Here is a 72,089-nt window from a genome sequence, read left to right as displayed (position 1 = left end):
CTGTTGGATTAGGTTTCAGTGTTCTCTGTTTTGCTAAATCAGAACCCATCGGTTCATTCACTTTCCGGCTTCCAAAATGTGGTTGACATCTTTTGTTTGCTATTATGTTCTCTCCTGTTCTCTTTATCCTTGTGGTTGATTTCCTTTGATTCCTTTACTACCAGCAGTGTTTTAGGAGGAGAGATAAACATGTGTGCTCAATCTGCTATATAAAATTGGAAACTGAAAGTACCACAGCTGATTCCCTGCTAATGGAAACGTATTCCAATGTTTTGTAGTTACAAATAATGCTAATGCATTCTTATATGACCATATTTGAGCATTTGGGGAGTGTTAACTATATGACAGATTCCTAAATGTAGAAGCATTGGGTCAGAAGTTGAGTACACTTGAAACTTACTGCCAAATGTCACTCCAGAACAACTGAACCGATTAATACTGCTGTCAACAGTGTGGATGAAATAGAGCACATGTTTTTATTAATGAACTAGCTACGTGTCCTTTTCGATGCTGGACCAATGGCTTTCTTTGCTTGATTTAAAACATTTCCTCTATTTAATAATCTTGGCAGACACTTTCATGTTAGATCATTAAAAAACTCAATACTAAATATTACTGTATTATAGTTCTTCAAGAAAAAATATAGTGCGGGGGATTAAATTAGTTTACCAACAGGAATGGGGCCAATATGATTACTTCAACTTTCTTTATTTCTAATAGATTATTGTGGCTCACAGTCTTTCAATTTCACAGGCTTTTAGAACTTTTAACATTAGAGGAACCAATGGCTAATTTTTTTTTTTTATAGTTTGCTTCGACAAAATTACTTTGGTAGGAACCTTTCATTTATCTGCTTGATGGTACACAGTCATTCTCTTTATCACCCTGCTTCTGACACGGCTCCTGGCCCATTTGCTTGTTTAGGTATTTGGGCAAAAAGAGAGAAAAATGCATTTGTTTAGGCCTGTAAAACACTGGTAGTATAACTGTGTGGAAAGGGGAGCCAATCTGAGGAAGGAAGAGGAGCCGTGGACTGGGAGTTTGACAGCTCTCTAAGCTTACATTCTGGCTCAGCCGCATATTTCTATGCAATCTCGGACAATCATATAAACCCTGACTATATTTATAGACAAGAATAACAGTGACTTTAAAAATTAGGACTTTAGGGTGCAAGTGACAGACTAAACTCAGGGTGAGAAAAAGTAAAAAGTGAATTCATTTGGGAGGCCAAAGTGGGTGGATTACCTGAGGTCAGGAGTTCGAGACCAGCCTCACAAACATGGAGAAACCCCGTCTCTACTAATAATACAAAAATTAGCTGGGCATGGTGGCACATGCCTGTCATCCCAGCTACTTGGGAGGCTGAAGCATGAGACTCACTAGCACCCAGAAGGCAGAGGTTGCAGTGAACCGAGATAAGGCCATTGCACTCCAGCCTGGGCAACAAGAGTGAAACTCTGTATCAAAAAAAATAAATAAATAAAAAAGTGAATTCATTTATTTACTTAACAGAGAACCTCAAGGGTGGGATTTAGATATAACTGAGTTCAAATGTTTAAACAATTTCAGCAACACATATTTCTTGAACTCTTTCCTAGGCTGGCTTAGTAAAGACAAAAATGGCCACCTGCAGCTCACTGTTGGCATGCTGTGACTTGGGAACCCCATGAAAAGAAGCCACATCTTCCTTGTTGTTCTAGCGAATGTCTTATTTGCTGACTCTTATTGGTCAAGCTTGGTTCATAAGTCTCTGAATTAATCATGTCTCTGATTGGCCAGGCCTCCCCGGGAGGAGATAGGTTCAAGGTGCTTGAACTGAGAATGGGAATACTGAGGTGTTGTTTCCTAAAGGAAAGGGCATAGATGTTGGGCAGACAAAGGCAGGAGATGACTATTAACCTTCTCTACCTTCCATACTAGATTAGTTTGAGACTTAGAAAGAGTAATATTGGTGAATATAAACTCCATGGTGCTATACAACAAATGTAGGTTGTCCTTTTTATCTTATGAATACTTAATTATGACTTAGTACAGACTTGCCCAAATAAATTACTTATAGCTATTTTTTTTTTTTTTTTCAGACAGAGTTTTGCTCTTGTTGCCCAGGCTGGAGTGCAATGGTGCCATCCTGTAGAGACTAAAAATACTCTTGTATTTTAAATAGAGACGGGGTTTCTCCATGTTGGTCAGGCTGGTCTCGAACTCCTGACCTCAGGTGCCTCAGGTGATACGCCTGCCTCGGCCTCCCAGAGTGTTGGGATTACAGGCGTGAGCCACTGCGCCCAGCCACTTATAGTCACTTATAGTCCTTTTAAGCATAGGAGAGTTGTCCCATTCTTGTTCCTAAAAAACTGCTCTTATCTCGGGCCATGTACAAAAGGGAAGATCAATAATAACCTTTAGTGGATAATTATGTACATTTATCATCATCCTTGTAGTGTCATGTTTAAAATGCTTTGGCCAATGAAGTAATAATCATGGCAGATTATTTTATCTTGGTATCTATTGGTTGTGATCAATTAACACATGCACAGCTTTAAAATATTGAAATGGACCTTTTGTTTGTAAGTATGACATCATAAACAAATGAAGCCAGTGGGAGAACATTGATACCATGTCAGCTTCAGAGGTGACAACATCTTCTGAATATTTTCTCCTTGTCATAACTTATTTTGATATTATCCATGAATTGATTTAAACTTTCCATAATTTATTTATACTTAAGTTGGTATTGCCTCTGGGATGACTTGCATACTTTTTTTTTGTAGCTCCTGTCTATATGTTTTTCTCCCTTTTGTGTATATGGTATGGTGAACAAGCATCATTTGCAGAGTATAGTAAAACTGCAACTTTATTTTTCGACTCCTACTTTCCCTTTAAAATTTATTCAGTGGGAACAGCCTTTCCCCATCCCTGGATGAACACTTGGACAGGTCCCATTGCTTTCTGCTCATTGTTAGGTAACAGACCATCCTCTGGGTCATTTTAAGTCACAAACACAGTCTCAATTTAGAAATTAAAATATCTAATTCACACACATGATAAAAACTTAGAATTTAATTTAATATCAATTCTTACCTCCTCCCCAAGGCAGGGCCACTATAAAATTGTCTGTAGTGGGAGAAGGAGGAATGATCCTTTCCTCTTTCCAGCTTAATGTTTCTTCTTTCCCAGCTTTCTGGAATTAATTAAAAAAAAAAAAAAAAAAAAAAAAACTCCTCTAGGGTCTGGCTCAGTAGGAGAAGAGATTAGGAAAATAGGGCACAATCTTACTTGGTATGCGCACTTGTTAACTTTTTGTGTAGTAGGTGGTTTTATGTTTCATTTTATTTTTATTTTTTTATGGAGGCTCCCTGCTTGTCCTTCTAGGCACACACCTGTGAGGCATGTAGTGTATCTCTTTTGCCTTGTTGCAGCTCAGCTCCTGGTTCTCTTGTGGTTATGGACCCTTGCTGTTAGAAAACCATCGCCTCTGCCAGCAGGCCCTCTTGGGCAGGATTATAATGGCTCCAGGCAGCTCTTTCCCCAGAAAGCTCTGTAACTGGCCCATGAGAAACTCACACATCTTTTCCCTTAGGGAGAGTGGGGGTGGTAGTATAGTTGCTATTCATGGGAGGAGTCATGTAATAAAATAAGAAATATGTATTTGGCTCCTTAAAACCTTTGGAATTTCCTAAGTGTTAATACGAATGATAGGGGCATCTTTTGTTATCGTATTTGTTTTTTGTCTCCAGTTCTTAAAATAGCTCTGGAGTGAGGTAACTGTCTTTTGTTATTCATAACAAGCTAATTTCATCCAACCTGAGCTTTTGTTAATGAGACGATTTTTGAAAAGGCCCTAAAGATGGGAGACTGGTAGCTCCGTGACTAAAGGGTTGAACTTTCAGCAACTGTTCCCACTACCTCCAGGAGTACAGAGGGGCCGAAAGTTGGGTTTATCTGAAATGGTCCGTGATTTAACCAATCATGCTTACTTAATGAAGCTGCCATAAAAACCCTAACTGAAGGGATTCAGAGAGCCTTTGGGTTGGTGAACACATGGAGTTGTAGCAGGGTGGAATGCACAGAAGCTCTGCGTTCCCCATCTCGGCCCCCCATACCTTGCCCTGTGCATCTCTTCCATTTGATTGTTCCTGAGCTGTATCCTTTGTAATATACCAGTAAACATAAGTAAAGATTTTTCCCTGAGTTCTGTGAGTTATTAGGGCAAAGTATTGAGGGGGTTGTGGGAACCCTTGATTTATAGCTGGTCCATTAGAAGTGAGAAGGGAGGCCCAGACTTGTAACTGGTGTCTGAAGTGGGGGCAGTCTTGTGAGACCGAGCCTGTTAACTTGTGGGATCTGACATTAACTCAGGCAGATAGCCTCAGAGTTGAGTTGAATTGTTAGACATGGAGTTGGTATCGGTGGGTTTGAAAATCACAGAATACTATTTTACATATAGCTTGACATGACCTCCTCCAGAAGTTGCCAGTAAGTTCTGAGATTTGATTGCAAGTCCAGGTTCACCGTTATCTGCTCATGATTATTTTATCATCTTCAAGCCCATCCATCTTTGACTCATTTCTTTGCCTATTGAAGAAAAGCCCTACTTTTACATTCCTCTTCATATAAAGACCCTTCATATCTTGAGTCACTATAGTTATCTATCTTTGACCCTTCAGAAATTGTTACAGGTTTTTTGATTTTCAAGTGAACAGAGTTTATGTAGCATTACGGATGCTCATGTTTTGCACAGGAGAAATACATTATTTAGTTTGTTCCTGTTTCCCCTTGATGATGACTAGGGCCTATAATGACTTTTTTGGTCCTCAAAGGACAGTAGACATATCTTTAGGAACTAGTCAGCATTAATTTTTACACCTTTTTCCATCATATTTGAAATAACAGACCTTATTCTGTGTTTACAGGTATAAACACATGTAATAAAATATGGACTCAAAAATATAGTATAAAATATATTCCAAATGATATTATCGCCTTAAAAGTATTCACTTTAGGTTTTTAAGGTCAAGCTGTCATAGTTCACAATTTTTAAGATCTCATTTAAAAAAAATTACTTTAAGAACTGGCACGGCAGCTCATGCCTATAATCCCAGCACTTTGGGAAGCAAAGGCAGGTGGATTGCTTGAGTCCAGGAGTTGAAGACCAGCCTGGGTAACATGGGGAGAGCCTGTCTCTACAAAAAGCACAAAAAAAGTTAGCCAAGTGCAGTGGCATTAGTCTGTAGTCCCAGGTAATCGGGAGGTTGAGGTGGAAGGATCCTTGAGCCCAGGAGACGGAGGTTGCAGTGGGCCTGGATCTTGCTATTGCACTCCAGCCTGGGCGACAGAGTGAGATCCTGTCTCAAAAATACATAAAATAAAATAAAATAAAATTACTTTAAGTCTTTAGTATATAAAGAATAATCCTCAGCAGTGGCCAGTCTCCAAGAAGGTGAAAATGATTTTTGGAAACATCAAAAAGCCATTGTGAACTAGGTCTAATCTGTGATATTCATGACCAAATTGGGCAGTAATGTTGGGGTCAAAATAGCATTAATATGTCTACAAAATGGTGAGTGTGCTTTCTTTATTTAAATGATTGGGCCGTGAAAACAATACCAACAGTAATTTCAAAGATTTTTCACGATGTTTATGTGTTATAATATGCCCACATTTCTAGAGATGATTACTTAAAAGTAAAATGTACAAGTACAAAATATACGATCACCCTTTCTTTCATCATGAAAGAACCCTCCCTAAAGCTGTATACTGGCTAGCTCTGATAAAGCCACTCCCCAGTCACTTTCCTGATACGTCAGTTCTCCTTTTGACTCTTGTCACACTACATCCTGGATTTATCCTGATATTACGCAAAATCATCCTAACCAGATCTCGATATCTCTGTGCATGGCATCTGTCTAGTTTGCAGTGAACTCTCTGCATCCTAGGTTCTATCCTTCTTCCTAACATCTTTTACAAGGTTAGGGGGTGGTCCTTCAGGAATCCTCCAAACTGCTCAGAGAGGAGCCATCTATAGATTTCTAAGGCATCATTTGGTGGGAAACTGTTACTATTATCAGTTAGTCATTGCTCTTGCTGCTTTTATCCTAGGCATAGGCATTGGAATGACCCAATGCATTAAAGCTAACTTATTTGAGGTTCACAGGGCCTCTCCCATTGCCTATCATTTGAGAGCGAGGGAGTTTGTTTCCTAAGTCCTTATTAGCACTGCTATAGGCATGGAATTAATTCAGAAAGGAAAATGGAATTCTGCTGTGCAAGGTGTGGTACCATGCTGCTGAGTTCCACCAACAAAGAGCTGGCACCCACATCCTCTTCCAAATGACCGTAATGCGTGTGACTTCCTTAGCACTGACCCACAAATCAGTGCTGAAAAAATAGTAGCTGCTATTCATTCTTTAAAAGATTCTTTAAAAAGCCCTCCTTATGATTAAAGGATTCTTTTGATGAATCTGTTAAAGAAATTTCTGTACACTCAGGCAATACATATGCAGGTTTTTTACATGGATATATTGAGTAATGGTAAGGTTTGGGCTTCTAGTGTGTCCCATCCTTGTTGCTGCAGAAAACATGATTTCATTGTTTTTTCTGGCTGTGCAGTATTCCATGGTTTTATATATGTGTATATGTAGATAAATAATATGTATTATTATACATACACGTATATATTTAATATATATTTATTAATATGGCATAATAAATTATATATATACACACACACACACCACATTTTCTTTATCCAGTCATCTGTTGATGAACACTTGGATTGATTCTGTGACTTTAGTATTATGAATAGTGCTGCAACAAACATACAAGTGCAGGTGTCTTTTTGACAGAGAAATAACAATTTCTTTTTTGAAACAGAATCGCTCTGTTGCCCAGGTTGGAGTGCAGTGTTGTGATCTCAGCTCACAGCAACCTCTGCCTCCCAGGTTCAAGCCATTCTCATGCCTAAGCCTTCCGAGTAGCTGGGACTACAGGCACGTCCCACCATGCCCAGCTAATTTGTGTGTGTGTGTGTGTGTGTGTGTGTGTGTGTGTGTGTGTTTTTAGTCGAGGCGGGGATTTCTCCATGTTGGCCAGGCTGGTCTCGAACTCCTGACCTCAGGTGATCCACCAGCCTCAGACTTCCAAAGTGTTGGGATTACAGGTGTGAGCCAGCATGCTTGGCCAACAGTTTCTTTTCCTTTGGGTAAATACTCAGTAGTGTGATTGGTGGGTTGAATGGTAGTTCTATTTTTAGTTCTTTGAGAAATCTCCATACTGTTTTCCATAGAGGTTTTATTAACTTACGTTCCCACCGACAATGTATAAGCGTTCCCTTTTCTCCACATCCTTGCCAACATCTGTTGTTTTTTGACTTTTTAGTAATAGCCATTCTGACAGGTGTGAGATGGTACACTATGATGATATTAATCTTCAGAATTAAAATTTTGAGTTCTCTTTTTGCCACACCATTCTGGGCATTTCCTTTAAACACCCAATTAATGAGTTAGATGTGATTTCCCCTTAGAGAAGGCTTGTTGCCTTGCCTCAGGGTGGTTGTGTTCATTCAGAGGAATCTGACCCTTTGTGTGGAGTCTGTAGAGCCCACAGCTTTCTTCTCAGTCAGCTGTAAAAGGGATTGCTCAGGATCATCCACTAGCCTTTTGAAGCACTGCCTATTGGAAGTGAAAGGGTATATATTTCATCCCATAGTTCCAAATGTTGTCCTGGAGTGTCTTTTGACTTCAGGGATTGATTTGGTACCAGCCCACACACATCTCTCTCTGAACACTGTAACTGTTGCTTTTTGATCTAGAACCTTTGATTTACTAAGCAGAAAAGCAACATTTTCCTCAAAGAGTCACAGTTCTCTTTATTGGAAAACAGAGGAGAGAAAAAGAAAAATAAGGTATCCAGGACATCCCTTTTTCTGTGATACTCATTTCCGAGTCTCTGTTTCTATACTTATTTCTACTTATTTCTTTTTTCCTCTTCCTTTCTCTTTCTTCCTTTCTCTCTTTTTCTTTCTTTTCTTTCTTTCTTTCTCTCTCTCTCTTTTCTTTCTTTCTTTCTTTCTTTCTTTCTTTCTTTCTTTCTTTCTTTCTTTCTCTTTCATTTTTCTTTTCTTTTTTTTTTTTGAGACAAGGTTTCACTCTGTCACCTAGGCTGGAGTACAGTGGCTTGATAATAGCTCATTGTAATTTTGAATTCCTGAATTCAAGAGATCCTCCGATCTCAGTCTCCTGAGTAGCAGAGACTACAGGCACATGCTGCTGTGTCTGATTCACTTTTTTCTATATTTTGTAGAGAAGGTTCTATCACATGTCAGAGTCACATAGTTTACTTATGTATTTGACTCTCTAAATTCAGTGATATTTTTATGAATCATAAATCTCCTGAGTGATGGAGCAGGAAGGCCAATTCTCAGTCTTTGTGGTATTTTTCTTTCTTTTTTTAGATAAGAAAATAAGTGAACCATACGGAGCTTTTATGTACAACCCAGATCATCCTCAGTACCAGGCAGTGAGCTTGCTGCCTTCCAACCCTGCAAGACACGGGTCATCTCCCCCAGAGTATAGAATAGAGAACTAAGGAGCTTATTGATTAAAAATTATTTTGGCTGATTGCCATAAATGCCAGGGATTTCTGCCTCTTCTTTGGTCATTTTACATCTTCAGAAAATGCCTCTTGTTGAACGTACCTGATCATGGATTTTACTGATAGGATAAAGTTTGCACTCTGTTGTGATGGCTTACCAAGAAAATTTATATTCCCAAAGTACTTTTCTTATATGCATGAATTTTTATAAGGATGAATTAGGCTTGGTACAGTGACAGATATGTGAGTCTTTATTACAATTGTATGTCCTGATGCATCTTTCAAAACTGTTACCTCTTAAATTAATTTCTTTAACTTCCTCAGTTTGCACCTACTGATCCACGCAGGCTGCTCTCCTTTCTGCACACAAACACGCTATGCTTATTGGGGCTTCTTTGCCCTGACTCATTTCTTCTTTCACCTGCATTGTTCTTCTCCTTTCCCTGGGCTTTTCTCCACATGTCCTCTCAGTCTCTGTGTTTAATACACTCTTCCCTCTGCCAGAATCCCTCTTCCTGCCATCCTGAGTTGTTCTCCCCCAAACCTATCTCAGGTATCTTTGGTTGCAGGTAGCATAAACTCATTAAACTGCTGTTAGGAAATGGAGAACTTCTGTGGAATGGTAAGTGGGCATGAAGAACATTGGCCATAAAGGACCTCAGGGCACCTGGAGCAGGGTGAGCCAATAGATGTCACGAGCAGTTGAGTTCGGGACCTGGGGAGACATTGGAGCCAATGCAACTCATTTCTCCATTTCACCCTCTTGTTGAAGCCACATAGTTTCTTGCTCTAAGTCTCTATCAGACTTTCTCAACCTTGTCACTGTTGACATTTTGGGCAAGATCATTGCTTTTGTTTTTCAGGATGTCCTGTGGAATGTTCAGCAGTATCCCTGGCCTCTGCCCCCTAGATGCCAGTAGCACACCCTGATTGTGACAACCAAATATGCCTCTGTAGACATTGCCAGATGTCCTCTGGGCAGCCAAATTGGCCATGGTTGACAATGACTGATCCATAGGAAACTGCTTCCTTGTTCCCCTGGTTCTTGGCTGCTCTGTGTACAGGCAGAAGGTGGCTCCTCAGCCTTGCTGTGCTGCACCTCCCAGCTCCAGCCTGACTCAATTGCCCACTCCAAAGATGTAGAATCTCAGAATTTGATTCGGCCTTTGAATTGGTTCCTTGGGATGATATGTAGACTCCCGGTACAATCGGCAGGGCCAGGGAGGCGCCGAACAGGTAGCACAAACGTGGCTGTAGCTCACCTGGCCTAGATCGTGCTGGGAAGCGGAATTTCCCTTGTAACTGAGTGCATACTCCATTAAGTACCTAGTATTTCTGATTTACATAGGAAAAATTCTAAAAATATTTTAAGGAAGTAATGCCTTCTTAGATTATATTGCACATAGATAAAACGTATGCGACTTGTGGAGATGGGGCAGTGCAGTGGTTAAGAGCACAGGCTTTGGAGTTAGACTGTCTAGGTTCACATTCATCATACTGCACGACAGCTGTGGCTTGGACAGACTATTAGATCTCTCTTTGTCTCATTTCCTCACCTACACAATGGCAGTAATAATAACAGCAGTAATAATAATAATGATCAATTGTGTATTACTCACTGGATATGCCAGGTACTGTTTTAAGTGTGTTAAATTAGTTTACTACATATCCACAACTGTGAATTTAAACTCTTTTCAGAAATCTTAGGACCAGATTTTTTTGTTGTGGTATGGAGAGCAGATATTTATAACCCTCTAGCAGGATCTGAGGGAGTACCTGGTCAACCATCAGATATTCTATAATAGAACATAAGAATATTCTACTAAAAGAGACATATAAGTAGTTTAGGTCTTGTCACCAAATGTTTACACTGCCAATATCTGGGAAAACTGGGTTTGTTTTCAGAACTTTTTGGAATTATACATTTGTATATTTATCTTCATTTTACAGATGAGGAAAACTGAAGTTCGAAAAGACTTAGTAACTTTTTTCTTTTGAGACAGTATCTTGCTATGTTGCCCAGGCTGGTCTCAAATTCCTGGCCTCAAGAGAGCCCCCCACGTCAGCTTCCTGAGTAGGTGGCTGGGATTACACGCGTGTGCCACCACACCTGGGTTCTGAGACTTAGTAACATGACCGAGTTTATACAGCTAGAAATGGAGAAGCTGAGGCATTTGAACTTAGGCATTTGGATGCCAAAAGACTATGCACTTGACCACAGTGTTATACTACTTCATGTATCAGAGGGTTTTTGTGAGAATTAAATGAGTGACGTGTAAAAAGCACTAAGGACAGGCATAATACACAGTGAATGCTATTTAAGCATTAATTATTATCAGGATTTTCTTCTTCTTGTTGTTTTTTTTTTTTAAAGAGGCAGCATCTCGCTATGTTGCCCAGGCTAGAGTGCAGTGGCTGTTCACAGGCACGATTATAATGCACTACAGCCTCAAAGTCATGTACTGAAGCTATCCTCCTGCCTTAGCCTCCTAAGTAGGTGGGACTACAGACATGTGCCACTGTACCCAGCAGGTTTTGTTCATTTTAGAGGGTTATTGTAATTTATTATTATAATGGTTGGCAGGCAGTGATGTATTCAATTTGATAAGGCAGTGCTTCCAAACCTCTCTTGGGGAGGCAGACCTCAAAAATCATAATCTTTCTAAACCACATTGGAGTAAACCATGACGCTGTTACTGGCCCTGGTGACTCTGCAGTATGGCCACCAGAAGCTCTGCCCAGCTGCCTCATGAGCTGAGGGTCCTGTTATGGACTCAATGTTTGTGTTCCCACCAAATTCATATGTTGAAGCCCTAACCCTCGATGTGATATATCTGGAGATGGGCCCTCAAAGGAAGTAATTAAGGTTGAAGGAGGCTCATAAGGGTAGGCCATGATAGGATTAGTGTCCTTAGAAAAGATGCCAGAGAACTCACACCCCCTCTCCTCCAGCACATGCACATGCACTCAAGAAAGGCCATGTGAGCACATTACAAAAAAAAAAAAAAAAAGGTGGCCATCTTCAAGCCAGGAAGGGAGCTGTCCCCAGAAACTGAATTTGCTGGCACCTTAATCATGGACTTCTAGCTTCCAGAACTGAGAAAGTAAATTTCTGTTTTAGCCATCCAGTGTCTGGTATTTTGTTATAGCAACTGGAGTAGACTAATACAGATTCATGTCATGCTGGAGCCCGGCTCAGCAATTGGGAAGCTCTGGATTAAGAAGGTGTATTGATGTGTTTCCTTCTACACAAAATGATTTTGCTCTGCTAAATTTTGGTTTTTTCTTCTTTTTTCTTGGTCTATTCTATTAGAATTTTTTTTTATTTTTTATTTTTATTTAAGACAGGGTCTCACTCTTGTCACTCAGGCTGTAGTTCAGTGGTGTGATCTCATCTCATTGCAACCTCTACCTCACAGGCTCAAGGATCCTCCCACCCCAGCTTCCCTAGTAGCTGGGACTACAGGCCCATGCCACTGTACCTGGGTAATTTTTTTTTGTATTTTCTGTAGAGACAGGGTCTTGCTATGTTGCCCAGGCTGTTCTCAAACTCCTTGGTTCAAGCAGTTTGCCCACCTCAGCCTCCCAAAGTGCTGGGATTATAGGTGTGAGCCATCACACCTGGCCTCTATTAGACTCTTAACTATGACTTCTCATCCTTGATTATACATTGACCGTGATACTATTTTCTGCCACACTGTGATTAAAATTTATTATTGATGGATCTAAAACCCATAACATCAAACTTGTTAGTATAGCGTACATAGTAAAAATACATTGACTACACTGGCCTTTGGAATGCTTCTAAGAATATATATTAACTTTGTACTATAGTCTGTAGCTATACTTTAGGCATTTTTTTTTTTTTTCTGTGTTCTGGAGAAATGAGAATCCAAAGTAAACTGAATTTGTACTATTTGACACTCTATTCTAAGTGTGGAGTATGGATTTAAGACACAAATCATCAAGTACAGACTAAATTGTACTTTTCAATCTTATAGATGATTAATTATTTTTCAGAAATTCAAAACATTTATTTTCTCTATTTGGGCTATTTCATTGAAAGATTCTAAAACTATTCAGCGTAGCTCAAGCCTTTACTTATTTTTATCCTGAAAATATTAACTTGTTTTTCTCCTAGCTCCTGGTGAAGACAATTTTATCATTGTCAGCATTCTCTCAAAAAGTTTATGAAAGAAAAAGAGAATGATTTCCTCATGCGAGCCTGAAATGCCATGAGAAAGAACATTGCATTCTCATTCTGTCTAGTGCAGTTGTCCTAAAGTGGACTTTTTCGTTCCATGTTATTTACTCATCAAATGTTGCATCACTTTGTAAAAGGAAAACAATTTTTGAAAATTATAGTGAAAAACCATACTGGAATACATTTTTTTTGTTTTACACACACACACACACACACACTCTCTCTCTCTCTCACACACACACACACACACACACACACACACACACACACGAGAAAAAAAAAAAAACCAAAAAACAAAGTGTCAATTAGATAGTAGCCAACCTTGAAAAAATAGTTATACAGTTTATCTATCCACCAATAGATTCTTGATTTTAGCTTTTTGGGCAGATAAAAAGTGAGGGGGAAACTTAATCCATGTATGAAAGAGTAGTCCCCAAAGCAAAACTCTCAGGTATTAGTGGAATGATAAAATCTCAATAAGTTTAAATAAAGAGAGCAAACCTAAACATATATATATATGTAGACAAATGTCAGCTATGCCAACTATATAGACAAGCTGATGTGAACTGATGTTAACTGGAAAAGAAATAAAATGTACACACTTAGTTGCCTCTATGTACAAGTGATTTTATTACTTTGTATAAAAAGAGCATGCGTATTCCAGGAAATTCAGAAAATACAGGAAGAGCTCATTCATGATCTCACTTTCCTCACACAGCTATTTTCTATTTTGGTGCATTCATTTCTTATTTTGTCCTTATGCATATATATTTCTACAGTTGTACTCATAGCATGTACATTTTGTGTTCTGATTTAGAGTTAATATCCCAACATAGATGGGCATTTTTGTGTGCTGCTACAGTCCTCAGAGCTGTCATTTATAGAGACTTTTAATAGTTCAGGGATTGGACATAGCATTTGTGTACAACTTAGGAAAAATCATTAAAAAGGAAAGAACATAGACACAGATATTTAGTATACAGATATTTGTCTGTAAAGAATTTCAGTGAAAGTTCAAAATAAAGAATCAACTAAATACTGCAAAGAAGTGAAAATTAGTTTAAATGTTCAAGAAACATGGCATTTCTTGGATTTATGGTTCTGCCTCTTATTTTCATTTTGCCAGTCTCCCTCACTCCATTTAACTCTTTAGTGTTGTCTGCGTAGCATAAGGGAAAATTGACTTGGAAGGATGAAGACACTGGGTCTGTTTTCCTTTTGATACTCCCATAAAAGAAATATGTGTACTTTCAGTGATGATGAAGATATCTATTTACTAATTTTCTAATCATGTCACTATTTGATCTAGTAACTGGTGGATGTAATAACTTAGTTAAGCATTTTTTGTACCTACTGTATGCTCCTGTATAGCTACTGTAGTGAACAGTCTTTTACTTTTTAGTTTGGAAAATTATTGAAAGAAATAAATGAAGATGAAAAATGTATTTGCTGGTATTATAAGGAAGAAAATTAGTATTTGTTAGTATGTGAATATTTAATAGGTATCAGGTGCTTTTACATGTATTTTGCTATTTAACCCTCATTAAAGCCCTATTTAAAAGGAAATATTCACTGCAATGTATACAGCAGGAGAGATTCAGAAAGCTAAGTTGCATGTCAAAATCGTTGAGCTAGTAATTATCAGAGTAGAGTTTCCAAGCTAGATATGTCTGACCTCATGCCAAGGGCACTGTTCCATGGGCTTCAAAATGTAATGTGGTATTCATACTTGCAACAGTTTTAATGGCCTCAAAGAGTAGTATTATAACTGGGGGTGGAGTAGGATGGCAAAACAACCCTGGAATTACTGAGAGAGGGGTGTCCTATCAGAGGAATGTGGGTTTCTTTTTTATTTTTAAAAATCTTTCTGAGCCATGTTGTGTTACTATTTACAGCTGCATCATGACTTAAAGGGCCTCTTATAAGCCTCCTTCTCAGATGAATTCTCTTTCAGAACATTTTTCACACCCAGCCTCAGAACACATGTAAATGCCTCTACATAAAGTCTTTGGATAGGGAATGGTGATAGAGCTTCTTTTGCAGTTTATGCAGTTCTACTTGATGTAACTATTATTCTCCAACAGTATCATGACATAAAAATCATAATCATAGGATATTGAAATTTTAAATTCTTTATCCCTTATGTGAGGCTCATGGAGGCAGTCTATAACAACAACAGTAGTAATAGCTAACATTGATTTGAATGCTTACTATGGACAGGACCTATGCTGTGTGATATAATATGGGTTACCTCATTTCATTTTCTCAACAACTCTGTGTGGTAGGAATTGGGATTTGAAAGGACCAATACTAAACATTCATATTTTCCCTAAGTTGTAAGCCAATTTAGAGGTAGAAACAGGTATTAAACAGATGAAGATCAAAATGCCACCCTAAAGGCTAATAATACTGATAATTAAGAAATGAAGCTTAGGACAACTAGCCAAGTAGGGTTGCAATACTTTGCTCATGAAAAAGAGCCAAGTTGTGGTCACTGGCAGCTCTTAAACAACCACAGGCCTCCTTGCAAGGGCATCGTCCCCTATTTTATTTATAGCACAGAATTGCAGAGGAAGATGAGCCTCTCTACAAATAGGCAGATCCCACATGAAAAAAAAAAAGAGAGAAAGAGTGTGAGGTGAGTGTATGTAGCGATTTCTCCCAAGGAAACAGATAAGCAACCCCTCTTATGGAGAAAAGTGAGGAGAAGGAGAAGAGCCAGGAGTGTTAACTCTACTGGAGTCCCCACCCCACAGAATCATGGAAAAGGAGGTCTTTGTCCCCAGCTGTAGGTACTAAACATGGGCCTATCCTGCAGATAAGGAATGGGGCACTGACAGCTCACTATTAGTAAGTGGCAGAGAAGTGTAAATAAAGTCAGTCCATAAGTAAGAGGTAGAGTCAGGGCTGAACAAGCCAGGCTAGGATGGGCTCAGTTTAGGAACAAGGCAATGGAAAATAAAGATGGGAGGGCAGATGTGAGAGGAATTACAAAGAATAAGTGATAAGAGTTGGATTCACTTGTAATGAGAGTTGGGGTGGAGTCAAAATGACTCAAAACTTTTAGCATTTCTAGTTGGAAACATGAGAGCATTAAGAAAACAATGTTTCCAGGAGTGATTAGCCAGTGCTTTTTTGGACATGAGAGTTTGACTCTCATGCAGATTACTGGAAATTTGAGCCTGTAACAGGGGAGAAAGATCGGAAGCAGAGATGCAGGTTTTATAGTTGTCCATTTAAAGGTGATAGGTGGCTGAAACTAAGGGAGTGCTTAAGTCTGGTTTCACAGATGAGTTTCCTCTTTGAAATATGCTAAAAGATTTGAGTTGGTAGACATCAGCAACTGATCTAGTTTAAAGACAAAGCCCAGCGTGAGCTCAGGACTTGACCTCACCTTTTTACATAGCCCTAGAATGCTGCAAGGCGAGCTTATGGGTCACACTGGTATGCAACACAGTTTGTTTGCCCCCTGCAGGTTCACTGTTCATCCCACTTCCACCCTGTTCTCTGACCTAGGAGGCTGAAAACATTTATGGGCTGCTTCAGTTGGACTCCCACTGGGTTGAATCACCTCTGAGACTTGGAATGCAGGAGGAGGTGTGGCTGATGTGTTTATCTCCTTGGCTCTTTGACTGTCAGATCCTGTGGACTGACTGCTTCCCTTTAACAGGGACTTTCTACATCAACTCTCCACGATTCCAGTAACTGCTCTTCCCCTCTGCCCCCTTAAGTCTAGAGACGGTAATAGTTTCCCACTGTTACTGGGCCCAAGGGACTCCACTTCCTTTATTAAGTTCTACCTGATGTAACTGTTATTCTCCAACACTATCATGATATAGTGTTGTCAGATTTTATTAACACTGTTCATACCTTTATAAACAATGTCTTTGTTGAAATCTTCCCTTCCCAGTTCCTTAAATAATATACCCAGTAAACCAGAAAGAACTCATGTTCTCCAAGGCACAAGTCCTACTCTTAATAAACAGAGGGACTTCATCAGGGGTTGGGGGAGCGGCGCGTGGGAGCTGATCTCAGAACTGGAAGGGAACAATAGACTTAGGACAAGGATTGTACATCCATATGTACATGTAATATTGGTGGACAGAATATCTTACACAGTTACAAGATTCTTCGAATGTGTAAGTGCCTTAGTGATTCATAAGAAAATTTATTTGAAAATGTCATCAAATTTATTTTGCCTATTGTCTTTATACAGATTCTTAATGAACAAATGGCTTATGGCTTATATTAAGAATATAACTATTGCTTTGTTTGGCTGAGGACATCTTCTTTTTTTTTTTTTTTTACGGAGTTTTGCTCTTGTTGCCCAGGCTGGAGTGCAATGACACAATCTCGGCTCACAGCAACTTCAGCCTCCTGGGTTCAAGTGATTCCCCTGCCTCAGCCTCCCGAGTAGCTGGGGATTACAGGCATGCACCACCACACCCAGATAATTTTGTATTTTTAGTAGAGATGGGGTTCCTCCATCTCTGCTGGTCAGGCTGGTCTCAATCTCTTGACCTCAGGTGATCCGCCCGCCTTGGCCTCCCAAAGTGTTGGGATTATAGGCGTGAGCCACTGTGCCTGGCCTGGACATCTTTTTAAATGTACAGATTGTACTAACATGCAAAGAATCAGGTAATTATTTCCAAGGACTTTGTTAAAAGTTCATCAAACTTTCTTTGGTTCTAAACTAGAGGGAGGTGGAATGAACTGGTTCAACAATAACTACTTCTATCAGGATAGGAACAAAAACAATCATCCGTATCTTGAAGGAATTTTTGTAAAATCATTTCTAACTCTTTCATTTCACAGCAGAAATTCAAGTCCCCAGTCTTACAAAAAGAGTACACCACATTCTCAACCTTGGCAACACCTTGTCCTTTGTGTGACCTGCTGTGGCTCAAGCCGTGAGCAGAGTCTACAGAACACAAAAATAAACATCTCTACAGGCCTGTGGAATTTGATGGGCGGCGTAATGTGGGGCAGACTGTGGGCCGAGTGCCAGGCCCTGTAGGTGAGCCCTCCTGGGGCCCACTCTGCAAAAGCAGAAAGAAGGGGCAAACCTGCCAGTGAATTTCTGTTTCCAACTTTGGCCTGGTCTGGGGTCAGGGCCTAGGCATGCCCCTGTGTGCCCAGTGAGATAGATTCAGTTAGGGTTCTATGACTCCAGTGCTGGGAAGGCCGGTTATGGCGGATAAAAAGATCAAAGAAAGGGTTTCTTGCTCCCATTCCTCAAGCTCCCTGTACCACTTCCTCATGTAATTTGAGAAATTATCCTGAACTAGAGAACTGGGGGGAAGTTTGTTCACTAACTGCTTATTGAGTCCCTGTTCTCTCCCAGGCATGATCCTAGGCGCTAGAGATACAGTGGGGAGTGGGAGCCTCCACGGTCCCTGCTCTTAGGGATCTCACACTCTGAGTGCAGAACTGTGCTCTCCTGCCTGCACTCTTACAAACACCAGTTCTCCATAGTACTCCATGACGTGAGGGGTTAATTTCTAGCTGACTGAAATAATGGACTCATTGCCCCTCCCATTTCAACAGCATGGCGGGTGGCAGTGATTACAGAGTGAGGGAAATACTGTGGTATGGACAGCAGCACTGTTCTCAATAACAGGCTCTCTAATGACGAACAAAAAGACTCTGAAATGCATCTCAAACTCCTAGGTTCTCCTTTGCAGCCAAGATGCCTCTGATATAATCTGACTTAATAATGCCATACTCTGTAAAAGTACAAAATTAGAATTAAAGAGTTCTCCAAGGCACTGAGTTGGACACAAAAACTTATTCATGGAACTACACAAGTATTGAGCACCAACTTTATGCCAGACACTATACCCAACTTTATACCAGAATCCTATTACTGCAGAAAATGTAGTTGGAGGCAAGCTCCTGGTTATGAATTGCACATTCAGCAACTCAGAAGTAAGCATTTTTCTGATGTTGCCTAGAATCAGTGGCTCTGTGGATTAGGAGCTGAAAGGGTGGGAAAGAATTTTGCTTTCTACTGTCTGCCTTGTATGTGAATCACAAGTTGTACAGTTTTCTTCCTTTCTGTAGACCAAATACCATATAAATCACTCTGCTGTTTATTCTAAGTCTTATGTAAAGTGTTCCTGTCCTCAAAGCATCACACACAATGTAGAAGCTTTGGCAGTTTCTTTAGCAAAGGTCAGTGTTTCAGTTTAGTGCCCAAAGGTCTCTGACAAACATCCAAAAATTTCTGGTTGAAGTCAGTAATTATTTACTCCCGTTACCAGGATCTGTTTGAGGACTAAGCAGAGAGAAGCAGAAAGGAAAAATAAGCACATCAAAAAAAGCAGGCTTAGTCTCTCTTCACCTGGAACAATATATATGTATTGTCTCATGGCACATGTGTAATGTCACTGAACAATAAAAATAAATAAATCTATTTCCAGTTGAAGGCATCTCCAGGATCCAGAGGCTCTAAGTGGATGAAAACAATTGGGTGCTTGGCCCAGAGACTGTGCAAGCCTAAGCAGAGAGAGAGGGGTTCCTTTAACTTCCCTCCCACGTTCAGTCCCTTTGGAACTCGAGTTTGCCCCTAGGATAGAAGTCTGTAAGGCTACCAGCTGGAACCCTTTGCTACACTGCTGTAAAGGCTGTGCAGAAAAAAATGTTGGAATTCTCTCATACTTGGAAAATTGCCCTTTAATACACGTGGTCTCCTCTCTGTTTCCCAGCCATAGGCCAGGATGTTAACTGGGGCGGGGTAGAGGCAGACATTTAATTCTTGTTAAGAGGGAGTAATAACATGTGAAGTGATAGGGAGCCAAACTGTCGTTTTCTGAATATCCACAAGAGGCTTACATTTAGCAACAACATTTAGCAAACACATGCCAGGCGCTGTTGAGTTGCTGGGGACACAGCATCCCACATGACAGTTATGGCTTCTACCAAGACACAGCTTAAAGGCTGAGGAGAGACGATGGTTTGCAGTGAATAAGAGCACAAGCTTTGAAGTCAGACCTGAGGTAGAATCCTGGATACAGCATATCTTACTTTGTCCGTAAAATGGAGATTATAATACCTACCTCACAGGGTCGAGATGAAGATAATATGGAATAACATATATAGAGCAGTGAATTCAGAGCCTGGTGGATTCAGTGCCCCTAAAGAGTAATAATCATCGTTACTGTTATTAGTTTGTGGCTTATTCTGTGTTCCAAGAGTCAGACCCTTGAGCTCTAAGTGCTGGCTGGTACCTCCATGACATGAATGCCATGTTCTGGTGTGCGCTGTTCAGAGAGAAGCTGGTTGTGTTAAATACTCTTCCTTTTCTGGTTATAATGGTTGATTTTCTTGCTTTGTGAAGGTTAGACCTCTCTGATGAAGATAAACTGCTTTCCATGTTTCTTTCAGCTGAATGGCCATTTAAAAACTAGTGACAGTTATTTATGCTTTTATTTCTTATGACTTGAGTGGGTTCTCCCTGGTGAAGGCAGAACTTATTTCATTCATTTATTAGGCATTGAGTGAGCTCTTATTCTGAACCAGGCAGTGTGTTTGAAAGTGTGGAAGAAAGGAATTTGAAGGTAAAGGGAATAGCATGTAAAAAGATATGAAGCCTGAGTTTTTCAGTGAGTTGTAAGAAATTTATAGTGTAGGATAGGTGGGTATGGTAGTGATGGGTTAGGAGCGAGGCTGATATTTGGCTAAGGAGATGGTCATATTTACGGGCCGAATGTGGCTTCTGCTGAGGACTTCAAGGACCAGCCAATCCTCAGGCCAACAGATTATGGCTGAGGACACTGAGTTTCCACGATTAGAAATATTATCTGTGTGTTCCCCTCTTGCTTCTCTACAGAGACAGGAGTGAGTGTGTAGATCAAAGAGCTTCAAATGGGACACATTAAAGGCTACAAATGTACCCTAAAAGAGTACCTCCCCACTGCAGAGACAACAGTACAGTTTATTTAGAAATTTAGAAATCTTCTCTAGTGAGTTGTGGTAGTGTTGAAACTTACTCATAAAGCAATATAGATATGGAAAGTATTACAACTTATTTGTTGCTGTAATAAATTTAAACTTCTTCGTAAGCCTCCATTTTAAATGACGGCAAGAGTGGGGAGTTTATTTTGCTGCTTTTGTCCTCTCTAAAAAACCTTTGCCTATTCCCAAGTTATAAAGATCTTTTCCCTCTGTTTTCTTCTGTAAATTTTATAGTTTTCTTTTACGTTTACATCTTCTATCTATAGGTTTTGTATATAGAGTGACAATAAGACTCAAGATTCATTTTTCCCCATTTGAATAAATGTGTAGGTCTTTATCTGAACTCTCTATTCTGTTCCACTAATATAATGTGCCAATATCACACTGTTTTTGATTACTCTGGTTTTAGAACAAGTCTTCAATCTTTGTTCTTTCTTTTAAAAATATTTTGGCTTTTCTAGGTCATTTTCAGTTCCATATAAATTTTAGAATCAGCTTGTCAGTTTCTATTAAAAAAAAAAAAAAAAAGACTGCTGAGGCCAGGTGTAGTGACTTATGCCTGTAATCCCAGCACTGTGGGAGGCCGAGGCAGAAGGATCGCTTGAGCCCAAAAGTTTGAGACCAGCCTGAGAAACATAGTGAAACCTCATCTCTACAAAAAAATACAAAAATTGATTAGGTGTGGTGGTATGTGCCTGTAGTCCCAGCTGTTTGGGAGGCTGAGGTGGGAGAATCACTTGAGCCCAGGAGGTCAAACCTGCAGTGAGCCATGATAGCGCCACTGCACTCTGGCCCAGGTGACAGAGTGAGACCCTGTTTCAAGAAAATAATAAAAAAGAAAGAAATTTAAAAGAAAAAATACCGACCAGGTATGGTGGCTCACACCTGTAATCCCAGCACTCTGGGAGGCCAAGGCAGGTGGATCCTTTGAGGTCAGGAGTTCGAGACCAGCCTGGCCAACATGGTGAAATTCCATCTCTACTAAAAATATAAAAATTAGCCAGGCATGGTTGTGGGCGCTTGCACTCCCAGCTACTCGAGAGGCTGAGGCAGGAGAATCGCTTGAACCTAAGAGGTGGAGGTTACAGTGAGCTGAGATCGCGCCACTGCACTCCAGCCTGGGCAACAGAGCGATACTCCATCTCAAAAGAAAAAAAAAAAGAAAAAGAAAAAAAAGAAATAATGCTGCTGGAATTTTGTTTGGGATTTCATTGAAACTGTCAACTAACTTGGGTAGATATGATATCTTCCAAGTCTTCCAATCTATGAACAGGATATCTCTCTTTCTTTTTTAGGACTTTGTAAATTTTTCTTAGTGCTGTTTCATAGTTTTAGTGTAAAAATAATGCACATGTTATGTTGAATCTATTTCTTGGCATTTCATTTTTTTGAAGGTACTGTAAAGTGGTATTTAAAACTTTTTAATTTCTAATTATTCACTAATATAGAGAAATGCAATCAACTACAGAAGAAAAAGTAATAAATTTCAACTCATCAAAAGTAATGTCTTCTGCTCTTCAAAACACACCACTAATAAATGAATAGGTAAGCCACAGAGTGGGAGAAAATATTTCTAACACGTATATCCACAAATAACTTGTATCTAGAATATATAAAGTATTCCTGTATCCCAATAATAAAAGACAGACCTCCTAGTAAAATATGGGCATAATACTAGAATAGACACTTCACAAAAAAGATATATGAATAGTTAATAATTATTGGGAAACTGGTTAATATAATTAGTCGTTGGGGAAGCACAAATTAAAAGTACAATGAGATACCATTTGATATCACTAGAATGACTAAATTAATCACACTATCAATACCAAGTATTGCCGAAGTTGTGAAGCAATTGGAACTCTAATTTAGTACTGGAAATATCACACGACCACCTTTAAAAACAGTTTGGCACCTTCTTCTAAAGTTAAGATATACATTTACCCTATGATTGGGCAATTTCTTTCCTAGGGGTTTACTCAAGAGAATGAAAACATACGTCCACAAAAAGACTTGTACACTCATGTTCATAGAAGTTTCATTCATGATGTAAAACTGGAAACAACTGTAACAATTATCAACAAACAAATGAATAAACTCATTGTAGTGTATCTGTAACACTTGCTAATATTCAACAATAAAAAAATCAACTGCAGATACACACAAGAAACTGAATGATTTCAAAACATTATCCGAAGTGAAAGAGGCCAGAAGCAAAGTAATCCATGTTGTTTGGTTCTATTTTTATGAAATTCTTGATAGAATTCTATCTTGATAGAAAGCAATCTACATTGACAACTAATCTATATTGACAGAAAGCAAATCAGTGGTATTCTGGTGCTAGGGCTGGTGAAGATTGATTGCAAGGGAGCATGAGGGAATGTTTGGGGATGATAAAAATGTTCTGTGTCTTGATTGTGGTGGTTGTGATTACATGAGTGATGCATTTGTCAAAACTCTGAAATGTAGGCTTAAAATGGGCATGTTTTATTGTATGTAAGTTACACCTCAATTTAAAAATGTTTAACAGTCTTTCAAATTTAGTATTTTTCATCTAAGATCAGCTTTCTTTGCATATTATTCAGCTAAATCTGAGGTTACTCTGATTATTAGGGTTGTTTCTCCCCTCTCTTGTGTTTATTCCTCCTTCTTCATGAGTGTGTCTGGTCTAGGGGAGAGCGCATGTGTCCTTGTGGTAGTGGTGGGGGAGGTGGTTAGCATCCAAGCCCTCTGGTTGTTTTCTAAGTTCTCATTGGCCCATGCAGAGGTTTTCCTAGTATTGGTTACTGGGCATCCTGCTGGCCTCCTGAATGTCCATATAAAGTGAAACTCATCTTGGTGCTCTCCAGGTGATGGCTTCTGTCCTCCTTGTGTACTTTGCTGCTGGGAACTTACATTTTGTATTCTCCATATGGCCAGGGCCTGGAGGAATTCCCCACCTTTCTTGTTGTAGTTCTTAAGGGTCACCTATGGTTTCCATTTGGCTCAGCACATTTGCCATGGCATCCCTCTTCCGTTTGCTGTGGCCCTGGCTCTCATCTCAGCTATCTTCTGTGTCTCCATTGAGAACATGGGAGAATCCCCCCATCACTTCTGTGCCACCTAGGAGGTGAAGGACTGTCAGTGGGCACTCTGTTTCTCTCTGCTTAGACAGAGGGGACTGGTGAAGTTGTGTCTTCCCACAGTTATACACGGCACACATAGCACAGGCCTCCTTATTGGCACTTCTCCCTCAGCTACCTAGGTTAAGGGAAAACTATCTCTTCACCATACCACATACCTGTCTGGGCCAAGACTTAGGGAGTGGGAGACATAGTCCCTAAGAAACCTGGGCAGCTCATCACCTTTCCTTTAAAATCCGTTTCTCTTTCCTCTCAGGGTAGGCTTGTACTTTCCCTTTCTGTGTGGTGGGAATGTCCCCTGTAACACAATCCCATGATTCCTTGCCTGTGGATGCATTTATTCTGCATGGGGCTTATGTCTCATTCCCTATAGCAATAGGCTTCTTGACTTAGCCTTAATGACATAAGGGAACATTTAAAGGAACCTGGCTTACCAGAAAGGGGTAATACATCAGAAGAATTTTTTTAAAAAATTACCTGTAGTATAGGAATATTTTAGAAATGCCTAAAAATAAGGAGACTGGCAAATTTCATGATTCTTAAGCAATAACAAAGAGGAATTGTCTCTACCTTGAGTTATTAAGTAAACAAAAAGCAAAGTTAATTAGAATTTTACTGAGAGTGCTTATCTGTACCAGTTAACTTACATATTAGGGAAGATGTAGTTAGTAGTCATCTGGTTTAGAAGACAGGCATCAGTAATTCAATATCCTGATTTTATTAAAGAGGAAATAGCAGCAGAAAGGAAGTGATTCATACAGGGTCACTGGGACTCAGCCCAAATGCCCACCATTGGTATTTTTCCATCATACTCTATCTCTTTTGTGGCTACAGACCAATTTATAAGGTAAGAATACAGCTAAAGGTGAAGGTGCTGGAAATAGAAGGAGTCAAGGAAGGAAAGAACAAGGGAAAGTCAATGTTGGAGGCCTTCCAAAACAAGTGCTTCTAAGAATACTCTTCCCTTTATTCTAGTTGCTTACTGACTATAAGAAATTTGTAGGTTTTCTAGTGATAAAAGGAATCTCTTCAGAAAACTTTACTGTAGGCAACATGAAAGAGTTGCCTCACAAATGGAGTGCTTTACTGCAACGTTACTGAATGTTAGCAAGAATTTTTTGCAAATGATTTTTTTTTAAAAAGCAAAGAGGATAAAGTGAAATTGAGAATACATCCCAACTTACACTGTAAGGAGTAATCTTAGAAGAACATCATCATATAGTACTTCTTTCATCTCAGAAAATTTTTCTGAAGCCAGAATGGGATACAGAATACTGTTCCATTTGATGAGTAGAATTCATCAGTGTTGATGTCAAAATAATATGAATCGGAGGCTGATTAGTAAAACGAAGAGTTGCGAGATGGTAAATGCTTCCCTTGCTTATAGTTTTGGCCTGGGGTGCAGTGGCGTGATTTCGGCTCACTGCAACCTCCATCTTCTGGGGTTCAAGCAATTCTCATGCCTTAGCCCCACAAGTAGCTGGGATTACGGCATGCGCCACCACGCTCAGGTAATTTTTGTACTTTTTATAGAAATGGGGTTTCACCATGTTGGCCAGGCTGGTCTCAAACCCCTGACCTCAAGTGATCCTCCCATCTCGGCCTCCCAAAGTGCTGGAATTACAGGTGTGAGCCACCGTGCCTGGCTGCAATACTATTAACTTAATAAAAGACCTGGCCATTATATTTGTCTATTATCAGGTGGGTTAATTATTTACAAGAATGCTGAGGTTAATGTTGTGGGAGAACTTCAGACTGCTTCAAAGTCTCCAGGAAACAAGGTTTGCCCTGTCTAACCTGCACATTTCTTCTGAATATGTATAAATCTATTAAATGACCTGTTTTGAAAGAAACTCACATGCGTTGTTTTGTGAACAGCCGTATACCCTTGTGATAACCTTGTCGGCTTCTCCCCCCTTCCTTTTGTCGTGGTCACTCACATGAATGGTGCTTAAGCGTTAGCATTGCTTGGACATCTTGTTGACAGAAACGCCAATAACAATTTTGAAATCTCAGAGCGGATGGACAAGTGCACCATCCAAAGTCAGCCAAAGCTACTTGCCTCCATTTACACTCACATGCAGTCTTGTCAGGGGAGTCCTTTCACTTCTCTGAGCTTCAGTTTCACCACTGAGGAAGAGGGAAAGACAGCATTTATCTCTGAGGATGGTGAAGATCAAATGCGCTTACTCATGAGAAATTGTCACTAATAGTATTGCATACAAATGGTTGCAGAGAGGCTCTTTCTCCCCACCCTGGTGTCCCATGAGGATGTTCCTTGTCCCGTGGTTTTACCCAGGTTGACTCTGTGACTTACAACAGACCTTTGTTCATCATGCTATCACCACAGCTATCTTGGGATGATTATTTAAATTTTTTATTTGGATTTATACAATTGGATTTTTGGGATATCTTATCAAATCAGTTCTTAACTTATTACATGTGGAAATGCCAAACAGAGGATGCTCGCCTAAAACAAATGAAAAGGGAATCATGTGAGTTTAGCAGCAGCAAAGTAAAAATTAATGATGCTTAATATTTTTGTAAAGAAACAGAACATTTTATTTTGCCAGGGGCTTGTTGCCTACAGTGTGTCCGCTACTGAATAATCACCTCATTTTCAATGTGCCATATCAATAAATGATAGCTATTTTCAGCCCTTGAGAAACTGTCCAAAAGAGACTTTTGTGCTCACCGAAGGAATAGACCTGAAATATCTATTTAAGAAAATTATATGTAAAATGATATTTAACACAGTTTTGGAAATGAATAATAATCATGCCAGCTCAATTGTATTCCTTTTTACATATTCTTCCTACTTTTTGTGACAATTACAGGCATACAACTTTTACAGAAGCTTTACATAGCTTCCCTCACAAAGTATATGAGGGTCTTTTCTTGGCTTTAACGTTGCATCATGATGGTTTTCCGTATTACAATATTATCTTCCTGTTTATAATTGTAATGAATTGCACTCTTCCATTTGTTGAACATGTCATAATTCTCCAGACACTTCCTGGTTGTTAAACATTTCGGTTGTTTCTGTTTTATGTATTATTGTTAATGCAGCTATTATTTTTTGCCCATAGTGGCTTCTCTTACATTGTTTTCTTAGGATAGCCTCCCAGAAATAGAATCACTGTTGAAAGAATGTGGATACCTTTCTAATTCATGATCCATCACATTATGTTTCTTTTTAAAAGGGCTGTTGCACAGCTCTGGCTGTTTCAGTCTTCTTTCATAGCATAGGGCGGCACTAAGGATGGTCCTTATACCAGATGTTTATGGACAGGTGGATTTATAGTCTTACACTGGAAAACAACTTAACCTTGGGGTTTATTTAAATGGAAAAGCCTAAGAAGAAGCTAGGACTATACCAAGGCAGAAGTTTCTAAGTTGTGCCTTTTTTTACTGGTACAACTGTTGGTATCACATCATAACACTTGGCAGCTAATTGTGTCCAACTGGTGAGTTATTCCATTGTGTGTGTTTGTCACAGGTGTAGGTAGACTCTTGAATGCCGGTTCTGTCGGAATTGAGAGAAAGAGAGGGTGCTAGGCATAAAACGTACCATAAACGTGACTCACATGGCTGTTTAAAAAGCTTTGATTTATTTTTGGGCAGAAGTTGAAAATCTTACTGCCTCCAGGGGCCTGGCAGGTAAAGCACACAGGAACTGCACACAAATGTGTGCAGGACAGGGTGTCAGGGATAGGGTAAAGCGGAAGTGCAGGCCTTGTCTGAAAGGGGGCACTGCTGCTTGGCCCCATCTCATGGCTGCCACAAGGGAATGCAGCCCAACGTATTTTTAGAGCTTGCAGTTTTTCAAAAGAATTTGGAAATTTGGATAGTATCTGATCTTTACAAGTGCCAACTAATGTAAACATTTAAAAAACACTGTAGGCATAATGAAACTGTCCTGAAGCTTGATTGGCTCGTTGCTGCCAGTTTGTGGGTGCTCTCACTTGACTATAGCTATGATCCTGTGAAGTAGGCCAAAGGTAATTTTTTATACAAACAAGGAAGGCTTAGAAGTTATTGTTCAACAGTTCATGAACTGTGCCTGTCCCATTAGGATGTGAGCTTCATGAAAGCAGGGCTATTGTCTCTTTTCTGCAATGCTCATAGCCCAGCTCCTAGAATAGTTTCTGGTGCATATTGGACACTCAATAAATATTGAATTAATGAGTGATGAACAAATGAAAAGAGGTTAAATCACATGGCAAATAATATCTACATTTATGTGCCAGGTATTCCTCATGTTTTTTCTCATTTTAATATATACAACATTTTGTGAAAGTAAAATTATTACCTCCATTTTATGGGTGAGTAAACTGAAGCTCAGAGACATAAAGTAATTTGCTTGAATTCATATAACTCTTAAGATGTAGAGTCAGAACCCAGATCTTCCAACTGGGTCTTGGCTCATTGACTTTGTCCTCAAACTAGCTTCTTTCATTGTTAAGAGGTGGCTGCTATAGATCCAGTTATTACATCCAGAATCTACAGGAAGAAGAGGGGCTTGTTTCTTCCTCGTATCTTTTCTTAAGAACAGAGAAACATTTCCCAGAGGCTTCTCTCCATAGGTCATTGGCTAGATACTTCCCATTCTGTGCCTCATTACTCACTGACATGGAAACGGGAGACCAGTCCAAAACCAGTCCCTGAACCAAGAGACTGGGCCCAGATGGCCACTGGAGAGAGCAGCTAAGAGTTGAATGCTAACAAAGCCAGGGTTATGATGGAATAGAGGAAGGGATGCTACCGGCTCTGTCTGCTGCAGCAGGCTGTGTGTGAAAGCAAAAATACAGGTATGGTAGATCTTTTAAAATAAGAGTTTTTCCTTGAGCGTTTCATTTTGGGGAAGAAAGTAGATGACTGTTAAAGCTACTTATTCATGACACAAAGTTATGTTTTGGAAAAACTTACTCTGAAGCTCCAGAGTGTTAGAGACACCTTTAGAGGGTTGGTTTTGCTCTGAAATTTCACAGCTGGTCAAGTCAGTGACCTACAAGAATGTTTCAGGGAAATACCAAGGGTACCATTTAAAGAACTGCGTTTATAGCTACGTCAGGCTGCAATTCACATCATCCTACTGGTGTGTCATCAGCAAGAATTATGTGTATAATTAGACAAAAATGTTTATGAATTTATACCAAGGAATAAGGAAGTGTAGTAGAAGCAGTGCAAGGCATTGGTTAGGAAGACTGGCCTTGGAATCAGACCAAGGTCCATAACCCATTTCTGCTGCTTCATTATCTAAAGAATAATAAGGCAAATTACTTAATCTCTTTAACTTGAGTTTCTTTACCTATAAGATAAGGATAATAATATCTACTCTTTATGGTTCTTGTAAGGATTAAATGAGACACTGTCTGTAGTGATGCTTGCTAGAAGCTTGACCTGTGGCAAGTGCTTTGTAAACAGCAGCTCTGTATCACTGTTATTTTCACTTAGCGCCAACACCAGTGTTTTGGCTATTACTCAATCCCCAGGCCAGTGTTTCGCAATATTATAATTTCCAGTAATAACTTTTTTTCTTTATCAATAGGTTTAGTATTTATGCCAGTATTGGTCTCCCGATACTTTTGATAGATTTATAATTTCAGTTGTACACTGAATCACCTTTGTCAGTCTCCCCAAAGTCACCAGATGGTTAACAGCATGACGATGAAGACCTGAGGCTTCAAAAGGAACAAACCTAAGTGATGTATGTGGGAATTATTCTTGTTGCCTTAGCCTCACTACCCTGCTCTGTATGCACTCTCTGAAATAATCAGCCACCAATTTGTTCCATCTTCAAAGATGCACACTTACAAATTTCTGTTATGAGCCATTTTCTTGAGAAAGTTGTGTTCTTAAAGTAAATGCTTTTTATTAGGCAATTTGTTTTGCTCGTAATTTACCAGGTGGTACGTAGTCTTTGTTCATCAAATAATCCACACATTGTCATAGTTGAAATGATATTTCATTTAATTAATGTTAGGATTTCTTCCAGTGATCACAATAAAATTATAAAAGCAACTGGGTAATTTGCTCAATTCTGTAGAAGAAGTAGGTGTTGAAACTCTTATTTTTCCTCTCAAAAAATTCATCCCTGATTGTAATTAAGAAGCCTGTTTGACAAGCCTTGGAATACCTTAAGAAGCACCTTATCTCACAGTTTCTATGGGGTCAGAATCCAGAAATAGCTTAGCTGGGTCCTAGGCTAAGGGTATCACAAAGCTGCTGTCAGGTTGTCAGTGAGACCGTCCTTAACTGGAGGTTCAATTTAGGGGAAATTCTGCATCTAGGCTCACTTGGGATGTTTGTGAAAAAGCAAAAAACAAAAGACCCTGAGATCTTCATGTTTCTTGCTGTCTGTTGGAGGCTGCCCTCAGCATCTACAGCCTGCCCATGGTTCCCTGCCAAATGGCTTTCTCCTAGGTGTGCAGCATGGCAGTTTGCTTCTTCAAGGACAGTGGGAGAGTGAGAGTGGCTAGCAGGCCTGAGTCATATATAACATGACATAATTGTGAGAGTCAGGTTCCCTCACAGGTGCCATATTCTGTTGGGTAGAAGCAAGTCACAGGTCCCTCCCACGCTCAAGGGAAGGGATTACATAAAGATGTGAACGACCAGAGCCAGGACCATAGGGGTACCTTAGAGCCTGCCCACCACAAGGAGTTTTGTGTATTGTGACCACTACTGAATCCTTAGTGCCCTAAAATGGTGCCTGACACATGCTAGGGATTCAATAAATACTTACAGTTGAATGAATGAATGAATGAATGAATGCAGATATTACTTCTTTGAAGTATGTATTGCTAATGTTTTGTCCCCAAGCCTGTGGCTTACCTTTTGGTTTTGTTTATTAATCACATGTTTTAATACAGAAATGTTAAATTTTAATTTAGACAAATTAACAATTTTTTTTTTATCTTGGTTTGTTTTATTACTTTACATCTCAGGGAGTTTTCCCATCTAGAAAACAGATAAATATTTGCCAATATTTTCACCTAGGTTTTTAACTACTTCTTTATTTTTTTTTACATTTATTGATTTATCTGGAAGGTCAAGAGCTAAATGGAGAGTTGAACAGAATGTGGTAAATAATACTTTTTTTCTTCACTAATCTTTTTCTTTTTACCTTATTTGGATTGTATTAAAATATTATATACTAGTTTCTGGGCTCTCTACTTTGTCTCATTTATTTGTCATTCTCTTCTTACTTCAATTACATGCTTAAAAATTTATAGCATTTTAAAATATGCCAAGAAGTTTCTGTCAGACTCATTCTGTATAATAATTAGGCTATGTTATAAGCTGTTGTAACAGAGAGACTCCAAAATACAGAGACACAAATAAAATGGAAGCTTATTTATCTTTTGTGTAACAGTGTAGGGATGTGCAGAGTCCAGGGTAGGAGGGCAGGTCTCCCCAGAGTCATCTGGGGACCCAGGCTTCTTCTGTCTTGTAGCTCTGCCAGCCCCTAGACTGATGTCCTGGTCTGTGTGATTGAAGTGGTTTCATATCTACATCCATCTTCCAGTCAGTTGGAAGAGGGTGCTGGAAGTCCTTGAAAAGTACCTTTGCCTTTGAGTTGATGAACCAGAAGTGGCACACATGACTTCTGCTCACATCCCTTTAATGGAGACTACACTTTATTGCCACAACTACCTTCAAGAGAGGCTAGGGAAAAATGGTATCAAATAGAGTAGACATGCATTTGACTACAATTTGAGAGGGTCTATTCTATTTTTTATAAAGAAAGTATGTACCAAGGACAGCAAATAGTCTGCCCCAGTCTAGTATTCATAGTTACAAATACTCATATTTAATAGGAAAGTAATAATCATGTTTTACCAAGTGAAGAAAAATTAACCTTTGGACATAGCAATAAGATATAAATATGTCCTGATTTTTGGTTTTAGATGACAAGTAACCCATGTGCCAGGTAGCGTTCTATGCCAACCTTGAATGCCAACAGGAAGTCACTGGACAGCAAACTCTTCCAAGATCATAACTTGGCTGTTGGAGCAACCTGGAAAAGAAGAAGAAAGAAAAACGATGGCAAAAGTAAATAGAGCTCGGTCTACCTCCCCTCCAGATGGAGGCTGGGGCTGGATGATTGTGGCTGGCTGTTTCCTTGTTACCATCTGTACCCGGGCAGTCACAAGGTAGGTAGGATTTCCTTCTTGACTTATTAAGATGACCTGGCCTGTCTTTTCTTTTAAATCTGCTTCATTCTGTTTCTGAACCCATCATTGTGAAGATATGTGTGTGTGCATGTGGTGTGTGTGTATTTCCATTGACGACTCAGGTATTGTTTTCTTTGCAAAGTATGTGATTTTCTGACACTTATGAGTCCCAGATAGTGGTCTTTTCTATCATATCTGATATTTAAACCTGGAGTCTTAGGACAGTTGTAGGCCAATGCTGTGACTATTCCAGTCGTTCATTTTCATAAGCAGCTCTAGAAGATGTGGAAGGAAACATTTATTTCTTTTTTCTTTTCACTCTTCATCTTCCACTCTTCATTAATATGAAATAGTGAAAACTCATCACATATGAAATACCATGGGAAATGTCCTACAGTATTTTCATAATGAAATCACTTTTGTGGGGATTTTAAAGAATTGGTAAATGCACACCTGAGAAGGTAAGTTAGCTTAAGCCGGCATAGCTCCAGGGGAGGGTAAGATCATTTCTACAAATGTGTTTCTCCAGAATTTTTAACTCTTTCATCTTAATGATAAATCTAAATTAAGATAGATCTTATTCATTAAAGTTTTACAAAGCTAATAGGATGTGTGATCTATAATTCATAAATCAAGAAAAACACTATGGGCAAACTGATGACAAGAGATCATAATCATAATGGTGTGATATGGCTTTAAGTCTAGGGGTGAGGAAAACAGGTGCCAGGTGATAAGAGTATGATTATAAAGTTTGTAGTGGATGTGTGAATGTGTCACACAGAGTTAATCTTACACAGGGTTAGGGTCTATATTCATCCCAGAAAGGATAAAACTTGTAAGGCCAAAATAATCCTGGAAAACTCCTTTCCTCCCTAGGGCTCATTAAGCCCCTGGAAGCTTAAAACCTAGAATTTAAATTATTTTGCTTTATTTTGCATTTTGGCTCTTGTGGTGAAGGCTGACTTCTAGGTTGAAGGAGAGCACAAACATAGATACAGGGATTCTCTCATTCTTGCCTGCTCTCTTCTCCCTCTTACTTTTCTCCAAGGTCACAGTGTTGAATATGCTTAAGTTAGATGCATGTATGTTAGGACTCATCCATCTCATTTATATTTGGAGTAAATATGCATTTGAAGTATACATGTGTTAGCTCTTTCCTCTACAGGTGCTTTCATTCAAATGGAAATCTTTATTTCTCTCCTCTGGCAGCAGACCCTTACAAGAAAGTAATTTGGACTAATTATTTGATGGCATCATCAGTAGAGGCATCAATGTCCCTCCCATAGCAAAGATACAATGCAGGATAGAATAAGATGTTTATCTTTGCTACAGTAAGGTTGGTTGATTGTGTGTCATGATAAACTACAGATTTGTTCAAAATAATATAATTGATGCTGAGTGATTTTATGCTATTGATGGGAATATAAATTAGTCCAGCTATTGTGGAAGACAGTGTGGTGATTCCTCCCTGACCTAGAACCAGAAATACTATGAAGTGTGTTTTTTTTGTTATTGTTGTTTGTTTGGGTTTTTTTTTTTTGTTTTTTTTTTTTTTTTTGAGACGGAGTCTCCCTCTGTTGCCCAGGCTGGAGTGCAATGGTGCAGTCTCCACTCACTGTAACCTCCTCCTCCAGATTCAAGCAATTCTCCTGCCTCAGCTTCTCAAGCAGCTAGGATTATAGGTATCTACCACCACGCCAGGCTAATTTTTGTATTTTTAGTAGAGACAGGGTTTCACCATGTTGGTCAGGCTGGTCTCGAACTTGACTCAGGTGATCCACCTGCCTCAGCTTCCCAAAGTGCTGGGGTTACAGGTGTGAGCCACTGCGCCGGGCTGAAGTGTGATTCTTAAGAAGACCTCTGTAAGAGGAATTGGGATATAATTATCCCTTTGACATTGTGACTTCTCATCACTGATATGACAGCTCCCTGGACATTAAGAAGTCTAGATTATGAGTCTATAATATGAGTCTATAAAACTCATCTATAGGCCAGGCGTGGTGGCTCACACCTGTAATATCAGCACTTTGGGAGGCTGAGGTGGGTGGATCACGAGGTCAGGAGATCAAGACCATCCTGGCTAACACGGTGAAACCCTGTCTCTACTAAACAAAATACAAAAAGTTAGTTGGGTGTGGTGGTGGGCGCCTCTAGTCCCAGCTACTCAGGAGGCTGAGGCAGGAGAATGGTGTGAATCTGAGATGCGGAGCTTGCAGTGAGCCGAGATCGCGCCACTGCACTCCAGCCTGGGTGACAGAGCGAGACTCCATCTCAAAACAAACAAACAAACAACAACAAAAAACTCATCTATATTGTGAGTCTTGTGTTCTGGGTTTAAAGAAGTTGTGGAGTTAAAAGGAATCCTTTTCATCTTAGTCCTTCATATAGAAGCTTCCATCATTCCCATGATGAGGGAGTTCTGGAAGTGGGCACAATGCTTTAGAAGGAGGGATCATGCTGGAATCTTAGGGGTAGTTGAGTCTTCATGATGAAGTTGCACTTTTGTGGAGTTGCCCATAGTGCTTTTCAATGAGATACTAAGATAAGTCTCCCAATCATATAGTCTCATGTGAACCTTGTGATTTATTCACCCTCTATTTAATAGATTAGGACACTGATGCTCAGAAAGATTGACTTGCCTACATTTATTTTATTTTTATTTTTATTTTTTGAGATGGAGTTTCACTCTTATTGCCCAGGCTGGAGTGCAGTGGCATGATCTCAGCTCACTGCAACCTCTGCCTCCCGGGTTCAAGTGATTCTCTTGTCTCAGCCTCCTGAGTAGATGGGATTACAGGCGCGTGCCACCATGCCCAGTTAATTTTTTGTATTTTTAGTAAGATGGGGTTTACCATGTTGGCCAGGATGGTCTCGAACTCCTGACCTTAGGTGATCTGCCCGCCTTGGCCTCCCAAAGTGGTTGGATTACAGGGGTGAGCCACCGTGCCCGGCCTACATTTCTTTTTGTCTAGCAGGACAAAGTTGGACTGGAATTCTAGTTTTTTGTTTTGTTTTGTTTTGTTTTTTACTTCTCATCTTATGTGTCACTGTACATACATTCATAATCCATTGACTCTTGAAACAAACACACACACACACATACACACACACACACATAAACACAGAAACCACTATGGTCTTTCCAATACATAATTCAATAGCTTCCTAAACTATTCTCATACGTACACCACACTTCTACCTGCCCCTGCATACACACTACAAACACACAAACATACACATACACACACAAACATGCAAACTCTGCAGCTTATCCTTTGGAACAACTGTGTATTACAAGACATGGGTTTTTGTTTTTTGTTTTTTGTTTTTTTAAAATGGTTATGGGAGTCATTGTCTTAACATGGGCAACTTCTTAATACCCAGTGAGCTGTCATATCAGCGATGAGAAGTCATAGTACCAAGGGAATAAATGTCTCCAAATTCCTCTTACAGAGACCCTCTTAAGAATCACACTTCAGACTAAGGAACCTAGGAACCAAGGAATTAATTATCTTTTCTTCTCATAAAATGTATATCTTAGTGCAAAATTTTTCCATAGGAAAAATTGCAGAGGAACAGGTATTCCTGAGTGCTCCTCAAATTTTCTCCTTACTTTCCACAGTGTTTTACTTTAGTGTAAACTTCTTAGGCTTGCCCCTCCTCTGACATACCACAGACAAATAGGAAAAAGTTAAACACATCTTACTTGCACAATTTTTTTTCCAGTAAGATCAAAAGTTAACTCAGGAGCCTAAAGTGGTTTGTTAACTCACTCTACATTGCAATTTATAGGAAGGGGATAATCCATCCTGATTTACCATCACCCCATGATTCTTTCTATTCTTTGAAATTCAGGATTGGATGCATTTTAAGAACTTAAAAACTGTTTAAAAGTGTCAAGAATAATCACTAATAATGCCTCTTTACCACCTTGTTCCCAACCAAATCCTAATTAAGCAAAGCTCTTCAGTATGTGAACAGTAAAGGCAATTTATTCTGTCTGCTTAATATTAAGCTGTATCCAAGTATGAATTTGATGATGAATCGAAAGGCAAAATCAGTTCACTCCAGAAATACCTTCCGGTGGTAGAATGCCTGTCACTTTAGTCGTTTCCTTAATCATAGTTGGTGCGCTTATGCCAAATCTTTCAATTGGATAACTAAGGGAGCTTAACTCTTAAATCCTCTGTACACCAAAAAAGAAGTAAGTAGATGGTTCCAAAGTGCCTATTACTGTTATTTTTCAGACAAGTAAATAGACCCAAAGGTCAAATTCTCATACTTCTGTCTGTAGAAGAACCATGAAGAGAAGGAAGCTCATAGACGCCCAATTTTGTGTTATCACTTGCCCAATCTAACATGTTTGAAAACTCCTGCCTCATTTGACCAGAGGTATATGGGCTAATGCATATTGGATTCAATTGGTGATGAAACTGGAGGAGATTCTAATAACAGCTGCTTAGATTTGGCAGCACTATAAACGATTTTATCTTTATCAACAGCAAATGGATGCTGGTTCTTTAAAGAAGAAAAAATTTGCTAATCCCTCTGTCTGAAAAAGAACTTCTATAGTATGCTCCTATCTACAAGTAAATAAACAAACCTCCTAGGCGGAACCCAGGTCATCCACACATGCTAACATCTTTCATTATTGATCCTCAGGGACACAGTGGATGTTCTACAGAGTTTTCCAGGCCCTTCTCCATCTTTAGGATATAACTTAGGACACCACAATCACAATCAGACTTGGGATAAATATGTTTATACTGCTGCTCTCAGTTTCCACTAAGCAAATTACAATAACATTACAGTCTGAATATTTTTGAAAAAGGCACAGGGGGAGAGATCTTTGCTCCAAAAAGAAATGGTAGCTAAAGCAGGATGGAATAAAGGGTGCTCAGTTCAGAACATTCTGGCTAATTCAGTGTTCTGTGTAAAATTAAGTACATGTGTTCTCTGCCTAAAAAAAAAAATGTAGTAACTGGTTGTACATAAAAATATTCAATAAAGATTGAAAAAAAGAATCACACTTCATGGTATTTCTGGTTCTAGGTCTTTGAGGAATCACCGCACTGTCTTCTACAATGGTTGAACTAATTTATATTCCTGTGAATAGTGTAAAAGTGTTGCTATCTCTCTGCCGCCCTGCCAGCATCTGTTGTTTCTTGACTTTTTAATAATCACCATTCTGACTGGTGTGAGATTGTATCTCATTGTAGTTTTGATTTGCATTTTTCTAATGATCAGTGATGTGGAGCTTTTTTCATATGTTTGTTGGCTGCATAAGTGTCTTCTTTTCAGAAGTATCTGTTCATGTCCTTTGCCCACTTTTTAATGGGGTTGTTTGTTTTTTTCTTGTAAGTTTGTTTAAGTTCCTTGTAGATTCTGGATATTAGACTTTTGTCAGATGGATAGGTTGCAAAATTTTTCTCCCATTCTGTAGGTTGTCTGTTCACTCTGATGATAGTTTCTTTTGCTGTGCAGAAACTCTTTAGTTTAATTAGATCCTATTTTTCAATTTTTGCATAGAAATACCATTTGACCCAGCAATCCCATTACCGAGTATATACCCAAAGGAATATAAATCATACTATTATAATATAAAGATATGTGCACACATATGTTCAGTGCAACCCTATTCACAATAGCAAAGACATGGAATCAGAATCAACCCAAATGCCCATCAGTGATAGACTGGATAAAGAAAATGTGGTACATATGCACCACTATGTATGTACTATGCAGCCATAAAAAGGAATAAGATCACGTCCTTTGCAGAGACTTGAATGGAGCTGGAAGCCATTATCTTCGGGAAGCTAACACAGGAACAGAAAACCAAACACTCCATCATCTCAATCATAAGTGGAAGCTGAACAATGAAAACACGTGGACACAGGAAGGGGAACAACACACACCGGGGCCTGTCTGGGTGGGGGAGTGGGAAAAGGGAGAGCATCAGGAACTTAGCTCCAAAGAGATTAATAACCTCTTATCCCACACAAGCCTAGAAAGTAGTGTGTACTGCACACCTAGACTGTATCATATAACCTATTGCTCCTAAGCTATAAACCTGTACAGCATGTTACTGTATGATACTGAATACTGTAGGCAGTTGTAACGCAATGGTAAGTGCTTGGGTATATAAACATAGAAAAGGTACAGTAAAAATATGATACTATAATCTTATGAGGTCACCATTGTATATGTAGTCTATTGTTGATCAAAATGTCATTATGTGGTACATGTCTGCATTTTATAATGAGGGTAAATCCAATGAAACATTGTTCACTTAAATTGAAGTCCTAGTGGTTAGGAGAAAATAACCTTTTTAGTATTAGACTAGCAATCTTTAGAATGTTAAGAACCATCATAAGGTTTTTGTTATTGTTTACACTGAATTAAAGCTAGTTTGACTGTTGCAGTTAATCAATGCCAAGCAGTTCATGTTACCATTCTCTCTGTCGTTGGGTGTGACTATTTAGTACTCCAAGTTCTGACATAATTATTAATCTAGCATCAGATCTGCTGCAGCATGTGTGGTTTCTTAAATCACTGGATAGAGAAGGACCACTTTTTATACCCCTTTGACAGAGATTACATATAGCATTCAGTGTGGCATACAAGAATGGGACTGTGGTGAACACAGAGATGCGCCACTCACTTGGCCTTAGCTGCAGGATGTACAGGCAGCAGAGCCTGCAGCTGTCAATTCTTAGGTCCTCCTCACCTGCAGAAAGCTGCCTCTCCCAAGAGCACACCCTTGGGCGTAGAGGGGGTACTCACCACCAATGACTGATTGAGGATGTGCATCAGGGCTGGACCATTTCATCTGGAATTGGCTGAGAATTTGTTAGGCCTGCATTGCAGTTCGACCTCTCTGCCTAATCCTGCATCCTTCCCTTTCCTTCTACAAGTGTTGATCCTTACTATATGCCCTGCATGCCAAACTTCATCCCACCTTTTGCTGGGACTTAGAATTTAGCTCACCACACTGTTCCATTTTCTCTTTCCTACCACTAGGATCAACAACAAAATTATAGGGCCCAGCGCAAAATGAAAATGCAGGGACCCTTGCTCAAAAAGCAGGGGGAAATGCTGTTAAATGTACTAAAATAGAAAGCTTTTTCCTTTCTTCAGTGGTCTCTTTACATTTTTCATGATGTTTAAATTTGCTATTTAGTGTTATTCTAAGTAAAGTAAATGAGAGTGTGAAATAATTAGAATGAATTGACCATACATCTTTATGTTATGCAATGTCAGCTTTAAATGCAAATATGAGTCTTGAACTCATATATGGAATCACTGAAGTCACACAACTCTTATTTTGTAGCTCATACATACTTACTTCATTTTCCATCAGAACAATAGAAACCCTGCACAAAACTAACTCAACTGTTTTCCTTTGACTTCCTGAGACTTGCACATCCTATCGACATTCTCCTACCTTCAGCTTATTGATGAGTAAGGAAGGACTGAAAGGAAATGGAAATAGCGTTGGCCGATCTTTCTCTTTCCTTCTATGCCATCACCCTCAGCATTAGTGGTTCGCTAATACAGGGAAGTGATATGAATGAAAAAGGGTGTGATAGGAATCCTTGGTCCTTTGTGATTCTTAGAACACCACTGCCTTCTTTCTGCATTTGAAGCAGGTTTTGGTTCAAAAGGAAAGCATAGCCTCTTGGGGCTGGTAGACACTTCATTCCCTATCCCCTGCCAAGTTGTAGATGTAACACACTTTCCTCATACTGGCTTTGAGTCTTAACTGAACTCTCTCGAATCGTGGGCCTAGCAGAATACTGTGCTTATGGGACATCTCTAACACTATGTGTGAATGATGGATCACAGAACTGCAGAAACACATATTGCATGTATCTCCTCTGCTTACATGAAGTCTCCATTGTTCCATTGCACTGCACGTATGAAACACAAATTCAAATATTAAATTATTAAGCTTGTAATCCCAGCACTTTGGGAGACCAAGGCAGGCGGATCACCTGAGGTCAGGAGTGTGAGACCAACCTGACCAATATGATGAAACCCCGTCTCTACTAAAAATACAAAAAGTAGCCAGGCATGGTGGCACGCATCTGTAATCCCAGCTACTCAGGAGGCTGAGACAGGAGAATCACTTGAACCCGGGAGGCGGAGGTTGCAGTGACCCGAGATCAGGTCATTGCACTCCAGCCTGGGCAACAAGAGTGAAACTCTGTTTCAAAAAAAAAAAAAAAATTCAGTCAGTGACAGCCAAGCATTAAATCAAGTTTCATACTTCTAAGCGCCAGGCTCTATGTGACTGTGTAGGCTGCACTCCCATGAAGCTGGCCCTGCCTAACACAGCAGTCTTGTTTATACCTGGTTCTCTCCCTTCTTCTCCAAGCTCTTCACCACCTACTTTCACATCCAGCAGCAACTGGAGAGGAGAGGGAGAGTGAACATAACAGGTTACTATGGACTGTTAAAGCACGATTAATTGGAACTTAGCTCCAAAGAGATTAATAACCTCTTATCTCATCCCCAAGCCACAGGCCTGATTTCTTCCCCTGTTATCACCAGGCTATAAAAGCTTCCTGTCTGAATGAGGACACCATGCTAATCCATATAAGGCTCTTCCAAGTTGCACAGTGATGCAAACTGTTGCTTCTTGTTCACATATCTTTCTCTAAGTAATTAACTATTTTTCAATGTAAATATTTCTTTCCCTTCCTCTGCACATACACACATACACACACATATATACACATTTCTGGTTACATAAGAAATCATGTTTATTGTAAAGTAATTCAAAATGCTGAATAAACATTAAAATAATTATTTCTAATCTCACCATTTACATATAATGATTAGGTACATTTTAGAGTATACGCTTTCAGGAAATTTTCTTTTTTTTAATTATACTTTAAGTTCTAGGGTACATGTGCACAATGTGCAGGTTTGTTACATATGTATACATGTGCCATGTTGGTTTGCTACACCCATTAACTTGTCATTTACATTAGGTATTTCTCCTAATGCTATCCCTCCCACATCCCTCCACCCGACGACAGGCACCAGTGTGTGATGTTCCCTGCCCTGTGTCCAAGTGTTCTCATTGTTGGCTTCCCACCTATGAATGAGAACATGCGGTGTTTGGTTTTCTGTTCTTGCGATAGTTTGCTCAGAATTATGGTTTCCAGCTTCATCCATGTCCTTACAAAGGACATGAACTCATCCTTTTTTATGGCTGCATAGTATTCCATGGTGTATATGTGCCACATTTTCTTAATCCAGTCGATCATTGATGGACATTTGGGTTGGTTCCAAGTCTTTGCTATTGTGAATAGTGCCACAATAAACATATGTGTGCTTGTGTCTTCATAGCAGAATGATTTATAATCCTTTGAGTATATATCCAGTAATGGGATTGCTGGGTCAAATGGTATTTCTAGTTCTATATCCTTAAGGAATTGCCACACTGTCTTCCACAATGGTTGAACTAGTTTACAGTCCCACCAACAGTGTAAAAGTGTTCCTGTTTCTCCACAACCTCTCCAGTGCCTGTTGTTTCCTGACTTTTTAATGATGGCCATTCTAACTGGTGTGAGATGGTATCTCATTGTGGTTTTGATTTGCATTTCTCTGATGACAAGTGATGATGAGCATTTTTTCATGTGTCTGTTGGCTGCATAAATGTCTTCTTTTGAGAAGTGTCTGTTCATATCCTTTGCCACCTTTTTGATGGGGTGGTTTAATTTTTTTTCTTGTAAATTTGTTTAAGTTCTTTCTAGATTCTGGATATTAGCCCTTTGTCAGATGAGTGGATTACAAAAATTTTCTCGCATTCTGCAGGTTGCCCGTTCACTCTGATGGTAGTTTCTTTTGCTGTGCAGAAGCTCTTTAATTTGATTAGATCCCATTTGTCTATTTTGACTTTTGTTGCCATTGCTTTTGGTGTTTAATCATGAAGTCCTAACTCATGCCTATGTCCTGAATGGTATTGTCTAGGTTTTCTTCTAGGATTTTTTTGGTTTTAGGTCTAATATTTAAGTCTTTAATCTGTCTTGAATTAATTCTTGTATAAGGTATAAGGAAGGGATCCAGTTTCAACTTTCCCCATATGGCTAGCCAGTTTTCCCAGCACCATTTATTAAATAGGGAATCCTTTCCCCGTTTGTTATTTTTGTCAGGTTTGTTAAAGATCAGATGGTTATAGATGTGTGGTGTTATTTCTGAGGCTCCTGTTCTGTTCCATTGGTCTATATCTCTGTTTTGGTACCAGTACCAGGCTGTTTGGGTTACTGTAGCCTTGTAGTATAGTTTGAAATCAGGTAGGGTGATGCTGCCAGCTTTGTTCTTTTTGCTTAGGATTGTCTTGGCAATGCAGGCTCTTTTTTGGTTCCGTACGAACTTTAAAGTAGTTTCTTCCAATTCTGTGAAGAAAGGCATTGGTAGCTTGATGGGGATGGCATTGAAGCTATAAATTACCTTGGGCAGTATGGCCATTTTCAAGATACTGATTCTTCCTATCCATGAGCATGGAATGTTCTTTCATTTGTTTGTGTCCTCTTTTATTTCTTTGAGCAGTGGTTTGTAGTTCTCCTTGAAGAGGTCTTTCACATCCCTTGTAAGTTGGATTCCTAGGTATTTTATTCTCTTTGAAGCAATTGTGAATGGGAGTTCACTCATAATTTGACTCTCTGTCTGTTATTGGCGTATAGGAATGATTGAGATTTTTGCACATTGATTTTGTATCCTGACACTTTGCTGAAGTTGCTTATCAGCTCTAGGAGCTTTTGGGCTGAGATGATGGGGTTTTCTAAATATACAATCATGTCATCTGCAAACAAGGACAATTTGACTTCCTCTTTTCCTAATTGAATACCCTTTATTTCTTTCACTTCCCTGATTGCCCTGGCCAGAACTTCCAACACTATGTTGAATAGGAGTGGTGAGTGAGGGCATCCCTGTCTTGTGGCAGTTTTCAAAGGGAATGCTTCCAGTTTTTGCCAATTCAGAATGATATTGGCTGTGGGTTTGTCATAAATAGCTCTTATTATTTTGAGATACGTTCCATCAATACTTAGTTTATTGTGAGTTTTTAGCATGAAGGGAATGTTGAATTTTATTGAAGGCTTTTTCTCCATCTGTTGAGATAATCATGTGGTTTTTGTCTTTGGTTCTGTTTATATGATGGATTACATTTATTGATTTGTGTATGTTGAACCAGTCTTGCATCCCAGGGATGAAGCCAACTTGTTCTTGGTGGATAAGTTTTTTGATGTGCTGCTGAATTCGGTTTACCAGTATTTTATTGAGGATTTTTGCATCGATGTTCATCAGGGACATTGGTCTAAAATTCCCTTTTTTTGTTGTTGTGTTTCTGCCAGACTTTGGTATCAGAATGATGCTCACCTCATAAAATGAGTTAGGGAGGATTCTCTCTTTTTCTATTGATTGGAATAGTTTCAGAAGGAATGGTACCAGCTCCTCTTTGTACCTCTGATAGAATTCGGCTGTGAATTCGTCTGGTCCTGGACTTTTTTTGGTTGGTAGGCTATTAATTATTGCCTCAATTTCAGAGCCTGTTATCGGTCTAGTCAGGGATCCAACTTCTTCCTGATTTAGTCTTGGGAATATGTGTCCATGAATTTATCCATTTCTTCTAGATTTTCTAGTTTATTTGCGTAGAGGTGTTTATAGTATTCTCTGATGGTAGTTTGTATTCTGTGATAGTAGTTTGTATTTCTGTGGGGTCTGTGGTGATTTCCCCTTTGTCATTTTTTATCATGTCTATTTGTTTCTTCTCTCTTTTCTTCTTTATTAGTCTTGCTAGTGGTCTATCTATTTGTTGATCTTTTCAAAAAACCAGCTCCTGGATTCATTGATTTTTTTGAGGAGTTTTTCTTGTCTCTGTCTCCTTCAGTTCTGCTCTATTTTAGTTATTTCTTGCCTTCTGCTAGCTTTTGAATTTGTTTGCTCTTGCTTCTCTAGTTCTTTCAATTGTGATGTTAGGGTGTCAATTTTGATCTCTCCTGCTTTCTCTTGTGGGCATTTAGTGCCATAAATTTCCCTCTACACACTGCTTTAAATGTGTCCCAGAGATTCTGGTGTGTTGTGTCTTTGTTCTCATTGGTTTCAAATAACATCTTTATTTCTGCCTTCATTTTGTTATTTATCCAGTAGTCATTCAGGAGCAGGTTGTTCAGTTTCCATGTAGTTATGCGGTTTTGAGTGAATTTCTTAATCCTGAGTGCTAATTTGATTGCACTGTGGTCTGAGAGACAGTTTATTGAGATTTCTGTTCTTTTACATTTGCTGAGGAGTGGTTTACTTCCAACTATGTGGCCAATTTTGGAATAAGTGCAATGTGGTGCTGAGAAGAATATATATTCTGTTGATTTGGGGTGGAGAGCTCTGTAGATGTCTATTAGGTCTGCTTGATGCAGAGCTGAGTTCAAGTCCTCGATATCCTTATTAACCTTCTGTCTTGTTGATCTGTCTCATATTGACAGTGGGGTGTTAAAGTCTCCCATTATTATTGTGTGGGAGTCTAAGTCTCTTTGTAGGTTTCTAAGGATTTGCTTTATGTATCTGGGTGCTCCTGTATTGAGTGCATATATATTTAGGATAGTTAGCTCTTCTTGTTGAATTGATCCCTTTACCATTATGTATTGGCCTTCTTTGTGTCTTTTGATCTTTGTTGCTTTAAAGTCTGTTTTATCAGAGACTCCCCTTCCTTTTTTTTTTCTTTCCATTTGCTTGGTAGATCTTCTCCATCCCTTTATTGTGAACTTGCATGTGTCTCTGCATGTGAGATGGGTGTCCTGAATACAACACACTGATGACTCCTGAGTCTTTATTCAGTGGGCCAGTCTGTGTCTTTTAATTGGGACATTTATCCTATTTACATTTAAGGTTAATATTGTTATGTGTGAATTTGATCCTGTCATTATGATGTTAGCTGGTTAGTTTGCCCATTAGTTGATGCAGTTCCTTCCTAGCATCGATGGTCTTTACAATTTGGCATGTTTTTGCAGTGGCTGGTACTGATTGTTCCTTTCCATGTTTAGTGCTTCCTTCAGGAGCTCTTGTAGGGCAGGCCTGGTGGTGACAAAATCTCTCACCTTTTGCTTGTCTGTGAAAGATTTTATTTCTTCTTCATTTATGAAGCTTAGTTTGGCTAGATATGAAATTCTGGGTTGAAAATTCTTTTCTTTAAGAACGTTGAATATTGGCCCCCAGTCTCTTCTGACTTGCAGGGTTTCTGCCAAGAGATCCGTGTTAGTCTGATAGGCTTCCCTTTGTGGATAACCCGACCTTTCTCTCTGGCTGCCCTTAGCATTTTTTCTTTCATTTTAACCTTGGTGAATCTGACAATTAGGTGTCTTGGGGCTGCTCTTCTTGAGGAGTATCTTTGTGGTGTTCTCTGTATTTCCTGAATATGAATATTGGCCTGCCTTGCTAGCTTGGGGAAGTTCTCCTGGATAATATCCTGAAGAGTGTTTTCCAGCTTGGTTCCATTCTCCCCATCACTTTGAGGGCCACCAATCAAACATAGATTTGGTCTTTTCACATAGTCCCATATTTCTTGGAGCCTTTGTTCATTTCTTTTTACTCTTTTTTCTCTAAACTTCTCTTCTCATTTCATTTCATTAATTTGATCTTCAATCGCTGATACCCTTTCTTCCACTTGATCAAATCAGCTACTGAAGCTTGTGCATACGTCACATAGTTTTCATGCCATGGTTTTCAGCTCCATCAGGTCATTTAAGGTCTTCTCTATGCTATTTATTCTAGTTAGCCATTCGTCTCATCTTTTTTCAAGGTTTTTAGCTTCCTTGCAGTGGGTTTGAACATCCTCCTTTAGCTTGGAGAAGTTCGTTATTACTGAAGCCTACTTCTATCAACTCGTCAAAGTCATTCTCCATCCAGCTTTGTTCCATTGCTGATGAGAAGCTGTGATCCTTTGGAGGAGAAGAAGTGCTCTGGTTTTTCAAATTTTCAGCTTTTCTTCTCTGGTTTCTGCCCATCTTTGCGGTTTTATCTACCTTTGGTCTTTGATGATGGTGACCTACAGATGGGGTTTTGGTGTGGATGTCCTTTTTGTTTATGTTGATGCTATTCCTTTCAGTTTGTTAGTTTTCCTTCTAATAGTCAGGTTCCTCAGCTGCAGGTCTGTTGGAGTTTACTGGAGGTCCACTCCAGACCCTCTTTGCCTGGGTATCACCAGCAGAGGCTGCAAAACAGCAAATATTGCAGCCTGATCCTTCCTCCGGAAGCTTCGTCTGAGAGGGGTATCCGGCTGTATGAGGCGTCAGTCGGCCCATACTGGGAGGTGTCTCCCAGTTAGGCTACATGGGGGTCAGGGACCCACTTAAGGAAACAGTCTGTCCATTCTCAGAGCTCAAACACTGTGCTGGGAGAACCACTGCTCTCTTCAGAGCTGTAAGACAGGGATGTTTAAGTCTGCAGAAATTTCTGCTCCCTTTTGTTCAGCTATGCCCTGCCTCCAGAAGTGGAGTCTATAGAGGCAAGCAGGCCTCATTGAGCTGCAGTGGGCTCCACCCAGTTCGAGCTTTCAGCCGCTTTGTTTACCTACTCAAGCCTCAGCAATGGCAGGCGCCCCTCCCTCAGCCAGGCTGCAGTCTCACAGGCTGATCTTGGACTGCTGCACTAGCAGGGAGCAAGGCTCCATGGGCGTGGGACCTTCTGAGTTTGGCATGGGATATAATCTCCTGGTGTGCTGTTTGCTGAGACCATTGGAAAAGTGTAGTATTTAGGTGGCAGTGTCCCAGTTTTCCTGGTACAATCTGTCACGGCTTCCCTTGCCTAGGAAAGGGAAATCCCCTGACCCCTTGTGCTTCCCAGGTGAAGCAATGCCCCACCCTGTTCAGCTCACCCTCCATGGGCTACACCCACTGTCCAACCAGTCCCAGTGAGATGAACCAGGTATCTCAGTTGGAAATGCAGAAATCACCCATCTTCTGCATCAATCACACTGGGAGCTGCAGACCAGAGCTGTTCCTATTCGGCCATCCAGGAAATTTTCTATTTACATAGACTGTTTTTACAAAATAAGTTCTTACTGTATGGACTGTTTGGTAACTAACTTATTTTTTACTTAACACTATGTTGCAAATTTATTTCCAAATCAATACATACAGATCAACATCATGATTTTTAAGACATACTATTTTATTTTATTGATATGCCATAATTTATTTAACCAGTCCTTTATTGATGAACAGTCACATTAGTTATGATATTTGGCTATTCTCCAGAATATATCCTCTTATATATCTATTATTATTCTATCCCTCAGAATTTATCATTTTATATACATATATATAATTTTATAGACTAAACTAGTTCTCCAGAATATATCCTTTTATCTATCTATCTATCTATCTATCTATCTATCTATCAATCAATCATCAATATCACCTGATTATTTCCTTTATATAAATCCTAGAAATGACAATGCTGGTGATATATAATTCTTTATTGTCAAATCTTAATTTGTATAATAACCTCTTAGAAGAAGTTAGCAAAATACAAAAACAAATAAGAATCCATGTTCTTGACCTGCTTTTGTTTCTATAAAACCTTCTTTAGAGCAGTGGTCTTCACATCTACTTGGCTTTAGTATAGCCCATGTGGTGGTTGAACACTTGTTCTTCTTGTTCTCCAGCATGGCCCAAATGGTCAACTTCTGATTTCCCACTTATTATAGTCTAGCAATTAAAACCCTTGGAGACAGGACCAGCTAATTGAACCAGGCATTTTAAGTTCTGGCTCAAATGCATGCTCATTCACTTTTTGTATAAAATGCCTGCATTGTATTTTTCAGATGTATCTCAATTTTTTTTGTGGAGTTCCAGACATACTTCACTCAGGATTACGCACAAACGGCATGGATCCATTCCATTGTAGATTGTGTAACCATGCTCTGTGGTGAGTATCACTTGCTAGGATAGGGAATTACTGGCCACTGTTGAACTGCATATGACAATGACGTTCCACTGACTTTGATTACCAGTTTTTCCAAGTAGAAGGGCTACATTAAAAACTGGCCAGGACTATATAATATAAAGAAAAGATCAATCCTACCTTCAGCCAAAACCAACCAGACTTGCTCTTGTAATTAATGGTCTTCACTGATGTCAGGTAGAACAGTTAGATAATACACTCAAAAGAACCCATAAGATTTGGTTCTTCCATATAGTGATAGGATGCTGAACATTCTAGAACCTGTACTGATTTTGGAAGCAATTTACAGTATATGCTTGGCTTCTCTCTTCCAAATGCTATGGCCTTCTCATTGTCCAGTTATGTAAATGGTTATCGATAGTACCATGAGCCATTTCTATACAGTAATGAGTGCCAACAGTGTTGTATCACATCTCAAGTCTTGGATTGCATTCTGTTCCTTTCCCAAGGACTTGACATTTGGCTCATGGATTTCATCTTTATCATGTATAAATCTTCATGCTTACAGAAGTATTGGGGAAGGATAGGATTATGTCGTCATGAGATAAACATATTCATTATGGGTGTAATTTCATTCAAGAAACTCCAAACATGTTATATAAGGTATATAGGGTGTTCTAGAAATGTATGGAATTAACATTCCATCTGTGTAGTAGAGTACAACAGACCTGGCATTTGTTTAAAATAAATTTCACACTCACATTATTAAACTGATGTCTTAGAGAGTTTCTAAGATTAAATCAAATTGTTTTTAGCTTAGACCCACTGAATCCATTCATTTAAATGAGTTCTGAGTATTTTAGGAAATGTTCATCTCTTCAAGCCATGTCTTAGTGGCAAAAGGGAAATAATACCTGTATTCAGTAACTCATAGTACCATTTTATTCCATTCTAGGTACTGACTCATACTTCTTTTTGGAAAAAAATACACATACTCAGGAATCAGTTAAATTGTAACTGAAATGTATAATATTTGTTTAGTTGGGGGAAGCTGAGAGCAGTTCTAAGACTAAAAGCAGATTTCATGAGAAGGCTAAATCAACTCTACTCTTTCAACTAATAAGAAGGTCTTAAGGGATCAAAAAATCATATATTTGAGTTTTAGAGCCTGTCTTTTTTTTTTAAACCACTTGATTTTCAGGGTCTCATTATTAGTCACAGCATTTGCATCAGCACACCAAAGAAGCCATGCTTGTCTTCTCAGAGGATAAAGGTGACTCATTTCCCTCATTTCTATCTTTTGGAGGATATTCATAATCTCCCAAATAGGGAGAAATGACCTTAGGTGACCAATATGGTCCCAATGACTGTGTGAAGCTTTGAGTAGGGTTATGTCAGAAGCAACATATTTAAATTCTATGCAAGATCAAGAGGCCTGTTGTAAGCAATTACCATATACCTACCTCCTCACCTTGTAACATAATATTAGAACATTAAAGTTCAGAGTATGGATGAGAGTCTGCAGAATCACATGTGGGACACCCACTGGGAACGGATCTGCTCTGTGATGAACAGAGAAGCTACCAGTTGAGTTGGCCCCCAGTTTCAGTCTGATCGATACGAAAATGATCATACTCTTCAAACACCTAGAAAATCAGCTCTTCTGATCTTGCTACTAAAAGTTACTGATGTCAGCATGAATTTTTCCTTAGAAGGAAACTCACATGCCTTCCTCACCCATCACTCCTGCCATTAGTCAGAGAGACCCAAAGAGTAAGGGGCAGAAATAACCTCACAATCAGTGTTAGGTGCTCTTGTTGGTGACCTTGGGCCATGCCATATACCCCTGAACTTCAGTTCCTTTTTGGCCTCTTCTGGCTTTACTTAATGTTCTATGAGCCTTGAGGTCAACATAATTCTGATACACTGACTGGTAAGCCACAAGTCGAGTGAGACCAACCAGAATGTCACCATGTGCATGAAGCATTTTGCTTAGATTTTCTGGGCTTTGATATCTCAACTACAGGGCCTGCTGAAGCCTGAAAACAGGGCCAGATTGTGGAATTTGTCTATGATCTCTCTCCCTGGTCTTTTACTGCATAACACTGCTGGTCACATGGTGTTATCCACTTTCTTTCTCCACCAATTAATTGTCACCATTATTGCTAATGATATAGGATCAACACTATAGTAAGCATCCCTGTGCAAGTGACATGTAATTTAGAGAAAGTTGATCCACTGTTTAAAAAGCACCTTACAGTCCTGCCAGTATGACTATAATAGAATGAAGAGGAATGAGCCTTGAAATGCAGGTCAGGACACTTGAGTTCTATTCCAGCCCTGCTGCTTATTGTCTGTGGGACCGTGGACAATCACTTCCTTTGTCTGGGCCTCAGTTTGCAAAGCTGCAGAATTAATAGGGTGGGCCCAATGCTTTAAAGGTTCTCTGCTCTGTCAATGCCACATCACAGCCTTTTCACAGTGCCCTCAAGGCCTTTCTGTTGAACCTATTTCTTATTGTTTTTGAAGCTCCACTTGGGAGTGTTGTCAGTAACCATTTATCCTGTCAAGTGGGAATCATGCTGGGTGGCTTGCTTGCATCTACCGGACTCATCCTGAGCTCATTTGCCACGAGTCTGAAACATCTCTACCTCACTCTGGGAGTTCTTACAGGTAAGGGCACCTGGTACCACCTGTCTCACGCCACTCCATCCAGGGGGTTCCAAGCACATCAACAGAGAAGTAACTCATAAAATATTCGTTTTGTTAGATGTATAATTTAGTTGACCTAGCTTATGTTTACCTACCTAGCAGTTAAACAGAGCTGGAAATGAGATTATATTACCCTAATGAAAATGCATCTCCACTTTAATTCAGCCAGATGGCAAAAGCAACTGCAGCTTTCTCTTCGGAATTAGTGTATGGCTGAGATTCTGTACTCAGAAGAAACAAGATATTACCCAGGGCAACGTGAATTTTCAGCAATGGTCATTCTTCCAACCATTGCCAAGACATTAAAATACTATTGACAGTCAATCTGAGTTGCTCCTGCTTTGTAATGAATATTGCTGTCCAATAAATGGGAGTTTCTAATTTTAAAAAAGCCCTTTATTGTGAATATTCTTATATTATGCATTCTTTCTCAATGCTATAACTTTAGCAAATTATAATAAATCCCACGGGTAAAAAACAATATGTACAGTCAATAAATCACACTTACAGAGACGGCGTAGGATCAAGATGAGTTGGCTGTGGGACTGCAGTAGGAGTTTGCCCATCACTCAGAGGGGTGTGGAGAGTAGCGCCAACTCCTGTCTGGGCATTGTGCCATTGGTGTGGCGTGAATAAGGTCAATAAAGGATGTAACCTCATAGTGAGGCTATAAATTTGGCTGTGTTAGCTAAAGAAGGTACATCCACCCCTAATAACCCAAAGAACCTGACTGCTGCTATGGTGACCAGTGGATCCCAGTTTACCAGGCACTGTCCTGGTTTTAACACTGAAAGTCCCACATCCAGAAACCCCTGAGTCCAGGCAACTCTGGGTTGCTGGCTACCCTACACTGCAGATGAAAGCAGGAGCTTCAGAAGGTGATTCTCTTTTTCCTTCTCTGACATTCTAGTTGCCATAAAATCTAGGCTCAAAGCCCCTCAGATTTTCTTTACTTAAGAAGTCATAGAAGTGGATCTTTTTTTTTTTTTTTTTGAGACAGGATCTATCTGACTCTGTCCTCAGGCTGGAGTGCAGTGGCACAATCTCAGCTGCAACCTCTGTCTCCTGGGCTCAAGCCATCCTCCCCCTTCAGCCTCCTGAGTAGCTGAGACTACAGGTGCATGCCACCACACCTGGCTAATTTTTTTTTTTTTCCAGAGATGGGGTTTTGCCATATTGCCCAGGCTAGTCTCAAACTCCTGAGCTCAAGTGGTCTGCCTGCCTCAGCCTCCCACAGCGCTGGGATTACAGGCATAAGCCACTGCACCCAGCCCAAAAGTTGAAGGTCTCTAGAAAGCTTTCTCTAGAGCGTCAACATTTGTCTCCTGACCTTAAGAGATGTTTTCACATATGTGAAAATATACATTGCTATGTTCACATATAAAACTGGCATAATGTTTCCCAACTATGTAAAATTACCCTGGAATTTTCATAGTTGTATATGCTATTTGAATCCAAATTCCAGCGTGGTACAGATTATCAGTGTTGTGTCTTCATAGGCCGTGAAGAGTTGAGGCAATTGTCTGGATTATTTAAGTTAAAAAATGGAGGAGGTGATGAGTTTCTTTGGTTGACATTATCCAGATTTTCTAGTGAATTCCAATGTAGTTCATATAATGCTTTTTATGTTCTTCATTTAACTTTGTTTATGAAGTCACATTTCCTTAAGGGTGTTCTCCCTAAGAAGAAAGTCATGTATATTCTACATTTGCCAAATTGTGAATGACTGGTGAGGGGAGACTCATTTTAAGTTTGGTGTAAAAAGCAGCTTTAAAAGCGTTTAATGAGAGGTCAGATTCTCTTTAATATGAATCATTGTATTCTGAGATATCGTTGGCTGTTTATGGTACATCAGCACTCATAGAGTTCTCTTTATCCTCAGGTCTGGGATTTGCACTTTGTTACTCTCCAGCTATTGCCATGGTTGGCAAGTACTTCAGCAGACGGAAAGCCCTTGCTTACGGTATTGCCATGTCAGGAAGTGGCATTGGCACCTTCATCCTGGCTCCTGTGGTTCAGCTCCTTATTGAACAGTTTTCCTGGCGGGGAGCCTTACTCATTCTTGGGGGCTTTGTCTTGAATCTCTGTGTTTGTGGTGCCTTGATGAGGCCAATTACTCTTAAAGAGGATCACACAACTCCAGAGCAGAACCATGTCTGTAGAACTCAGAAAGAAGACTTTAAGCGGGTGTCTCCCTATTCATCTTTGACCAAAGAATGGGCACAGACTTGCCTCTGTTGCTGTTTGCAGCAAGAGTACAGTTTTTTACTGATGTCAGACTTTGTTGTGTTAGCCATCTCCGTTCTGTTTATGGCTTATGGCTGCAGCCCTCTCTTTGTGTACTTGGTGCCTTATGCTTTGAGTGTTGGAGTGAGTCATCAGCAAGCTGCTTTTCTTATGTCCATACTTGGAGTGATTGACATTATTGGCAATATTACATTTGGATGGCTGACCGACAGAAGGTAAAATTCATGAAACTACAATTGGTTCCCTACCAGGGGACTTTAAGCCTTGAGTTTCTCCTCAGCTCCTTACCCTGTAGAATACCTAGGTCTGAATAATGTTAATAAGTCTGCAGTATCTGAAGGCATCTCCCTTGCTGGTTCTTCTAGATCAGAGGTTGGCAAAATTTTCTGTAAAGGGACAGATAGTAAACATTTTTGGCTTTGTAGGCCAAGTGTTCTTCATCACAGCTATCCAACTCTGCTATTATAGTACAAAACAGCCACAGACAATATGTAAACAAAAGAGAGTGGCTATGTTCCAATAAGACTTTATGCAAACTGAAATGTGAATTTCTCTTATAATTTTCATGTGTCACAAAATATTGTTCTTTTGATTTTTTCCAACCATTTTTAAACGGAAAAACCATTCTTAGTTCACAGGTAGTACAAAAAGAGGTCGTGGGCCAGATGTGTCTAAATTGCAGAAGCCTAGGGTAACTACAGGTTCTGGTGGTAGATTTAAGATTTAATTCCATCCTAAGATGAGTCAGTCCTCAAGCAAGGCAACTTCTGGCTGGGTGTGGTGGTGTTAGTTTATTTTGAACCACTCCTGACTGGCAATGGAAAAAGGAGCAGAATCCAATTCAGGCAGGAGGGCCAGGTGCAATGATAACACATTATCTGTAGCCACATATTTATGTTTGACAATGCAAATTGCAAATAATTTCCTTGTAATTGTAGGCTTAGAAACCAAAGTTATAAGAAATCTACGAAGTAATTTCTTCAGCAAATGCTCATCTGTTTGGACTGAAGAATGCATATTCTCCTAAATGGTGAACCATTCACACTTGAGAGGTGACTTGCAGAGCTAATACCATCATGTAGCTTCTCACAAATTATGTTTTTGGCAATTAATCAGGATCCAACTGCCATTCTCCAGTGTTATGAATATGATATTTAGTATTAATTGGACATTTGTAATGGTTAAAGAAGAAGGAGAAGAGCAAAGAGTACCTATTTTCACAATCAAATAACTCAGCAAGAAGCAGCCAGGTGTAGGTCTAATGGAGGCATCTCTAGTCTGAGGCATACTAGACCTAAGTTCTTGCACTGACTCTGCTCCTTATTAACCCTGTAACCTACAGAAAGTCACCTAATCTTCAGATCCACATTGATCTCTCTCTGTAAAATGAGCCAATGCAATATTTGCCTGTTGACCTTATTACTATTTTGTGAGGTTCAAATGAGGCTGTGAGTAGAAAAATGTTTGTAAAGCATAAGCTGTTGGAGCTGACATTATACAGAGTCTTTGAAATAATTCATATCATAGATGGGTTTGGAGTTATCAGGAAAATTAATGGGAATACCACTAAGACTTTGTCCTAGTCCAAGACCTCCATCATCTCTGGCAAACCATTTTAATGTCTTTGTATTACAGTTTCCCCTTTGTGTAACCACTTGGGTTATTGCGTATTTATATACCAATGGATAACATATCTAAAAGCATCTAATAAGGTAGACTGCTAGGAAAATTACCCTCCTGACCCTTTACGTCAAGCTTGTCCAACCTGCAGCCCATGGGCTGCCTGCGGCCTGGGATGGCTTTGAATGTGGTCCAATACAAATTTGTAAACTTTCTTACAACATTTTGAGATTTATGCACACACTCTTTCTTTCTTTCTTTCTCTTTTTCTTTCTTTCTTTCTTTCTTTCTTTCTTTCTTTCTTTCTTTCTTTTTCTTTCTTTCTTTCTTTCTTTCTTCCTTTCTTTCTTTTCTTCCTTCCTTCCTTCCTTTCTTTCCTTTCCTTTCCTCTTTCCTTTCTTTCTTTTTTTTTCATCAGCTATCATTAGTGTTAGTTTATTTTATGTGTGGCCCAAGACAATTATTCTTCTTCCAATGTGGCCCAGGGAAGTCAAAAGATTGGAGACCCCTGCTCTACATTTTATTTCACGACTACTTTCAGAGTAACCCTGTGAGATAAGTAACCTTTCCATTTTATAGCTAAAGAAATTGAGTTAGGCAGGCAGTGGGTGGCAGAAATACTTTTAATATTCTACCTTTCTAATTTTGAAGCATATATTCTTTCTACCGCACCATGCTTACTGGGGAGATGAATTCTTGCATTTGCAAAAAGGAAAGATAGGAAGACAACATAGATAACACACAATGGGAAAGCCATCTCTGTAAATAACTGCAGTGCTTACTGCTACATAGCCGTGGCTCTAAAGCTCTTTTACAGAATGTGTACATCCTGCACTCATTCTTGTTCTTCATATCAACAGGTGTCTGAAGAATTACCAGTACGTTTGCTACCTCTTTGCTGTGGGAATGGATGGACTCTGCTATCTCTGCCTTCCAATGCTTCAAAGTCTCCCTCTGCTCGTGCCTTTCTCTTGTACCTTTGGCTACTTTGATGGTGCCTACGTGACTTTGATCCCAGTAGTGACCACAGAGATAGTGGGGACCACCTCTTTGTCATCAGCGCTTGGTGTGGTATATTTCCTTCACGCAGTGCCATACTTGGTGAGCCCACCCATCGCAGGTAAGTTTCCAGAGAGAAACCCCAACCACCTTTTCTCTTTGGCATATTGATGTGAAAACAGCAAACTCACATGCAGTCAATGAGAAGAATTGTCAAGAGAGTTGGGGAAGAGTGAAAGAGAAAAGGAACATATGAGCCCTCAAAACTATCTTGGTCCCACCTACATCCTTGTTTTATAATCTTCTTCCAACCAAGTAAGAATCTTAGCCTACCTGGAAAGAGTAAGTCCCAAATTAGGGTCTTGATTGCTTTCCATATTAATGATGGGAGCAGGGGGATGGAGCAGTTGTTTAGCTTTATAAATAAGTAGGGTGCATTCAGAGGGAAGTCTCAGGGGAGAACAGGATTCCAACAGGGGGCAGTGGGTGATGAGGCTGAAATTATAAATGCCAGTGTCATAGTGGAGTGTTTTGGGTGCCTGACAAAGGAACTGGGCTCTATTCTTCAGAGACTATGGATAGTATTAAAGTCTTTATGTAAAAGGATAATATGGTAAAGTGTATATGTTAGAAAATGTGATCTAGCAATTGATCTAGTAACTTAAGAGAGAGGTAGCTAAGATTCCATTCTAATGGTTTAGGAGGCAGCTGATAAAGGCCTAGCTAGGGCTGCTGCAGCAGAAATAAAGATGAGCTCTGGGGGCAAGGAGGAAGTTTTCAAAACAAAATTCAGCAGAATTTAGCATACAGAGGTGAATGAGAGATATAAGTCAAGGATGACTTAGAAAATAATGTCATGGTTGAGAAAATAAAGAAATTAGAGAAAGTGGCTTTGCCTGAAAAATAATGAATATGGTTTTTAGATATGTTGAGATTTCTGAAATATACAGGTAGAAATGCTCAATAGAGCTGTTTAAAGATGAAATATGAGCTTTAATGGATGGCCTGATTTATATATAGATTTGGGAGTCATCATATAAAGCACCCAGAATGTTTTATAAACTCTAAAATGCTATAGAGTAAAGCATGATTAAACAAATAATTTGACAAATATTTATTGTATGCATTAAAGAAGTAATTCAACAAGTATATATTGTGTGTGTAACTAGCATTGTGTTTATCATGCTGGAGAGACCGGAGTAAACAGGTTGGAACTTGTTTCTCCTTCCTAAAGCATGTGGTCTTACACCACCTGCATCAGAGTCTCCTAGGGACCTTATTAAAAATGCAGATTCCTTGACACTCCCACCTAGATCTGAATGTTGAGGATGAGTTCCAGAAATCTATATTTTCAACCAGCTTTGTTGTGATGCTCATGCATGGTAAATATTGAGAATTACTGTTCCATATTATTATCTGCCTAAATTAAAACTGAGAGAGTGAACAAGGTCTCTGAAGACAGGCAAAAGAGAAATAACCCAAAACTTTGCCTAGAAAGAAGGCAGGAATTTTTTTGAGGAAGACACGGTTTCTGCTATTAGCTATTATTGTAAATAGACAGTTTCAGGCTATTTCCAAATCCAGCAATTGGGGTGGAATAAAAACAGCAAACTAGGGGAAATTGTGGCCGCTTCAGTGGTGCAGATGAAAAAATCCTGTTCAGTTTAAACTCCATGGTGATCTTTATGTTTAATGCTCCATTTTTGAAAACTGCCCCCAAAATGTTCCCACATCCTCCCTCCATAGCCTATTTTAGTGCTCACCAACCTTTAGAAACAGTGTCATCCTATCAAAGGTCACAGGACACAAATGAAATTGGGATTCATGAATCTTTTTTTCAGTTCGTGGCCTTCATTGGCAAATCAGACACGATACTCATTACTGGGAATTCGAGGATTAATTCTTATTGTATCATTTTCTTACTTATTTACCTTTCAAATAACAACTCTCTACTCGATCTTTTTTGTTTGATGCTATAGAAATGCACAAGTAAATCAAACAATAACTAAAATATCTGAGAGCAGTTTAAATTCAGGAAATTTTGTGGGACTTATAACAACTTCTACATGCCATTTTCAACTAATGGATTTGAAGTGGGTAAAGAAGAAATCATATACTTCTTTGATGGGTTTTCTTGGCAGATCAGAAAGTTTGAAGGAATTTTAAAAAACCTTGGTTAATTATAAAATAATTGCCTGATGAAGTATAATGTTACCCCACTGGTTTTCTGTCATCGTGGCCCCTATTTTGCATATCATATGCCCGGTTTTCCTCAAAATGTAGAGCTGAGATAGATATTGAGATTAATTTGTTGCAACAAGAGATAAAGAAAAAAAAGCTAGTTTGCATTTGCGAATTCTAAAATGGCCCAAAGTTCTGATTTTTCAAACTGGATAGAGTATAATGACTGAATCCAATTGAAAATGTGATACTGCTTTGAAGCATCATGTTACTCAAAATAGTGTATGGGTGCTGTGACTACTACTAGCATTTTTTACAAATATGTTCTTTTAACACCCTAGGTGAATTATTCCAACTTGAATAATTTAAATGATGCTATTTTTATCTTTTTACCAGATTTCACGGGGTTAATAACTAATATTTACGTTGTGACTACTAAGTACATGATGCTCTTCCAAGCACTTCACATAACAACGATCAATTCACTCTAGAAGTTTTCCTGGAAAACAGAATGTGTTTTTCAGTTGCTGCACAAAATTACAATTGGTGGTGCTGTTGGTCTATTATTAACCTTACAAAGTATTAGAATTTGAGAGTGGGTAAGCAATTGAATTTTCAACTTAACAATATCATTTTGCTGTTGTTTGTTACAGGATGGCTGGTAGATACCACTGGCAGCTACACTGCAGCATTCCTCCTCTGTGGATTTTCAATGATATTTAGTTCTGTTTTGCTTGGCTTTGGTAGACTTGTAAAGAGAATGAGAAAAACCCAGATGCAGTTCATTGCCAAAGAATCCGATCCCAAGCTGCAGCTATGGACCAATGGATCAGTGGCTTATTCTGTGGAGAGAGAATTAGATCAGAAACATGGGGAGCCTGTGGCTACAGCAGTGCCTGGCTACAGCCTCACATGACCAATGGCCTTGAGCCCCAGAATCTTCAGATTTGAGAGAGGTGTGGGGCCAGCAGGTTCTTCGTGTTTCTGAAACTTTTTATTTTGGCAGAAGTATTGCCTTCCAAGGAAACTATTATTATTGTTTTGTTAACATATTAATATTTATAAGGGAAAATAGCACATAATAAAGAAAGCTGGACTAGCCCAGAGGCTTCTCATTTGGGATTTGTACTCATAACTGAACTCATATCTTTTGGTCAATGGGCATAGCTCTATGAGAAATGTAAGGACACAGCTGATATAATTAGCTGTAATTAGGGATAATTTCAACGCATAACCAAAGCAGATGACACTGGGCAGCAGCTTTGTCCCTGTCTCAGTCCCTTCATGTTCCCTCCTCAGAAAGAAAATGGAAACATTAACGTGTAGCTTTGCTAACCTTGTTCTGGTTAGAGAAAGGAGGTCAGCTTGGGTGTGGTGGTGAAGAGTGAAGATGCCATCCCTTTTTCATGGTGGAGTTTCTCATTAGGGTTTTACCTGGGGTTGTTAAAAGAATACTTGAGATTCTTCAAAAGGTGGTGATTAATATAGAAAGAAACTCTTATTTTTTTCTCTCTTAGTCTTGCAGCCAGCCCTTGCCTCTGCCCAAGGGTAGACACCACTATGAGAATCCAAATAATCATGGAGTGCCATGGTTGGAATAGATCTCAAAGGGTGGCTGGTAAGATCTATTTGAAATTGTCCACTGGAAACTGAAAGCTCTTTTCCTAAGACTGGGTTCCAGGCTCTCACCTTTGTTACCATCACATATAATACTTACTCTAAATTTAGCAGAACACACTTAGTCACAAGGACAACCTCTCAGTCTTACCTGAAATGTTAACACCAAAACGTCTCATTTTTTACCTTCAGAGAAAAAGCTCTTATTTAAACTGCAGACGCATTCCTGTTAGGATGAAAAAATGTTGGCAGTATTCCAGTTGGGCAGGAACTGAATTCTTGAATCAGCAGGTCTCTGGTGAGAGTTTTCTTTGCAGATCAGACATTTAGTTTTATCATTACCCAAAAGAGGATAGGAGGGGGTCAGTTATCTGAACAAATATTATGCTAGAGATATTCTGAAGGTGAGATTCCTTTCTCCTTGTGTTAATTCTTGTTCCACTGTCCACTGCTCTCCATCTCTTTGTGGATAATAATTAGAAATCTACTCATTGGATTAGAAGTTGATTTATTCTCAAATACTCCACTTTTCTATGGTTTGGGATAATTTCTGAGTCTTCAGATTGAAGAGGGAAGGCATGGAGGGAAGAAAAAGTCCAGATCCCCCAGCTTGTCTCCAACCATTTTAAATTCAAAGGATTATAATCCTGAATCTCACATCATGTCACACCTGTAAATAGGGGCAAATTATGCAATCAATTTTAATTATCAGGAGTTTAAAATCCAAATATTAAGGAACTGTTTTGACCCTGAAGGCTATTTAATCCACTGTCCCCTACAAGGCCTCACAAGTGCTGAGGGAAAAAAAAAAAAAAACCAACCAGCAGTGAGGAGAATCCTGGGTTACTGTGTATGCTCAGCAAGAGAGTTTGCCTATACCTTGGTTATTTCATAAAATCACATGTTAATACATTACTTTCAGAATGAAATACTGACTTGATTTGATAGGAGAAAATGGTAATATTTCATGTTGTTTTCCAAAGAGAAATGTAAATGTTATCTGTTATCTCCTTACATAGTTTAATAATTTAGTTTTGAAGCCCACACTGGACTGAAAAGAATTTACTTTTCATTGACTTTGTTATTTGCAATTTTAAAAATATTTGGAGCTGGGCATGGTGGCTTACGCCTGTAATCCCAGCACTTTGGGAGGCTAAGGCGGGCGGATCATGAGGTCAGGAGATCGAGACCATCCTGGCTAACATCGTGAAACCCCGTCTCCACTAAAAATGCAAAAAATTACTTGGGCATGATGGTGGGCGCCTGTAGTCCCAGCTACTCGGGAGGCTGAGGCCAGAGAATCACTTGAACCTGGGAGGCGGAGGTTACAGTGAGCCAAAATCATGCCACTGTACTCCAGCCTGGGCAACAGAGAGAGACTCCATCTCAAAAAAAAAATATATATATATATATGTGTGTGTGTGTGTGTGTGTATATATATATATTTATATTTGAAAGATATCTGTAAAACGTCAAAGTTAAAACGACGTTATATCTGTTTGGAATAGCACTTTGCCCTAAATATCATTTTTTGAATTTCAAGCCTAAAGATTTTAAAAAATATGAATAGTTACAAATATTCTTATACATATTTTTTCATCGTGATCACAACAAAATTTTGTTTATGTGGTTCTGCAATATAATTTCTGTGCAGTATTGTAAGTATGCAAAATGAGCATAGTGATCAGAACTTTTAAAGATTTTGTGTAAAAACATTTGGGAGATTTGACTTTATACGTGCATAGATTTGCATTTTACTTTCCCTTTTGAAGCAGCATTTTTAGAAAATTCGTAAGAAAAATGTACATCTTAAGGTCTACTATTTTACATTTCTACACAGAATTTTGGTGTTAATGTTCCATGTGTCTATACTGTTTATTTCAAAACAGAAATTCATGAGAATGATGTATTTTGTGGAATCAAGAACAAAATTATAGTGGGATAATTTTACATCTTAACTATTTGTTTCTACTACTGTAAGCTCTACTTTGGGATTATCTGAGTAGAAAATCAGAAGACATTATCTAACTTTATAGATACACTGTATGATTGGGCTCTTTGTTCAGATTGTAATTTCATTAATAGATGAAATATTTATGCTAATATTTTCTTATTTCAAAAGCAAAATAAAATGAGTTTATTGTCCTGTGTTTGGAAAGACATTTTTCCCTTGGACAAGAGGTTTGGATTGGATGGTGAGTGGGCCTGTCTGGATCATGGTACGATGTGGTCAGCATTTTAAGATGTGTTAAGTAATCAAATGATTTACAAAAACCAAAAGTCTTTATTGAGTTTTTCCAACGTGTGAGCTGTTATGCCAGCTACTTCCTATGCATTGTCTCATTTAATCCCCATAGTAACTTCTATCATTATTGTTTTGGAGATGTGGAAAATGAAGCACCAGTTCCCACAGCTCAGTATCCACTGCACTCCTCTAGTGTGAAATCCTGTAAAACTGGGATGCTGCTGATTCTGAAGCCCTGTGTCCTTCCCCTGTGCCTACTTGAATCATCTTATGCGCGTTCAAGAAGCTGTTGGGAAACAGATGCTCCCTTGGACAGATAAAATCCTTTGGATTATGCTTCAATCGTCTAATCAATATTAAAGGAAGATTCTAGATTGGAGATTTCCAAGAGTTTTCCCAAGAGGATCTCTCAAAACCACTACTTCCAGGCTCAGTGGTTTAATTTGGTGTCGATTGATCCAGGCTTCTTTTGGGGAGCATTTAGGGTTGAGGGGGTGAATTGGGGAGCATACTTTGTCCCAAAAGTGAGCTAGTTCCACTGTTTGCCTCCCACATTACCAAAGTCAGGCTTTCTCAGGAGTTGAGTTCTTCCTGAAGTGCCTTCACCATTGCCAGTGATAATGAAAATGGTAATGTCTGTTAGGCACTCCCCTTCCTGGTCCCAGTAGGTCTAATTCTGAAACTGTTTACTGAAATGAAATAGTACAAATTCGGCTGGGTGCAGTGGCTCACGCCTGTAATCCCAACACTTTGGGAGGCCAAGGCGGGTGGATCACCAGGTCAGGAGATCGAGACCATCCTGGCTAACACGGTGAAACTCCATCTCTACTAAAAATACAAAAAATTAGCTGGGCGTGGTGGTGGGCGCATGTAGTTTCAGATACTCGGGAGGCTGAGGCAGGAGAATGGCGTGAACCCGGGAGGCAGAGCTTGCAGTGAGCCGAGATTGGCCACTGCACTCCAGCCTGGGCGACAGAGTGAGACTCCGTCTCAAAAAAAAAAAAAAAAAGAGAAAAGAAAAAAAGAAATAGTACAAATTCGGGGTAGATATCTGAGTTTCTTTCCTCACACTTGAAAGTTTGAGTTAAAAAAATGTTTTTTAAAAAACATTTTAAAAAACGTAAAAAAAGTTTTAACTCTGTCAAAGAATAGATTTTCATATCTGTTACCAGCACAGCTACCAATGACAGATGACTGAGGTTTTGTCCCATAGCACAGAAAACTATTTGGTTGGGGGAGTGGGACGATACTAAATAATGATAAAAGGACTGACATTTAAGATAAGATGTTATGGTACTTTTCAAACATATACAAAAGTAGAATGAATAGTGTAAAGAACTTGAGGTACCTATTCCCCTACATCTACAATTATCTACCCATTATCCTCTCCCTTAATGAAGCAATTTGAAATATATTCACATGTGCACAGCTCATGTTTCCTTCAGCTGCCAGGGAATACCTGAACTTGGCAAGAATAATTTGTTCATGCTAACGGGGACACGTGTGGTTAGTATCACCTATTAATGAGCCACATCATTACTTACAAAGCTGATTCGGGCCCTTTTCTTGCTATGGGCTTTGAGTATCAATTGAAGATTAAAATTTTCTCCTTCTCTCCCTAGCACCCTAAAGGGTCTATCTACCTGAGGCCCAGGGCTGTATTAAATAAGTTAAAAGGGCCTTTTTTTTTTCTTTTCTCTCTCTCTCGTGACCCAAGAGAGTCAAACCAATAAAAAGGGATTTGAGGTTTAGATGAGAGTGATCATTATTACTCTCATTATTGCTCTTAATTGTTTAAGGGTCAGAGGTCTTTTTGAGGGATCTGGGAACTAAGATTGGTCTAGAATTAAATAAAAAGTAGTTTATTTTTGAGGGTTGAGTTGGCATTAAAAGGCTTTAGAATTAGCATTTCAAATGTAGCCCTTTTCAAGTTTTTCCATAAATGTTTCTTTTGTGCTGACAAGTTAGACCTTTTCCCACTGACCAGTGTAATGATAGAAGAGTTCTCAAGGACCTTGTACTACGAAAGATGAAGACCTGTGCTCATTCTTGGATAGCTTATTTTTGCAACTGGGGGCAGAGCAAGGTGTGGGTATGGGTCAAGGTAGGGAAGAGTTTGAGAGTGGGAGAAAGAATGGGGGGCAGCCTCTGTGTAGTTACCTGAGGCTCCGGCCCACGTGCAGGTGGATGAATCCAGATATCTGACCCTAAGTTTCTAAAGCTCAAACAAGGAAGAGCAAAGTCTTTTTCAGAGTCACAGAACTGACAGGGGTGGTGTGAGCATTCAGTGCCCACACTGGACCTACGAGGTCACACAGGGTGTGGTTCCTGTCCTTAGGCTACATCCCCCATCCTCTACTACACTCTAGTGCCCAGTTTTTCTATCAGTTCTTCCAAGCACCAAGCCTCCCCTTTCTACCCCCGACCTTGGGGCATTTTGCATATGTTGATCCCTGTGATCGCTCTCTTCTCATATTTTGGGCCTCAGTTGAAATGTCACTGCCCTAGAGAGTCCATCTTTAACCACTGCCCTTATCTAAATTATACATCCCTCCCCCGCCAGTACCACCCACATTCTACATGCTGATAGCATTCTGTTATTTTCCTCCAAAGAACATCTTTTAGTTACAATCATACATATTGATGTGTGTTTTTATTTTTAAATTTCGTCTGCTTCACAAAACCACAAACTTTCTGAGGATAGGGATCATACTCACTCATTCACTATTTAGAGCTGTGCCTGACCCAGAGTGGGCATTCGATGAATACTTGGTGAATGAATAAATGAGTGTAAAGAACAAATAAATGAAAAAACTGCTAAGGAGAATTGTAACATTAGCGAGGGTGGGGCGGATTGAAGGGTTGGGGTGCAGGTTTGTTTGGGTACAAATTGCTCTTGTACCCAGAATAGATAGGATACATTAGATTTGGTGTGTCTAAATAGGACACCTTGTTAGAAGTGTCACATAAACACTAGAAGCTGTGGAACATTGACCGTTATGGAGCAGGTTTTGGAAAGGGAATAAAAGTGGCAAAGAGAAGAGTTGATCAAAAGATACTAAATAACAAACTTTTGATTGAGGCCTGAATGTAAAAAATGATACTACTGTGTTCAACCCAGACAGGCTTAATTAAATAGCTGTTGTGCACAAATGAATGGATACCCCAGGGAAGAGGAACTGTTCACACAAGGGAGCCCCGGAACGTTGGGAAAAGGTAGATTGCACATGCCTCAAACATGAAAAGATGGGGTTTCAGTTACAGGCACCACACAAACTGCTTTTACACGAAATCTTTATGCCAGGGTTTTGCCAGGTGCAGGAGATGTTTCTGACTGAAATATTTGTCCTGACCAGATGTATGGCTGCCCCTAACTCATAGGGCATTGTTGAAAATTAGACAGTATGCTGGCAGAGTTTTTTAAGAGATAGTGAAAGGAGTTAAGCAACCGACTATTTATCAAGCACCTCTTTGGAATCTGGAACCATGTTATATATATGGTGGAGAACTAAAAATACACATGGCACCCCCTTCATGATCTCAAGTTTACTGCCTAATTGGTAAATTGAAACCAACTCAGGTTAGAATAACACCAAGAAGTTACTAAATATTGACCTGAGGCTAAGGGCATGTGTAAGTACTTTGAGGATTAGGAGAGGAAGAATTCACTATAGGTGAAGAAATTTGATTCTGGGGAATCTGAAGACAGGATTGAACAGATTGGAATCAGCCCTTACTTTTTTCAGGGCAAGAGGCTGGGAGTGAGGGAAAGAGATGTGAGACAGCTGCTTTGTGTGGCTCCTTAAGGTTTCAGCAGGCATCTCAAGCCAGTGCAGAACCAAGCACACATGGACGTAAATGTTCTGATGATGGGTCCATAAAGATGTCTGGGACTTTTGGGGATTGAAGTTGCCTTCTTTAAGTACAAAGCAGGGATTTTCAGGGTATGGGGTTATAATTCAATATTCATCTTTCAACTGTAGAGTGTCATTCTCAAGGATCCAAAGTTTGAACAGCAGGGAAAAGCATTTTAAAATTGACATCTTATGCAGCACTGCCATCTGCTGGAATTAGCAAGCACACTTCCCAGGAGTAGGGGATCTCCAATTGTTCAACTCCCCAAGGCCTGCCTTAGCACAGACATTCAAGTTTGTTATTGTTTCCTCCTCTTCCAACTCCCCCTTGCTGGTTACCCATCCCACATTTATCCTGTTCCTCTTGCAAGTATAAATACTGGGATAAAGAAGCTGTGTTGCAGTTTTCAGCTTTTGGTTACCTATATCAGTTCTGCAACATGGAGTATCAAAGTTAATATGAATGACGATTTTGACTGGCTTGACTAGGGATAGTCATTGGTAAAACATAATGTTAAAAAAATTTGGAGTCCTCTGCCTTTCTCAGGAACCCAGATTGTCAGCCTTCTCCCATTCTTGTTCCCACTGTGACCCCTACTAATGTGTTAATTTATTTGTTGTGAGTTGATAAAGGAGTTAAAGTGTGAGACACAGAATCTCAAACACATATCAGAAGCCAAATGTTAGAAAATGTTGAAACCAAATGATAGAGAAGGATGGATTCCATGTGGATTTGAAAACATCAAATATCAGATTATACTGTACAGCAATAATGACAAAGTTAGTGATTAAATTTACTTTAAATGTGTAGTGCATGTGAAATTGTGTGGGGATGCTATTTATTTATAACTGAAATTGCTTTCAAAGGAGAATGGATCATGTTAAAATGAAAGTTCTTATGTAGAACTAAGCAACTCAATGAATCTGGTTACTCATCGGTGGGTTTGTGACTGAGTATGAGGATAAGAGAACAGAGTTGCTCTGTTTAAGAAAAATGGAAGAATGGTTTTGAAGGGAGAAGAGGAGACACAGGGAAAGAGGCAAAGCTCAGAATAATGGAAAGAGGTAGGAATATCAATAAATGATTGGGGATCTTTCCTTCTTTTCTTCTTTCTTTACTCCCTCCATTTTTTTTTGTTTCCTTTCTGTCTCCCCTCTCCCAATATTCCACCCTCTCGCTTCTCTCCCTTTTTCTTCCTGAAAAACAGAGATTACCTAATATTAATTTTAAAGTTGTAGATTTTTCTGTCTCCTCAGATCTTCTCAATAAAGGGTTTTTATATAGAAATGACCTGTAAGTGATTTGAGTTTTGGTGTTTGTTCAGTTTTGGTATTTGTTGTTGTTTGTTTGCTTTGGTGAGATTTGCTGGAGTTGATGTGGTATGGAAAGGAAAAGCATGTGAAGAGAGATGAAGTTACTCTTGAACCAAATTAATATTTAATAGAATTAGGGACTCACAGCCACGTTCCAAAGTCCATGGCCTGGAGGCTCAAGGCAAACTCAGGGGATGTTAAAGCGCAGGTGACCCTAGCCCTAGTTGTTACATGTGTTCCAGCACCCTCCACTCCTCCTCATCCCCCACCCTTTCCCTTTCCTTTTTAAACTGACAAATAAAAATTGTGTATATTTATCATGTACAATATGTTTTTAGATATGTATACATTGTGGAATGGCCAAATCCAACTGTCTCCTTGCCTTCTTATTTTGCTCTCCACACTGGGTGAGGATCTGATGCTGGTTGGTCTTTGCACAAGGGATATATCCTTCCTTCCAAGGATGAAGGACTGGGTATGTATTCTGGCTTCTAATTGTTTACTGGTTCTTCAGTCTTCCAAAATACACAGCTTCCTTTTGTGAGGAATTTATTCCAAATCTTTGAATTCCAAAATCCAGTTCTAGAAACAAAACATCGCTTAGATCTGTATCTTTTCCGTCTCTATTTTTCTGCTATGGTTTGAATGTTTTTGTCTCCTCCCAATTCATGGATTGGAAGCTTAATCTCCAATGCAACAGTATTGAGAGGTGAGACCTAAGGAGAGATGTTCCTGAGGGCTTGGTCCACATGACTAGACTAATGCCCTTATCAAAAGGGCTTGCAGGAGTGGGTTCTTGCTCTCTTCTGCTTTTCTGCCATGTGAGGAACAGAGTTCCTCCCTTCCAGAGGATGCAGCATTCAAGGTGACATCTTGGAAGCAGAGACCAGGCCCTCACCAGACACCAAACCTGCCAGCTCCTTGATCTTGAACTTCCAGTCTCCAGAACTGTGAGAAATAAATTTCTGATTGTTAAAATTACTCAGTCTCAGGTATTCTATTATAGCAGCACAACAGAAACTAAGACTATTTCCCTTACCTCTCTTCCCCCTTCTCTTTTCCAAATCAAATATTATAACATTGGAAAGATTTATTTATTTATTTATTAGACAGAGTCTCACTCTATCGCCCAGGCTGGAGGAGTGCAATGATGTGATCTTGGCTCACTGCAACCTCTGCCTCTTGGGTTCAAGTGATTCTTGTGCCTCAGCCTCCCAAGTAGCTGGGGCTACAGGTATGTGCCACCATGCCCAGCTAATTTTTGTAATTTTAGTAGAGATGGGGTTTTGCCATGTTGGCCAGACTAGTCTCGAACTCCTGACCTTAAGTAACCTGTCTGCCTTAGCCTCACAAAGTGCTGGGATTATAGGCATGAGTCACCACACCCAGCCATGTTTTGTTCTTTAATCATAATTACTGATCCAAAAAGTTGAAGAACAATAAATGACATTTATATTATGTAAACATTATTTACATATTAGCCAATTAGAGTCCTCTAATTACATTTTTTACACACCCAGCCAATTAGAGTCCTCTAATTACATTTCTTTCACTAGATGTGTCAGTTTGATCTAAGATGGGATGTTGAACGTGCAAGAAATGTATTCGGGGAAACACCTCTGAGAAAAAATGGGAAGAGAGCAGACAGAGGCTGGGAGAGCCATCCAACTGTGATGCAGGTTTGACCCCATATGTAGGGGAGACAGAAGGAAGAAAAGTTGGGTAAAAACATCTTAGATTACAGTATTGTTTTAAGGAACATTTGGCAAGGCTGGTGGGGAGTCCTTGAGCTGAAATTGCTCGTCAGAGGAGTATTGCATCTCTCAGGAGAGGGCATGACTTAGTATCCTTGCCACACTGGGAAGCATGGCCTCAGTGTAAATGTAGTGATAGACTTCAATGTGTAGAGATGGGACCTTCAGACAATTATAATCCCTGTAGCTAGAGATCTGAGAGGTGCTTCTCATTGCTACCACATTAGGGTTACAATGTTATTACACTTGAACTACTCAAAGGAGACTGTTCCAATTGTCAAGGCCAAATGGATTTTCACTTCTTGTAATTTGCCAATTATATAAAAACTTGCCACATTGTTTTATAGTTCCGTCATGTTCTTTAATCTCAGTAATGAACATATTCCATAAAAGGACTCTCCTTGGGCCTGCCTGTGTTATAGTTGATGTCACATAAGCATAGTCATATCATGGCCAGATAAACTCTGTCAATTGATGTTTAGCCTACAACAAATGATTCCCGGTAGAAACTATAAAATGGGCGTAAGTGCTACTGAACCAGCAGCCAGGAGAAAAAAATTATGGTCCACAAATTAGTTGTGAAACCTTAAGTCGTATCACCAGTCCTGGTCTCAATTTTCGTATCAATAAAGTTGGTTGGAGTAGGGATTTTCTCAAGGTTCTCCTGATTTTAAAGTTCTGTGTTGTCTACAAGGTTGTTCTTGAACTGAAGTAATCTTCATCGTTGACTCAATCTAGAAAGAAATAGTGACAGTTTATATTGCTTTTGAAACTCTGGCTGATAGCATGTGATCAACTGCTAAGACTATTTGGGAACTCAGAGAGGACAGCAAACATCTTTAAGAGCTCCATGACTGGGAAGCCAGTTTTTCTGCCAGCTGATTTGTCATTTGTTGAAAGGGCTTTTCTCAGCTTTTATGAGTCAGGGAGCCTACCTTTAGTGCTGAATGAAATAGTTTCCAAGAGCACCTTCAAGATTTGGAGAGGAGGCACTTCTTTTCCGGAAGGGCCAAATTACCCTGAATAGCAATCACAGCCACTTTTCTGGGCATATTTATAAGTTTGTCTAATAGGCAAGAAAATAACTTGGGCCTGGAATCATAGGATTCTTATCAGGCTTGACAGGATGAGTTCATCTAACTAAGTAGGATTTGGACCCATTTCAGAGACTTTGAGTCAGTTGGTAAGGGCAGCTTTCAGAGGTAGGTGTAGGACAATATACAATTCAACTCCAGCAGCTTTTATTAGAGTATTATATACCAAGTACAAGATGAGGAGTCCAAATGCAAACCAGATATTCAAGGAACTTAGGATTTCCTGGTTTAAGCCTATTAGCCTAATTAATTTTATTCCATTTATACTTACCTTTCACATTGTAGATCAGTAGCTCCCAAACTTTGCTGCACAAGTTCCAACTGGGAAATCTAAAAATCATGATGCCTGGACTGCACCCCATGCCAAGTGAGTCATTCTCTATGGGGTGGGACCCAGACATCCATGTTTTGTTTTAACTTTTTAGGTGATTCCAATATGTAGCCAAGTTTGAGGAACAATATTGTAGACATTACTACTCAAAATGTAATTAGAAGAACAGCAGCAGCATCCTCACCTGGTAGTTTGTTTAAAGGGCAGAAATCTCAGGCCCCTTCTGTGTATGAACACAGCTCTGATTTACAAAAACAAGTTAAATGATGAAGCCAATAATCTTTTCTATGATTAACTGTCTGAGTAACCCCTGAATGTGAGTTTTTTGAATTACGTAGCAAGCGATGGAAGTTATGTACTTTCAGGTGGGAGAAATGGCCTGCTTTGCTAGAATATCCTAAAATATTTCAAAGGGACAAATGTGTCTACTGATAGGTCAGGACTTCAGTGCTGACTTTCTGAAATTCTTGAGAAAAGATCATTCCCTTCCTTGTTCTTCCTTAATATGCTCAAACATAATAGTAATAATAAACAGAATTAAGTAAAACAAAAGATTAAAAAATTAATACATGAGATACACTGCAGTATATATGTATGTCTGACTACATATAGAAAAAAGATCTGGAAGGATACATATCAAATTGTTATAAGTTTACCTTGAGGGTGTGAAACTGTGGTAGGGTAAGGGGACTGCTCTCATTTTTAAATTCACATATTTTTGTAATTTTTTTTTGGAAATTTACAATGAGAATTCATTATTTTTATAACAATCAAACCATAATAGAAATTTTAAAAATAATAAAAAACAAAAAGTAAAACACACACTTACATAATAATTTTAAGAGTTACATTGGAGGAATGGAGAATTAAATCACATGGTACGTTTCCACTAATACTGTGATGGTACATAATTGTGTAGTCTATAATCAAAGAAACTACATTAGATAAGCCACATTAAGTAACATCCAAATTAAAAAGTCCCCTGGGATAAAAGCCCTCAAGCAGTAACCCCTGAAGGTGGATATTAAAACTGAAAGCCACGCTTAACTCTTCCTGGAGTATTTACATGAAAAAAACAACACTCTGAAAATTTCACATTAAAAAAAAAAAAGCTTCGTAGAAGTCACTTTGAAATGCTAAAATAGTCAAAGGCCAGAAATTGAGGGTATAAAAACGCTATTCAGAACAGATTCAAAATTAGTACACTGAAATACTGGTAATCTATAGGGGTAGGTTAGGGACATTTCTTTTTCCATTTGTTTATCATTTCTCCCAATTTCCCAATGGCTGCTTTATATCTCAATAATTTTAACCTAAAAATATTGTAATTTTAGCTGGAAGGAATAAAATTAATTGCATATAGATTCATTGCAGATTTTTTTTAGTAAAAAAAAAAAAGAACAATTTGAGACTCACTATTTTCCATTATTTATTGTTTTCCCACATAATTATTTCTAACTACTTAATAAACATTTGGGAATTGAATCCCTGAAGTTACATATTTAAAATTTGAGGAAATCTTTTTTCTTCTCTTCTAGTTTTTTCATTTTATTGAAGTCACTAGAGATGACAAACTTTTTTATTATAAACTTTTTTCCAACAAAAAAGATATTTTAGGTGACTATTAGATTGATAGCTAAATATCCTCATCAAAGTCAAAACATCTGTAACTAAAAAGTGCTGTATTTTGCAAACTACATAGTTAAGAGCTTAACTATTAATAATGTAATTTTGTACTCCTGGAAGAGTATTCCTGATCTAGGTAACAAAGGTTTACATAGGAATATATTTACTACATAATATGAGAAATTTGCCAAAATGTAATCTGCAAAGTGTTACAAAAAGCAGAGATAAAAAGCTCAGATCTAATGGCCATACCATTTTTAAAAGTTACAATAGCTAGAATATTGCTATTTCTCAACGGATTATAGTATTTTAATTAAAAAGAAAAAGAAAACTACACAAGATTCATCATAATGCATATAAAGTATTTAGCACAATGCTTGGTACACAATAACTATTCAATAAATATTAGTTCTATAATAAACAATGGATTAAAACAATTAAAAAAAAAAAAAGAAGAACCCAAAATGGAGGGAAAAACTTGGAGCTAATTTCCTAGAGTGTGTATTTAAATGGAAAGTCGGAGATCACAGAGCGCAGT

General features: G+C 39.1%; 2 protein-coding genes and 1 long non-coding RNA gene across 3 annotated transcripts in view; 1 reads left to right on the top strand and 2 right to left on the bottom strand.

Moving 5' to 3' along the window:
- Nucleotides 1–26,226: 26,226 nt before the first annotated feature.
- On the bottom strand, nt 26,227–31,894 carry LOC105528569. The gene is made up of 2 exons (XR_001004375.1): nt 31,717–31,894; nt 26,227–26,341 (listed from the first exon to the last, which is right to left on the bottom strand). It is a non-coding gene; the product is annotated as an uncharacterized LOC105528569 (long non-coding RNA).
- Nucleotides 31,831–58,687, top strand: SLC16A12 (solute carrier family 16, member 12). The gene is made up of 6 exons (XM_011965364.1): nt 31,831–32,030; nt 47,878–47,981; nt 50,487–50,630; nt 52,552–53,131; nt 55,397–55,656; nt 58,370–58,687. Exons 1-6 carry the CDS (start codon nt 31,831–31,833, stop codon nt 58,630–58,632), a joined length of 1,551 nt encoding a protein of 516 aa, XP_011820754.1. The 3' UTR covers nt 58,633–58,687.
- Nucleotides 58,688–71,842: 13,155 nt separating this feature from the next.
- The window catches only part of IFIT5 (interferon-induced protein with tetratricopeptide repeats 5), a 4,946-nt gene continuing 4,699 nt past the window's right edge, over nt 71,843–72,089 (bottom strand). Inside the window, exon 2 of the mRNA XM_011965376.1 lies at nt 71,843–72,089. This exon is cut by the window's right edge and continues 1,411 nt beyond it. Within this exon, the coding sequence (XP_011820766.1) occupies nt 72,057–72,089 (33 nt within the window). The 3' untranslated portion in view covers nt 71,843–72,056.

Source organism: Mandrillus leucophaeus, unplaced genomic scaffold (genome assembly GCF_000951045.1).
Source record: "Mandrillus leucophaeus isolate KB7577 unplaced genomic scaffold, Mleu.le_1.0 Scaffold721, whole genome shotgun sequence".
Classification (NCBI taxonomy): Eukaryota; Metazoa; Chordata; class Mammalia; order Primates; family Cercopithecidae; genus Mandrillus; species Mandrillus leucophaeus.
The sequence above is the reverse complement of the archived record's forward strand: the minus strand, read 5'-3'. Positions and strand labels throughout refer to the sequence as shown.

Coding starts and splice junctions, on each gene's coding strand:
- SLC16A12 (XM_011965364.1), top strand. CDS start 31,831: ATGCCAACAGGAAGTCACTGGACAGCAAACTCTTCCAAGATCATAACT. Junction 50,631..52,551: donor CACTCTGGGAGTTCTTACAG/GTAAGGGCACCT, acceptor CTTTATCCTCAG/GTCTGGGATTTGCACTTTGT. Junction 53,132..55,396: donor GGATGGCTGACCGACAGAAG/GTAAAATTCATG, acceptor TCATATCAACAG/GTGTCTGAAGAATTACCAGT.